Consider the following 57,380-nt stretch of genomic DNA (forward strand, 5'->3'; position numbering starts at 1 on the left):
CTTCTTGTCAAAAGATAGGTAGGTTGAAACTTACGTTGTCGTAGTTAGCTCTCAGTTCTTCCAGTTCGGCAGACAGAGATTGAACTTTGCGAGTAGCGATGGCGCATTGGTCCAGGGTGACAGCCAGTTGACGCTGAGTTTCATCGTAATGGTTTTGAAGTTCCTGGAGATGAGAAATGCGGTGATAGTTTTGTTTTATAAACGTATAATTATTTTGTGGTATGCTTTTCTGCAGTGATAGTTTTGTTTTAAATAGGTATATTAGTGGTATGTTTTTCTATAATTTTGGGATGTAGATTTCCTGTATACTTCAAGTAATGACGTAAAATTGGAAACAAAAATTACGTCATTGGCTCTTTCCCATAATTAGTACCTATCTACGTTCATTATTTAGCTATCTTATTTCAGAAATGACTAGGGTTCTTAAGGATTCCTAAGAACCCTAGTCATCTATAAAATAAGGTAAGGAATTATCTAATTTGGGTGTCTAATATGAATTTAATTATCTAGTGAATAATACTTGGTTCATCATTTCATCAGCAGCTTTTGTGTCCAAAATAGCATCAAACTTTCATAGTTTGTCTATTTTATAGTATTTATAGTGCCGGATGGTAACTTACAGTGAGTTGCAGGGATTGCTTCTTGATGGTCTTCTGCAGTTCAATGTTGGTCTTGTTGGCGACATCCAGAGACATTTCCTACAGGTACGAATTCGTACACGGCTATATGCACATTGGGGCATGTTGAATATTTTTTTCGACGTCTATATTTGACCTTTTGGCCTTGGACTCCCCGTCTATCCGTCCGTCCCCCAAGTTGGAAATTAAAAATGAAATATGAAGTGAGATGAGAAGCCAATAACCGTCGTGTCGCTTAGTGCCTTCTAACATCTTTCTAGAAGGGTGGTCCCGAAAAGACAGATTTGGGTGGTAGCTTTTAGATTGAAAGTGGAAAATCCAAAACCTGCTCTGTACAACACGAGCTGAAATCCTATAAATTTACTCTGAAATGATTATCAGTAGTATAGTATCTTATCTTACAAGTCCATAACCTATGATTAACATACCTAATCAGCATCCTTAGTAACTAATGTACCCTTTGTGGAAAATCCAAAACCTGCTCTGTACAAAATGGGCTGAAATCCTATAACTTTACTCTGAAATGATTATTATCAGTAGTATAGTATCTTATCTTACAAGTCCATAACCTATGATTAACATACCTAATCAGCATCCTTAGTAACTAATGTACCCTTATTATTTCAGGTTTCATCCAAATGCATGAGATTTATCTTGAGTTATCATCACAAGATTGATTTTTCAGTCCAAATCCGAATGTCTGCAGTCCAAACCTTTTAAAAGCTCTCACTCTGAAGTTGTTATACCCATGTGAAATGAGAAACCCATTGCTATACCTCAGTGAAATGAAACCCATTATAGCTCATGCCCATATTTCGTCAAGATGATCACTCAGAGGTTAACTATTCTCAGGTAGGAGTTATTATTTGGGAGTTCTAAAGTTCTCACTCTGAAGTTGTTATACCCATGTGAAATGAGAAACCCATTGCTATAAGTACCTCAGTGAAATGAAAACCCATTATAGCTCATGCCCATATTTCGTCAAGATGATCACTCAGAGGTTAACTATTCTCAGGTAGGAGTTATTATTTGGGAGTTCAATTTTGACAAGCATCATTTTCGATTGGCTCCGAATCAAAGACATTTTTGACGATCAGTAGCTGTTTGTGATTTATGCACCTGATGAAATTTATCAATGAAATGCCATTAGATATCTTTCATACAGGATCTAATAGGCACACTGGGCTTTTGATATCGGAAAGCTCTTTCCCAAAATCGAAGAGAAAAGGAAGACAGGCTAGGAGAAAGCCAGCCGTTTCGAGAACGAACATCATCCCTTCAGTATAAAATCCACCCCGAGCGGGAATCGAACCCGCGGCCTAGCGCTTACAAGGCGGACGCATTACCAACCAAGCAAACTAGGCTGGTCAGAAAACATTGTTGGTGGAGATGGAGAAAAACCCACAATATTAACCTAAGTTTTGTTGCACATTGCATACACACTTTAGTTTCCAGGCGTTCATACAAAACGCACATCAGACCAACTGACAATCCTAACTGGATTTTTCCTTACCTTTTCTTTGTTGGCATTTTCGAGTTGTGCCAGGAGGTCGTACACTTCCTGTTGGAATTTGGCCTTCTCTTTCTCAGTGTCCAGGCGTTCATAAAAACGCATATCAGACCAACTGACAATCCTAACGGGATTTTTCCTTACCTTTTCTTTGTTGGCATTTTCGAGTTGTGCCAGGAGGTCGTACACTTCCTGTTGGAATTTGGCCTTCTCTTTCTCAACTCTGAAAAATGGATAGGTAAAAATAATTAATACAATTTCTTCTCATTACTTACAGATCCCAGCCCCACTAGCTCACAGGTAGAAGAGATTTAGTGAAATCAAAGTTTTATTGTCCTTTCGAAACGGAACTGATTCCGATGGCGCGCCATTTTGGATTTTCTATGGTTTAGTATAGGCTGGTAGTGCATTACCGTTTTGCATTTTTCACATAACGAGGAAGTCCCCATTATCTGTTTTTCAAAGACATTACTTTTCATTTTTCAAAATATGTACAATAATCATTGAAATTCAGACCTCTGTCGATCTTGCTCTGATGATACCCAAGTTTCTTATTACAGACCCCAGCCCCACTAGCTTAGAGGTAGAAGAGATTTAGTGAAATCAAAGTTTTATAATCAAAATGGAACCGATTCCGATTTGGATTTTCTATGGTTTAGTATAGGCTGGTAGCTGGTAGTGCATTACCGTTTTGCATTTTTCACATAACGAGAAAGTGCCCATTATCTGATTTTCAAAGACATTACTTTTCATTTTTCAAAATATGTACAATAATCATTGAAATTCAGACCTCTGTCGATCTTGCTCTGATGATACCCTGAATGGTATCAAAAGTGAACCAATTAAATTTTTCTCTTTTACATATCTACTCGTACAGTTATTATTCAAAATAATCCACATTAATAATCTCAATAATCTCAAAGATAACGAGTACCTCTCAAAGAGTAATTTTCATCAGTCAAAGTAGGACATACTCATCATGTCAGAACAAAAACATGGAGGCCATAAAACATGTACAAATTGCACATAAAAATTATCTTTTTAATGGCCCGACAAGGCACATGTTAAGTACAATTGCAACAATGTTCATATGTTCATAGCGCATAGGCTTAGATGGAGATTAGAAGATGGAAAGATAGCATATATATATTTCTTATATATTTATTTACTTGCAAGATATTCACCGAAATGGCATCCACAGAAAGCAATAAATAAATGAGAGAAATATTTACATTTTCTCTTTTACATATCTACTCGTACAATTATTCAAAATAATCCCCATTAATAATCTCAAAGATAACGAGTACCTCTCAAAGAGTACTTTTCATCAGTCAAAGTAGGACATACTCATCATGTCAGAATAAAAACATGGAGGCCATAAAACATGTACAAATTGCACATAAAAATTATCTATTTAATGGACCGACAAGGCACATGTTAAGTACAATCGCAACAATGTTCATATGTTCATAGCGCATAGGCTTAGATGGAGATTAGAAGATGAAAAAGATAGCATAAATATATTTCTTATATATTTATTTACTTGCAAGATATTCACCGAAATGGCATCCACAGAAAGCAATAAATAAATGAGAGAAATATTTACTTTTGGTGGACGTCCCTGCTCTCTTGGTCTTTGGTCTGAATGTCAATGAGGTACACATTGGTCAAAACACTCCCTCAATTTCTCGTAAAATGTGATATATTCACCCACCTCCCCTGGAAGAGGAGAAAGTGTCACTTTTGGCAGATGAGTTTTGGAGCACCGTCATAAAAAAAATCCATTTCGTGAAATGCAATTTTTGGCATACTCCTCCGCAATGGAACGTAATGTAAACGAGGTCCACTTTGGCCAATTTTTCACACTCTGTGGCATGGAGTTGTGTAGGAACTTATATTTCAACGTAAAAGCACCATTAAGTCTAGGATTTTTGACTTCGGTGTAGTATATGGGTAGTATAGGTTATGGTTATGGGTACAAAGAAAAATGTTATACCAGCCGCTGCTGTTTCGAAATATTATAATCGCTGGAGAGGTTGTATATCAAACTGCTACCAGCATTTTGTATGATCCCCGTATACCATATCTGTATACCTATTGTCGGTCCCACATTAGAGTTTGCCTATATTTTAAAAGACAGAGCACTTCTCTTCATTAGCAGCAATTTTCTCGCTCATCTAAATCTGAAATCTAAAAATGTTGCTACGAAAAAAGAACGGTGGTGTCCACAAAAGAAAAATTGAAAAGATTCATCCACTTTTGCTGAAATCGACTCCAGCTGAAACTGTTGCTGAAATCGACGACGTTGTATGACTCCAGCTCTCGTCGTTTCGACCTGTTGTCATCGTGAGGGAAAGAATGCGCTCGTAGAACCAAAACTTTTACTTTGTTCAAAATTGGTCCAGTTTTGCTGAAATCAACTTTTGTTATCGCCATATGACTAATTTATTATCGTCGTGTCGTATATGACTCCAGCTATCGTGGTTTTGACCTCTTATCATCGTGAAGGAAAGAATGTACTCTTACACCCATATTTATGAACAAAATGCTGGCTCTTAAGTTCGTGCTAAGCATAGTCTCAAGGCATTTGATTGGTCAATTTTGACTTGAGACTGATCTAAGAACGATCATTCTTGTTCATAAATACGAGTGTCAGAAGCAAAACTTTAATCTTTTACTTTGTTTAGGATTGGTCCACTTTTGCTGAAATCGACTCCAGTTATCGTTGTTCAACTCCAGTTGTTGTTTCGACTTGTTGTCATTGGAGGGAAAGAATGCACTCGTAGAAACTGCGTCGATAGCTCGCCCACTTAATCACATTCCTGGCATAGTGACTCATCAAGGCAACAGCGAAGTCAAATGTCTCCGCCATCCAACACACATTCCCGAGTTGTGTTTTTCTTCGCGCGTCCAGTGGCGAAGGCTTCCGTGTTCCGGATTTCCCACATAGTGAGACAGTGTTTTTAGGGAATTTGTTGTTGTTGTAGTGGCTTTAGTTGTAGTTGAATGCTGATGGCAGGATAAAGAAAGAATATCGTTTTTCACCTTCCATACACCGGGGTGATGGTCTCTAGCCATGTTTAATTGGCTCGTCCTGAACCGCAGTCAACCATCGTGAGGACTTGTGCTTATTCTTCCTTGTAGAAATATTTTGCTACAATATCGAATGATTGCAAGAAATAGTGTTCTTGAGAGGGTTAACTTGAACTGTTTGGTCTAGTCTAAATGCTATACCTACCTATGCACGGGTATGTATCTTAGAAAATGGTATAACAATGTTGTTTACATAAATAAGAGCTAAATATTTTGTAAAACTTGCAATAAAATTGAAATTTACACGTTTTATGTTTTCTAAATGAGATATAAAGAAAAAGGTATGGAGTTAGGAGCGTACTATAGATACTTGAGAGAAAAAAGTAGAAACTAAAAATAGAAGAAAGGGAAGAGAAAGAAAGAGCAAGGATCAAGAAAAGAAGAACAGAAAGTAAATCAGAAAATTTATCAAGATAAAAAAGGAATGGAGTAGTAAATCAGATCCAAGAGAAGAGAATGGAATAGAATATCCTTTGTCTATCCCTGCTTTAAATTATTTTATTTTTATCAAAACTATGTCACTAGGCCCATATTGATATTATTATTTTTTATGGTTCAAAATCTTCGAATCATAATGGGAATAGACTACACAGAATTTTCAAAAAGAGTTTGAACAAATATGAATAAAAAGTAGATTGTAGAAATTAGTGAATGTTACATGTGGAACTACCATAATTATAAATCTTATAACTAAAGGAACTATAGTACCTTACAACATTAAAGAAATGCCAACTAAACTTGTGTTTTATGTTGCAGCTAACCCCCAAAAGACCTCCGAACAGCCACCCCAGCAGCAGTGCGAATACAAGTTGCTGAGGAGAGACTGATCTTAATCCTAACCTATGGATGAAGTTTTCTGGGACACGGATTAGTAAGTATTTTAGAGCTAAATTAATAATAGTGGATGTGTCAAATTTACCAGAATTTCTGTTAGTTTTAAAGGGAACCTAAGTAAAGGCAGTGTAACCGGAACTTTAAAGGGAACCAAAAAAAAAAAATTATTCCTAAACGAAAGTGGACATGGCCCACAAGGGATCAAGAAGAGACCGCCTTAACATAATAAAAAGAGAACCTAACTCCCCATTGATAATGTTTGCTACCGAAACATTCTCTTATCAAATCTGAAATATTTTTTAGGGTCGGAAGAAACAAATTCTTTGTTATACTTGTTATTAAAAATGGACCCCGGAAAAGGATTAATAAAATAACTACAAAGATCAATCAATATAAGTAATAACTCCTTTTAGAAAGGAGTGGAAAAAATTGCGTATTGATAAACAAAAGGTTTCCGACAATAAATCAAAAATGGTTATTTGTTGTGTAATGTGTCCACCATTGCGAATTCGTATTTTTGATGGTCATCATTCAGTCTGTTGAAGATTTTCAACGAATCATGTTTAATTTCTATCTGTTCTAGACTTGTTGCTCGCCATCTAGGAATTTAGGGACCTCAAAACATGTTTTGGCACTGAAAATTGGCCATCAAAAATTTTAGCCGATCAAAAATTTAGCCGATTACATTTCTTTTCCTTCTTTAGGGTAAGGAAAGTAAAAAGAACAAAAAAGATAAAAGAGCTTTTGAACGTTGAAAAGAAATGAATGTACATAGGTACTCTCTCGTATCTCTCCCATTCGCGATGGAAATCCTGCAGTAATGTATCGGTTCGATCTGTTTTATCAAAAGAAAATATCTACAAACATGCTTTTCCAATTTTCGATCAAAAGTAGGCTCAGAAGAATGCATAGTGTGTTTTCACATTTTTTTTCTTCTGATAATTGAACTGTGAAATGCTGAAAGATATTGGAAGAATGCCCGCAGCTGGCATCAGTGTGCTCTACAAAATTTCAAAAACTCTCAAATCTGAGTGGACGCGAGATGTAAAATCTGTACCTACATATGTGTCGAAACCAGTGGAGGAGAGTTCAACTATTTTTCAATCTTGTGGATATGGATATGATATTGAATGGATGAGACCTTGCGGAAATATCCAATGGGGTCGGTTTTTTCTTAATTAAGCTGCTAAAGTCCACTGGATGATACTGATTGGATATGAATGACTGATACCTTGAAGATATTGAATTATAGATGATGTTGAGTGCCCAATACCTTGCGAAAATCTTCCGATGGGGTGGTTTTTGCTTAAAATGAAGCTGCTAGCGTCTACTGGATGATGGTTTTTGGAAAGGGATGACCGATGTGCAATGTGCATATGGATGATATCGAGTGCCCTATCCTTTGTGAAAATCTTCCGATGGATCGGTTGTTGCTTAAAATCAGCGGCTACAGTCTATTCCAAGTGGAGCATATGTGGTGTCTGACTCATTTTTGTGAGTTCTTTAGTCCAGTCACCAGTTACTTAGAGGAAATGAATACGAGATTGTAATAGCTTGCTTCAAGCAAGATCTTCAAAATGGTCGATCGACATCGCTTGAGACACCATAAACTTTTGTTTCATTCCACCAAAATCCTTTGACCTTAGATGTAAAAGAAGAGTATAAGTTATTTCTTTTACATCTATTGTTATGGAACTTCACAAAGTTACTGAGTCTTCCATCATGATATCCTTTGACCTTTCCTATTTCATATGGATTTCAGATGTTCCAGTCGATGTCAATCGACTTTGGCGTATACGCACCTTTACTTTTCCGCCTTTACAAGAACAGCAACAACAACTTTCCCACTTCTCACGCTACGCCACCAGTTTAATATAAATATGAAGAAAAAAGTTAAAAATAAATCCCGTGTATCGTTCTTTCGTAGTATAGATATACATTTTTCTTATCGTCCACTTTTGCCTGATTCCATATCAATATTTTCTACCTAAGCCAAACTCCCTACGAGCACACCTATACGTGCAGTTTTCTTACATTGTGTAGAGTCTGAAGACGCGTTGGCCTGATTGTATGGAAGCAAATATTGAGCAGCGTTAGGGCTTCTGTTCATTTGATCTGCTTTTAAAGCTTAGCCGCGAATTACGGACGAGGAGTACATTTCTTGATCCTCGGCCCATGGGCATTTTCGTTCTACATCCAGGATTTCCTAGAACCAATCTCTCTGCAAAAGACTTGGCCCGAAGTATAAAGTCCTAAGAAACGTGAACTCCTTCTGTAACAGAGGGCAGATGGCACGGCAGTGAGCCAGCTCAAGTTCCAGTGTATCTTACCAAATCAAATTCTGACCCGCGAGAAATGCTTATTTGCTGAGAAAAAAATTACAGATAGGATGCCACAATTAGGTTGGGAGAACTCTATTATTGGGTTACTTCCCCTGATTTAGGTTGTTGGAATGCTATATTATAGGGTTGAGCTTCCCGATGAGTTCCGGAACCGAGTCACTCGGCATCCTATTTTTTTCTCAATGTACCTCTCTGGTATTCGCAGTAAATGGGGAGGGTGGTAGTGGTAAAATCAAAGCATAAACCACCCCGTAAACTGGACATAATGTCTTCCGACCGAGGCCATCCTGTATAAAACATGACATTTCACATGAACTGACAGAATAAATTTACTCACCAGATATTTTGGTCCTACTCAAACTTCAACTAACGAACATCTTTTCACCTTCTTAATTTTAATAATATTATTATTTTTGTTGGTATTATCTACCTACTTCTACCCTCTAATGTCAACAAAATATAAACTGGAGGTCTTTCATTTTCTCACATAGATATGTAGACCCTCCTCCAAATCGAATACATTTAGCATTCTAACGTAGACCGTCCGACAGACCGCGGTCTCACAGACCTGGGTCTCATCAGACAGTCGGAAGTGTGTGGCGGAAGAAGCTTGATACCTAGGCTGCCGTGCTAAGCGAAAACGCCGTATGTCAAAAAACCCTACTTTCGGGAAATCGAGCTTGAAAATTTCAATCTACATATACGGCGAACATATGTACGCTTTTGACATACGGCAACACGTTTTAGTGGTTTTTAAGGAGTTTAGGATAAAAAAAAAATAAAAAAAAACATAGGATCAAAATTTAGGATCATAGGAACCATTTGGCACCAAAAACCAAAAATCGATTTTTTTTTTTTTTTTTTTTTTTTTTTTTTTATATGAGGAGGAAAAATCTTCATGACTTCTCTAGCATGGTGTGGAGGGTATGCTGGAGTCACGGCTCAGGGTATGGTGTTTCGCCCTTCTGTGGCACCATTCCTGGCCGCTCAACCCGCTAAAAAACCTCCCCGCTCTTCTTTCTTGTTAGCACGGCAGTAGGTATCTCGAACAGTCTGACAGAACTAGGTCTCCAAATTTTTCCGCCTTTCAAGCTCAGACCGTCAGGCGGTTTGAGCGTGAAAGTAAACTCATTGTGTCCCATTGACCTTTTTTTCATACCATTGGGTTCCTTTAGACTTTAGACCATACGACTCATTAGGTCCCATTACCATTGACGTGATTGACTGGCCATACCCCATATGCCCACACCTACATCACATCCCTGGTGTTGCTACTCTGTTTCTCACTGTTCACGATGAGACTCTTATTTTGCTTTGTTATTTGAGACGTGTCACGAGGTTAAATCCGTCTTTTTTGAAAATTTTACAAACTCGGTCCTGTTGTGTTTCTGTGTAGGTGTGCTTTAATATCGTGTTCGTCGTGTGAAATTGAATGGATGGCCCCGAGCAACAGATTTATTGAGGATGCATTTTGAATGGGTTGACGCTCCTAAAAGCTATCTAGTATCTGGTCCGATGGGCGATAGACAAAAGTACTCGAACGGAAACATTTTAGCTGTGTTCATACATGGTCGACTGTTGTCCAGGTGAATCGATGTTGTCCAGGCAGTGTACGGTTTCGGTCGACATCGATCGACGGCGTCGACTGTGTGTGGACATAGCTTATAATAATAATAATAATAATAACAGTGCTTATTTATACTGCTCGCATAGGACTAAAAAGTCCCTTTACTCCAGCAGTAGGCTACTACTATTATTGTGGTCAAATTCTCAAATTATATTGAGGATAAAATTCCATACCTCGGCTGGGATTGAACCCACGCCCTCCTGTTTACCAGGCGAGCGCCTTGACCACTACACCACCGAGGTAGGTTAACTCTTTGTTTAATTATATTTTAAGCACTATTATATTATTATTAATTATGATTATTTGGGTTTCATCGTGGCTGCTTGTATTATACGGTCCCTATTGCCCAGAGGTCGGGTGCGTCCACTATAACCTCCCACTAAACCGGAGCTGGCCCTCACAGCGGGCGCAACCATAATTTATTTCTTCCTAGATTTCGAGTTAATTCTAGCGGCAGGGGAATGCGTCAAGATTCCAACTTCCAAGCGGTCTATATTTAGACGTGCGGCTTCGGATCACGGTTGTCTACTCTGTCTTCACCGCCTGTTTAGAAAATCATTTTCGAAAAAAACGCTGTCTTTAAAAAATTCTACTTCTTCTTTTCGAACTCACTTTCTGCTGGTTTTTCTCTCTCTAATTCCTTCTGTTCATCTCGAGAGACGATCACACGCTGTCATGTTGGCGGGGACATTGGACTCATTTACCTATGACTGTGTGTTTCATGGGATTATGAAATTTGGGACATCTATCTGTGTTGGCTTGGGAGTTCATAAAATGATGTTTGATCCACGCCACAGGTATTTTCGGGGAAAGTAGGAGAAAACTTTTTTCTCCTTGGTAAGGCCGAAAGGTTTTTGATTAAGATGGGGCTGTCCCAGATCACCGAAAATTTCTGGGAAAGTGTCTCATCATCCGGAATGATTAATATTAATGGTATGAACCTATATGTCGACATAATAATATAAGAAAATTAAATGTTCAGGAGTCCGTCCAAGTGTGTCCACACAAAGTCTACCAGCCCCTCGATCGACGGGCCGTCGACAATGTGTGGACACACCTTCATATATTATCATAACAGAATCTGCCAGCCTAATTAGGATACAAGGTAGCGCGCGTCTGGTGCATTGTAAGCCGGCTAGGTCACAGGTTCGATTCCCGCGCCGAGGCGAACTTATACACCGCATATTTTTTCTTACGATCGTCGTAATCGTAAGTGGTACAGAAAAAGATCGTCGTGCTTGTAACAGTTTGAGGAATTGTATGACCGCCCGGTATTAGGTTAAAGTATGCAATGTGCTTAGCGTTATTACCATTATGGCTGATTTGTGAATTCCGCCCTCCTCTTTCAGGGTTACAATCTGACATTTGTTGGTTCAATCAGCAAGTTGGTTCTACTTCTCCATTCAGCTCCATTCCTCTGTGCAACATGAGTTATTGGTAGTCCCGTTATACGGTTCTAGTTGTCAATGAATTCTTTAAAAACGAATAAATAGGTAAGTAAATCTATCAATCTACCAGCAAGCATATGATACATTATTTATACCTCTCTATAGTTCATATAATCGATGATAAATAGGTACCTACTTGGCTCGTACAAAAAATGAGTTTCAAAAAAGATCTTGCGTGAGGCACATTGAATAATAATTCTTGGAATTTACAGGCGTTCACAAAATTGAATTTCTTCATTGAACATATCAAATACTGGGCACATTGCATAGCTTAAATTATTGCTTGGCATTCTTATAGAAAAATCTTTTTTTTTTTTTTTTTTTGGACAAACAATCTAAGGAGAGAGCAACTCAGTAAACTGTAGCAGTAGCACTCACACCGCTTATTCGGAAAAGAGACAGTGTCGGGGGGGGGGGGGGGGCACCCAAAGAATAACCTAAAGTGTGCAAGTGTAGAGAAAAACTGCATGTGATAGGTACCTTACACAATCATTAGTCATGTCATTACTAATGATGGAATTCCGGATTTTCAGATTTTTCATCATCATTACTTGGAAATAATGACATTACTAATGATTGTGTAAGGTACCTATAAAGGATGTACCTATGTACGAAATACTCAAATACTATTGGTCCATTGAGCTACAGAACCCTACAAGCCCGCGACTTGAATTTATTAAACAAATATTCTATGTGTATTGAAAAATATTTTATTTATTATTATTTTTTTTTAAAGATGAGTGTTTCACCGCCGTTTTAATTTCGTAGCGATGAAACAACTGCTACATTAGACGCTTGTGGTCTGTGTCGTAGCATGCCCATCCCGTAGTATGCCTCTCATCAGATGAGCGAGAAGAGACACAATACTTCCCATTTAGGTGCTGGCTCAACACGAGAACACCAGAAAGTAACCCGTTGAAATATTTGCAATCGAAAAACGAGTACAAATTTTTGTCGATGGTGGAATTCGAACCCGGGACCTTCTGCATGGCAAGCAAGCTGAGTACAAATTTTTGTCGATGGTGGGATTTGAACCCGGGACCTTCTGCATGGCAAGCAAGCGCGTTACCACTGGACCAACCGTGTCCCCTAATTAAAAACTTAGAGCTTACTTCGTACGTTCAATTATCTCTTATTTTCCCACTCAGTCTATTTACAAACAGTTCAGCGTAAAGAAGATAAATCTAATGGGAAAAGATAAAGCAAAATGATACCGTGAGCAGACAGACAAAAAGACCACACTGCAATGTCTGAGAGAGAGAGAGAGAGAGAGAGAGAGAGAGAGAGAGAGAGAGAGAGAGAGCGAGGAGGGGCCGAAGTATAAAGTCCTAAGAAACGTGAACTCCTTCTGTAACAGAGGGTAGATGGCACGGCAGTGAGCCAGGTCAAGTTCCAGTGTATCTTACCAAATCAAATTCTGACCCGCGAGAAATGCTTATTCGCTGAGAAAAAAATTACTGATAGGATGCCACAATTAGGTTGGAAGAACTCTATTATTGGGTTACTTCCCCTGATTTAGGTTGTTGGAATGCTATATTATAGGGTTGAGCTTCCCGATGAGTTCCGGAACCGAGTCACTCGGCATCCTATTTTTTTCTCAATGTACCTCTCTGGTATTCGCAGTAAATGGGGAGGGTGGTAGTGGTAAAATCAAAGCATAAACCACCCCGTAAACTGGACATAATGTCTTCCGACCGAGGCCATCCTGTATAAAACATGACATTTCACATGAACTGACAGAATAAATTTACTCACCAGATATTTTGGTCCTACTCAAACTTCAACTAACGAACATCTTTTCACCTTCTTAATTTTGTTAATAATATTATTATTTTTGTTGGTATTATCTACCTACTTCTACCCTCTAATGTCAACAAAATATAAACTGGAGGTCTTTCATTTTTTCACATAGATATGTAGACCCTCCAAATCGAATACATTTAGCATTCTAACGTAGACAGACCGCGGTCTGACAGACCTGGGTCTATCAGACAGTCGGAAGTGTGTGGCGGAAAAAGACTGAGACCTAGGCTGCCATGCTAAGCGAAAACGCCGTATGTCAAAAAACCCTAGTTTCGGGAAATCGAGCTTAAAAATTTCAATAGGTATATACGGCAAACATACGTTTTTGACATACGGCAACACGTTTTAGTGGTTTTAAGGGGTTTAGGATAAAAAAAAAAAAAAAAAGGTCCTGAGTTCGACTCCTGAAGTCAGGGAAATTGTTCAGATTATTTTAAAGAGTAGATAAAAAAGAGACATTTCCCCCATTCTCGTCACAGTTTTAAGGTTGAAAATGGGTATATCTTTCAGTAATCATCGTTTGATAATTCACATATTACCTACCCCACAAGTAGGTAAATGGAATTTGTATGTTGATACTTCAAAGATTCTGCTGCTGTCGTATAAATAGGAGGTATTTACAAGGAAGTTTATTGACTGTAAAATCTGACGTAGGGTCACCATGTGTAGCCCACATTTCCCCCATTCTCGTCACAGTTTTAAGGTTGAAAATGGGTATATCTTTCAGTAATCATTGTTTGATAATTCACATATTACCACAAGTAATTGGAATTTGTATGTCAATACTTCAAAGATTCTGCTGCTGTCGTCTAAATAGGAGGTATTTACAAGGAAGTTTATTGACTGTAAAATCTGACGTAGGGTCACCATGTGTGGTATCCTTTATGACCCAAATGTATTTTTTGGGCGTGTGAGAAAAGATAGAAACTTTTGGTTCTTCAGGCCGGATATTTCAAATCTGGTCCTTTAGGCCGGATTAATGATAAACATTTCAAAAATTCCCTTCCTGAGGTTTTCTTTCCCTATCTTGAAAGAAAACCTCGCCAAACTTTTCATCCATCAGAGTGAAACAAAAGATGAGTGGCTAGATGGAAGAGCTCCTTTGAAATTGAATTGATTTATTTATTTGGTGCTTTTCAACACAAGGCTGTTAAGCACAAGTCAAGTACATATACAAACAAACATACATTAAAATACAAACAATATTAATAAAATAAAATAAGAAGAAAAAAGAAAAAAAAACCCTGCCACTGAGAACCCTGCCACTTAAAACAAGAAAAATAGACTATCAGAATTAAAATTTTCCCCATCCACCCCCTTACGCCGCGCCACTAAACCGTATGACCCTTAGGGGGAAAATAGCATCTCCACTTGTCCCCTTCACAACTCGTCAGTTTAACAAGTGCTTGGCTACCGTAGCATTTTTGATACCCTTTATGACCCAAATGTATTTTTTGGGCGTGTGAGAAAAGAGAGAAACTTTTGGTTCTTCAGGCCGGATATTTTAAATCTGGTCCTTTAGGCCGGATTAATGATAAACTTTTCAAAAATTCCCTTCCTGAGGTTTTCTTTCCCTATCTTGAAAGAAAACCTCGCCAAACTTTTCATCCATCAGAGTGAAACAAAAGATGAGTGGTTAGATGGAAGAGCTCCTTCAGGAAAACCCTGCCACTTAAAACAAGAAAAATAGACCATCAGAATTAAAATTTTCCCCATCCATCCCCTTACCCCGCGCCACTGAACCGTATGACCCTTAGGGGGAAAATAGCATCTCCACTTGTCCCCTTCACAACTCGTCAGTTTAACAAGTGCTTGGCTACCGTAGCATGTCCGTAGCCCATAGCATGCCGCGCCAGTGTGTTTCTTACAGTACCGCGAGAGTGTGTCCAAATTTATCATGTTTGTGGTGACCTTATTCGTGAAATTCGAAAAATAGTTTTTTAATTGTTTAAAAGTTAGTTTAATTACCTATTTGAAGTTAATTTTTACGCAATTGTGTATTTTTTACGCGGTTCAACAAAAGAAGATATTTTCATTATTGTTTACCTACCTTTTCGCTATGTAACTTTTCGTATCTGTTATTTGCACACTTTTTGGTATCTGTGAGGATAAACGTTCGTGTTTAAAACGTTCGTGTTTAAATTGTGTATGTTTTGTGTCAGCTATTATATACACACGTAATGGTACTTCATATTCGCATTATTTCTTGTAAATACCGACTTCTGTCTGTTCAGGTGTAACTGAACTATTTTGTGATACCTCTTTTTCCGTCCTAACTGAACATTCTGAAAAATAGTTTTTTAATTGTTTAAAAGTTAGTTTTTTTTTTAATTACCTACTTGAAGTTAATTTTTACGCAATTGTGCATTTTTTTACGCGGTTCAACAAAAGTAGATATTTTCATTATTGTTTACCTACCTTTTTGCTATAGGTGACTTTTCGTATCTGTTATTTGCACACTTTTTGTTATCTGTGAGGATAAACGTTCGTGTTTAAATTGTGTATGTTTTGTGTCAGCTATTATATACACACGTAATGGTACTTCATATTCGAATTATTTCTTGTAAATACCGACTTCTGTCTGTTCAGGTGTAACTGAACTATTTTGTGATACCTCTTTTTCCGTCCTAACTGAACATTCTGTCCTAACTTTTCGTAAAATATTACCCCTAGTTTTAACGAAAGTTCAGTGGAATGTTTTTAAATAGCCCTAAATCTCCAAATCAGCAATTCTTTGACGTTTATCATTGTGTTAAAATCATCCCCAGCTAGTCCGGGTATCAACGGGCGTTTCCTCAGTTCATGTTTCGTCAATCCAGCACAGCTACAAGGTGCCCCGAAACCGAATCAAGCTGGATGTTAGAGCAATGAAGAGATGTCGTCGTTTAGAAACAGCACTGCCAACTTTGTAAGTTTCTTTGCGCAGCCACCTGGGGGCTAGGAGCCATTCTTCATGAAAGGTCTGGTGTTGTTATAAACTTAACAGCTACAAACGGAGTAGCTGCATATGAGGAAAACTAGACTTGTGTAAGTGAGTGAATGAGTTATAAAAATCAATTGACTACTCAGGTACTCGGTCAATAAGTCAGATTCTAAAACATGTAAACTTACTTTTCAAATCCCTAAAATTATAGAGATTTGAGATCTGACTCATTGACTGAGTAGTTCACTGAAAAGAGTAGTTCTTTTTGCAACTCACTCATTCTTTACACATCTCTACTGCAACACCATGTCTTTCAAGAATTGGACATTTGCTCCTATCGTAGCAGGACGAACAAAGTATAAGCATTCTATTTCTATTCTATTCTATCCTACTCTTTTGCAAATTTTGAATTTGAAACCATAGGAAAGGAAGGGCAAGTAACGAAATGCACTAAAATGTTTGCAATTCCTGTATTCGAACAACAAGTATTATGTTGTGATGAAATCTATGTAAATCACTACACCACCGAGGCAGGTTAACTCTTTGTTAATTATATTTTAAGCACTATTATTATTATTATTATTATTATTTGGGTTTCATCGTGGCTGCTTGTATTATACGGTCCCTATTGCCCCAGAGGTCGGGTGCGTCACTATAACCTCCCACTAACCCGGAGCCTGGCCTCACAGCGGGGCGAACATAATTTATTTTTCCTAGATTTTCGAGTAATTCTAGCGGCAGGGGAATGCTGTCAAGAGTTCCAATTTCCAAGCGTCTATATTTAGACTTGTGGGCTTCGGATGACGTTGTCCTCTGGCCCCGCCTGTTAGAAAATGTTGTTAAAAAAAAACTTCTTTTAAAAAATTCGACTTATTTTTTTCTGCTGTTTTTCTCTCTCGATTCTTTTTTCATCTCGAGAGACGATCACACGCTGCCATGTTGCGGGGAAATTTGGGACATTTACCTACTTGTGTGTTTGTGGGGATTTGAAATTTGGGACATCTATCTGTGTTTCTTGGGTTCGATAAAATGATTTTTGATCCACCCACAGGTATTTTCGGAAAAGTAGAGAAAACTTTTTCTCCTTGTAAGGCCGAAAAGGTTTTTGATTAAGAATGGGGCTGTCCCAGATCACCGAAAATTTCTGGGAAAGTGTCTCATCATCCGAATGATTAATATTAATGGTATGAACTATATGTCGACATAATAATATAAGAAAATTAATGTTCAGAGTCGTCAAGGTGTGTCCACACAAAGTCTACCAGCCCTCGATCGACGGGCCGTCGACAATGTGTGGACACACCTTCATATATTATCATAACAGAATCTGCCAGCCTAATTAGATTACAAGGTAGCGCGGCTGCATTGTAAGCGCTAGGTCACAGGTTCGATTCCCGCCCGAGGCGAACTTTATACACGCTATTTTTCTTACGATCGGTCGTAATCGTAAGTGGTAAGAAAAAGATCGTCGTGCTTGTAACAGTTTGAGAATTGTATGACCGCCCGGTATTAGGTAAAGTATGCAATGTGCTTAGCGTTATTACCATTATGCTGATTTGTGAATTCCGCCCTCCTCTTTCAGGTTACAATCTGACATTTGTTGGTTTCAATCAGCAAGTTGGTTCTACTTCTCCATTCAGCTCCATTCCTGTGCAACATGAGTTATTGGTAGTCCCGTTATACCTTGTCCTCTTCTAGTTGTTCAATGAATTCTTTAAAACGAATAAATAGGTAAGTAAATCTATCAATCTACCCAAGCATATGATACATTATTATACCTCTATAGTTCAATAATCGATGATAAATAGGTACCTACTTGGGCTCGTACAAAAAATGAGTTTTCAAAAAGATCTTGCGGTGAGGCACATTGAATAATAATTCTTGGAATTTACAGGCGTTCACAAAATTGAATTTCTTCATTGAACATATCAAATACTGGGCACATTGCATAGCTTAAATATTGCTTGGCATTCATAAGAAAAATCTTTTTTTTTTTTTTTTTTGACAATCCTTTTTTATCAGGGTTAGATTAATTATCCGATCGGCAAATGTCAAGCAAGCTTTCCACTCCTTTCTGTATTCATGATGCAGTCAATGAAATCACTGACTCATCTCAATTTCCAATGTGTTCTCCTAAACGATCTAAAATCCAAGGCACCGCACGGTTGTTTGATGACTCTTGATGTATTTTGGATTGCACGCCGCAATTCACACTCAGAACATGTGTGTTGTATGATTTGTTGTTTTATTTGTAATTCAGGAATATACAAATACATTTTTGAATGAAAAAGAGGAAAGATGCGTGCCCCAATGCCCCAGTTTTATTTCTCAGCTCAAAATTCGACACGTTTGAGATGCGTCACATGCGTGTAATTCTGAAAATATGAATGTTTCCCTATTTCTGAAAATATAAATGTTTCCGTAATTCTGAAAATGTGAATATTTCCCTATTTTGAAAATTTTCAAGTTGCCTACCTAGATTTCCAAATGACAAGGAAAGATAGTTTAGACTATTTAGAGATTTTAGAGTATTTTAGAGTAACGTGACATCTGATCTCATTGCAGTGAGATAGGGAGGCAACAGGGAAGGACTGTCTGGCTAGGGGACGTTAAACAGAAGACTAGCGTCTGGCTGTGAGACTATAAACAGGGAGGAGAACAGCTAACCCTAACCAGCCTAGCAAGCTGGCAGTTCCTCAAAGGGTTCTCTCTGCTTTTAAAGACCAAGTACAAGTCCTCACGATGGTTGACTGCGGTTCAGGACGAGCCAATTTAACATGGCTAGAGCTAAAGAACAACAACAATATGGAAGGAAAGGACAAAACCACTGAATAAAGGAGTTGAAGAGTGACTTATGGACATGTTTTAGAATTCATTGACTGAAGTTGTATTTCCAAGTATCTAGTCAGTGGTCAGTTTCCCTTATGGACAATGTACCTTGAGTAGTCCCTTTAGGCTATTCACTCACACAGATTAAACTGCACGTATGTGGCAGAAAAAGTTTCCGGTTTATGTAATTTTTGCCACACGCTTTTCTCCAAGTGGCCAGCCTTACACATCTCTACTTTTTACTTTATTTGCTATACCAATTCTCTCATACGCACACTAAACATAGAGCTGAATCCTCCTCGTCTAAAACTTCAGCTGAATAGCTGAAGTTCGTGTCGACTGAGGACGAAACAGCTCAGGTTCATGGAATTTTCTTCTAAACGCGTAGTTGCACCAGTTATGTAACTATTTACAGTAGTCTAGTGTAAATCACATGTAAGTTGGCCTATCTCACTGCAGTGAGCTCAGATGTCACGTTAGACCAAACGTGCTGTTTCGGAACGGTAAATTTATCCAAATCCAATAATTAATACTTGTAAAATCAAAGTGAAGAATGCGGTTGTGTAAAAGAGCCAATTTTGAGAATCCTAAGATCATACACGCAATCACTAAATTATGTAAAATCAAAGGAAAAGTGATCATAGGGACATGTAAAATAACCAACAGATGTAAAATCAAGGAGGGGTAAATAGCATAAACTCAAAATGTGAAGATAATGGCATAATTAAATTAAAAATAATGAGACAAAGACCACTCTGTAATTAGCGTGATAAAATTATACAACCGCTGAAGTGCATCTTCTCGATGTACAAATTTTCATAGTATTTGTAGCACCGAGGGAGGTATGGTAGGTACCTACTCATCTATTTAGGTCTTCTTATAAATAGGTATGGTACTCATCTATGTACATTGTACATAGGTCTCCTTATAAAAATTGGAATCGGGTGCCCAAAATCCCAGATACCCCAGAATTTTTAAATTTTCCCCTACAATGTTGCCAGAATTTGAAGGCCATGTCCCACTCCCCCTCACAATTAATTTTCATTATTTTAATACACCGGAAAAATCTGCTCCCAGAATAGCTTCCATCTCGTAAATACCCACCATGTGAGTGACGGCAGAGTTTTCCATGTGTTGCTTAAAGTCTAGATTTTATTTTCCAATTCCAAAAGGAGGTCTGTATTTTATTGCACTTGTAGGCGGACATAACATTTTGATATAGGTACGTTTGCCAGGGGCCATAATTCTGATATCAGTCGTAATTCAAAGGATTAATGATGATGACTTTGTTGACAGTAGAACACAAATAGCTTTTACTCTTCACAGTTGGAAATGTTAAAAGCTATTTGTATTCTTCTTTTCAAGATGAATCTTCACAAAGTCACGTCAGAATCTATCAATTTGTTGACAGTGTTGACACCCTTTCGAGCAGGAGCCAGGGGCTTCCCTTGTGGGCCCAGGAGTTGAGTCCTAGATTTTTCAAGATGATTGTTTCTTGGCCAAGTCGTTTTCAATTCGCAGCAATGATTTTTTTAAGAGGTTTGACAGAGGGAACTGTAACTGCTATGGTCTTATCGTCCCGAAATCGAAGAGAGAAGGAAGACAGGATAGGGGGTTTTTTACTTTCTATTTTTTCTTTAGAATAAATGTGAAGTACTTAGGTACTTACTTTTATCAAAAATAAATAAATTACAATAAGTACTTACTTGGTCATAACTGTAGGTTTGCAGGAAAGAAAGCAATTAAGTAACTAAGCATGTTCTTCCAGTAAGACATTCTGTTGAAAGTTTACTGGAAGAACCAGTCCATCTCTGTTAGTGTCTGATCCAACACGCAACACTGCAAAGTTTTAGCCAATTTCTAAGTACATACTTAATTTGCTCTTTTTAGTTCCTGAAGCTTTAAGACTATAATTATTAGTCATCTCAGCTGCCATCATCCAGTAGGCGAGTGTTTCTCAAACTGTGCTCCGCGGGAGACTTCCAACTTCCAGTGCCCTATATCACCAAAGAATGAAAAAGTATCTTACAGGTATACAGGTGTAATAGCCAATGGAAAAATAGAATTTTGAATTTGGACGAATTTAATCAAAATATATGGAATTGCAAATACCTACCTACTTTTCCATACTTTGGCGATATGTATAGGGCACAGGTGATCCGCAAGAAAATTTCAGGCAAAATTATTTAATTCCCACTTGGTAAATTAAAAAAAGTGCTTTTTCAATGACAATAATCTGTACCTACGGACCGTACCCCTATGAACATTTCAGACTGATTGGGACTACGTACACTTCTTTATTTATGACTGTAGAATTGTACATATACACTGCACGCTCCCCCGAGTGCTCCATTAAATTTAAAGCTATCATTTGGTGCTACACAGCCGAGGCAGCAGCAGAAAAAAAAATTTGAGAACCGCTGCAGTTAGGATGTAAACAATAATAGAATAAATTGATATCAAACAACGTCGCTAATCTTAATGTAAACGCCGCAGATTCGCAATTGGCACAGGTTACGAATTTTCGCTAATGTCAAATGTGACGTAGAAGTCACGTGGTCCGTAAGAACGTGAGTAGACCAGGCCTGTGTGGATGCTGAGGTAGAATATACCCTGCCAGCATAGGACTGAAAAGTCCCTTTTCTCTCGCAGTATTAACGAAGACGCAGAGAACATAACTCTTAGAAAAGCAGACTTGGGAAGACACTGGACTGTAGAGATGTAGACAGCTTGTGGAGTGGACGTACATGAGTGTCGGATTTATCAATCGCCCGGACACCCCGAACTGAAGTTCTTGATTTCCTCTGAATCTAGAGGTGGGTACAGGGTAAATACTCTTATTTCTGATCCAAGATGAACTGTTTTGTACAGTTGCGCGTGGCTGAAGTAATCGTACTTAGAATGATTCTGAAGATACAGTGCTCAATATGTGATGCTCAACGGAGAAATAACATGATGTAAATGTAAAAAATAGATGCTTGCAATAGAACAATAAGACATTAGTGCTTTCAGTTGTCGTCTGCTGTGTAAAAAACAATAACCTGTCAATGTCGATAAACTTTGTACGCAATGAAGAAGACGACAAGAAAAGAGCAGACTTGGGAAGACACTGGACTGTAGAGATGTAGACTGCTTGTGGAGCGGACGTACATGAGTGTCGGATTTATCAATCGCCTGGACACCCCAAACTGAAGTTCTTGATTTCCTCTGAATCTAGAGGTGGGTACAGGGTAAATATTCTTATTTCTGATCCAAGATGAACTGTTTTTGTACAGTTGCGCGTGGCTGAAGTAATCGTACTTAGAATGATTCTGAAGATACAGTGCTCAACGAAGAAATAACATGATGTGAATGTAAAAAATAGATGCTTGCAACAGAACAATAAGACATTATTGCTTTCAGTTGTCGTCTGCTGTGTAAAAAACAATAACCTGTCAATGTCGATAAACTTTGTACGCAATGAAGAAGACGACAAGAAAAGAAAGAACAAAATCGAAATGAAAAGTGCCGTTAGTTGGCAGACTTTATCGGATATCTTGCCAAAAATATATATTTTTTATCTTATCACAGACGTTCGGTGGAAGATATCGTTTACTCTCATAATAATCTTACAGAATATTATCATAATAAACGAGCAAATCCGAAATGAAAAGTGCCGTTAGTTGGCAGACTTTATCGGATATCTTGCCAAAAATATATATTTTTTTATCTTATCACAGACGTTCGGTGGAAGATATCGTTTACTCTCATAATAATCTTACAGAATATTATCATAATAAACGAGCAAATTAGATGTATCCATTCGCACTAGGGTCGATGGACAAGATGACCTCGTTGGGAGAAAAGTTTGGCAATCGATAAACTTCGACCATTCATAGATTTCACTGTCGATTGAATGTAGATAGTAGATTTGTAGTATCTGTTTCAATATTGGATACCTAAGCGGATTGAAATAGATTACTCTTTCTCAGTTACCTGGTAGTGTCGTGCTCCAATTCATTCTAATCACTGAACTTAAACTCCAATTTGTTGGTAATCTTTTGGATATAAAATCTGAATCCTTGCACAGTTATCTTCACTTGCTCTGGAGAAGTGCCGCCAATGTGGTTTTTGAATTTGATGGAATTCTCAATACACAGGATATCAATAATGTCGTCTGAAATATAACTGTGAAACGTTTTCAGCTCAGCCAAACTTAAATCTTTAAAGGTTTTGTGTTTTTCGTTGCAATATTTGATGATACTGCCCACGATTTCGTGACTCGTTCGAAATGGCACGCCTTTCTTCACCAAATAATCAGCAACGTCTGTACTAATGCTGAAACCTTTGATAGCTGTTTCGTACATCTCTTGCTCATTGAAGGTAGCTTTCTCGATAAGCTTTCCAGAAGCTACCAAACACATGATGATATTGTCTACAGTATCAAACAATGGGAGCTTATCTTCTTGTAGATCCTTGTTGTAAGCTAGTGTCTGACATTTCATTGTGGTGAGAATATTGATCAGATTGGCGTAAATCCTTCCTGTTTTTCCTCGAATCAATTCCAACACGTCAGGATTCTTCTTCTGAGGCATAATGGAAGATCCAGTCAGGAATGATTCTGGCAATGTCAGGAAATTGAACTGAGGATTCATGAAGATGATGAACTCCTCACTAATCCTGGACAGATGCATAACGATGAGACAACATGTCGAGATGAATTCAATGACAAAATCCCGATCGGAAATAGAATCTAAAGAATTTTCCGAAGGTTTCTCGAAATCTAAAAGTTTGGCCGTCAAGTATCTGTTGATATGATGTGTGGTTCCAGCTAGTGCTGCACGTTGGCGTAAATCCTTCCTGTTTTTCCTCGAATCAATTCCAACACATCAGGATTCTTCTTCTGTGGCATGATGGAAGATCCAGTCAGGAATGATTCCGGCAATGTCAGGAAATTGAACTGGGGATTCATGAAAATGATGAACTCCTCACTAATTCTGGACAGATGCATAACGATGAGACAGCATGTCGAGATGAATTCAATGACAAAATCCCGATCGGAAATAGAATCCAAAGAATTTTCCGAAGGTTTCTCGAAATCTAAAAGTTTGGCCGTCAAGTATCTGTTGATATGATGTGTGGTTCCAGCTAGTGCTGCACTCCCCAAGGGACTAATGTTAACACGTTTCCTACAATCTATTAACCGGTTGATGTCACGTTGGAACATACTGGCATATGCCAGCAAGTAGTGGCCCAGAGAAATAGGTTGAGCAATCTGGAAGTGGGTAAAGCCAGGCATAATGGTCTTGGCATGTTTGTCACTCAAGTCAGTAAGATGTTTTATCATGGTGAGGAGAAGTTCAATAATGATATCAATGTGTTTTCTGGTGTACAGGCGAAGATCCGTCACAATCATATCATTTCTACTTCTGCCTGTGTGGAGCTTTCTGCCAGTGTCACCTGTGGACACATCAAAAAGGAAGCAACTTAATGTTGATGATCAATCCCTCTACTGGTTCAATTTTTGGTGAGATGTTTTATCATGGTGAGGAGAAGTTCAATAATGATATCAATGTGTTTTCTGGTGTACAGGCGAAGATCCGTTACAATCATATCATTTCTACTTCTGCCTGTGTGAAGCTTTCTGCCAGTGTCACCTGTGGACACATCAAAAAGGAAGCAACTTAATGTTGATGATCAATCCCTCTACTGGTTCAATTTTTGGTCGTCATTCGCACGAAAAAAAAACTCATTCGACCACTGATAGATTTATTTTCCGATAAATTGGCAAAACCGGGAGCATAAATTATTTTCTAAAACAAACTGCATGTCATGTTCCAAAATGCTAATATTTTGTTTGCTAAATTTTATTTCAAGACGATGAGTAATGTTGAACACGGTGAGGTGAGTCTTAATCAGACTCATTATTTTACACCTATGATTAAACACTTATACAACAATCTATTGAATCTATATTTTTATTCATTGTACATTTTCGTCTTTTCTTAGAGAGACATGATTTTTCAAAACTCATCATTCAGATGAGTCTGAGTAATTAGGTTTCGCTGTGGGACAATATGGGGCACAGATAAACCACTGCCAAAACATCAGAAATCGTGACGAGTTCGTCCCCATTTCTGAATTGTGTATCGAATAATGATAACTCTAAAGATAAAATGTGTCCGAAATGGGTACAAAATTTATCTAGTAGACTTTTGCCATGTAGAGTGTAAAGCTCTGACTTTAATTACCCCGATCAATCTGAAGAAAACATCTTTGGATTCTTTGGAAATGAAATTGGTTAAGGACTGAGTATGAATTAATTTGGCTGCATAAATATTGCATTAAGACCAAATTAGGAATGACTGGTAAGAGTAGCAAATGCATATTTATGCAAAGCAGACATGTTGGGATCTCAACCAAGTCTGAGATCATCAGATATTTTTCAGATTTTGTAAATAAATTTCTTATTGACAAAAATAAAATGAATTTTATCTAAGAAGGTAAAAGGTAATATTTATTTGATACATAAAAAAGTAAAAAGAAATCTTAAAAAGTAAATAAATAACAATAGGTAGGTACCTGTCCTGCAAATTATCATATTTGGAGCTTGGATCTTAACTTATATCACAGCATGTATTTAAAAGCATGACGGGAATGTGCCATGCGTAAGCTGACACTTCTTGAAGCTCACAATGCATGAAGGACCTAGAAAGTCCTTCAGTCCATTATAAGCACACGTTAGTCACATGTTTTTAACCACGTTATACTGTTTGGAGATGGACAAATGGACATATTTATAGCGGTAAAAATTGAGCTAGAAATTCGAATCTGCTGATCAAATTTGCCGCTCACTTCCATAGATAGAGGAAAAAAAAATCTGGTGTGAACATCACACGTAATTAATCATAAGTATTTTGTTTGATATCCTACGTACGTAGGTACTTAATCATGTACTGCACTGCACGCTTGGCAGATTAAGCACATGAAATATGTAGGTAGATGGAAATTCAAAATGGGCACGGGAAAAATCGTTCGCATTCTAATTTTCTCTTGTCAATCATTGTTATTTTCAGTATGGCGGAGACAATAAGTTCATCCCCACCAGAGCTTCAAGCAATACAAACTTCACATTGTCGCCCAAAGCCAAAGAGGAACCGCAACCCCCCACCAGGAAAACTTATGGCAGTGGTGTTGCTTCTATACGAGACAAATATTCAAGCGATACTGCTGAGTCCCGGGTGAAATCTCCAGAGCCTCCAGCAGACAAACCAAAAGTATCCCGTTTCCTTCAGAAATCTCAATTTGCCAATCCGAAGAGTGTCATTGAGAGAGTGACATTCGATCTGGCAAAGACAGAGAATAAATTTCCTGAGAAGAAAATCAAGATGGTGACGCGTGCAACATCTCCCTCGCCACCCTCTAACTCTGTGTTTCTAAGACAAAGACGTGCTGATCTAGAGAAAACTATTGAGACTGAAGTGACTAAAAGTAAAAAATATTGTAGTATGCGGAGTACAGAGATGCAGACAGATGAACATCCGCCTGCCCCTCCCCCTCCTCCTCCCACTACAGTGACATACAACACCGCAACTGTCCGCCACTGGACAAACTGGAAGAGTCCATCTCTTCGGACAAAGCGGATGATTCCAACTATAATAGTTTGAACTCGGGGGATGTGAGGTTTTGAAGAGTTAGAAGGGATGGAAGATCTTAAAGATGGGTGATTTTTGAGAGCTTAAAGATAGATGGTTTTGGAGCATTAAATAATAGATAATGTAGTTTCGAAGCTGGGAAGTGTTGAGCATAATAAAGATGTAAGATATCTTTGGACAAAACGGATGATTTCGGCTATAACAGTCTGAACTCAGGGGATGTGAGATTTAAAAGGAATTTTGAGTTACAAGAGATCGAAGATATAGTCACAAAAACATTAATAGATGGTGTGTTTTAAAGGCGAGAAGTATTACTAAAGGTGAGAAGTATTAAGCATAGAATTTTCAAAGTCTCAAAAAGCACAGACTACCAACTGGACCAAGTCAAAGGCGTTTGAAGAGTCAAAGATATGTATGATTTAAAAGTCCCAAAGATAAAAAAAATTCTTACCTTATGGATGTTGTTGTGATGAATAGTAGAAGTCTGTGGAGTACTATCGTGAATTTTCACATCGTCTAGGTTTACTTTGTTGCCCGCATAACAATCACCTTCTGCAAAAGACAGAATAGAATAGAATATATTTTGTTTATCTTGCTCAAATGAGACTGAAAAGTCCCTTTACCACAGCAGCCTAAACATAACATAGATATGATTTTCCAGTCTAGTTAGCTCGATTGGTAGCGCGTCTGCCTTGTAAGTGCTAGGCCGCGGGTTCGATTCCCGCCCGGGGAGGATTTTATCCTGATGGTATAATGTTCGTTCTCGGAACGGCTGACTTTCTCCTATCCTGTCTTCATTCTCTCTTCGATTTCGGGACGATAAGACCTTGGCAGTTACAGGTCCCTCTATCAAACCTTTTCAAAGAGGGAATCCTACCATCATCCGATGACTGTGGTGTAACAGGGGCAGCAGGAGGAGGCACCTCGTTGCCCAGCAACTCGTCAATATTCTTATGACGCCCGATGAAGTTGTACTGATCCCGGGACACTGGACTCTGAGTCCTGTAGGAAGCTAGCAGCTGATCTATGAGAGGTTCTTCCTCTTCCACTTCCTCAGTGGGGTCCTCGGGGGCGCTGGTTGTAATGGTGGGCGGCTGAGCTGAAACGAAAAACAGAAGACTCGTTGGGGGTAGAAAATTCGTTAATAACATAAAAAATATAAAAAAAAATCCACTGATCTTTTTTCGTAGCAATGAAACAACAGCTACATTAAAATCGTGTGGTCTGTTTCGTAGCATGCCATGCCCATCCCGTAGTATGCCGTCTCTTCAGATGGGCGAGAAGAGACACAATCCTTTCCATTTAGGTGCTGGGTCAACACGAGAACACCAGAATGTAACCAGTTGCACGTTGAAATCGAAAAACGAGTACAAATTTTTGTCAATGGTGGGGATCGAATTCACCATCATGGTAGTAGGAAAGGGTACGTAGGGGGGTTACTGAGAAGTTTGTACTCGTATTGTTGACCACTCACACTCCGACTACAGGTCTCTCAGGCGGTCTGAAGTCGGAAGCTTTTGCGCCACACACGTTCTGACCGTTTGGCGGACCTAGGTCTGTCAGAGAGTCTGAGCGCAAGTGGCCGAAACTCCAAATATTATCGACACATCACTGAGCGGGTTGTTTGCTGAATTCTTTGCCAAGGAATAATTAAATTGAGCATTTATCAGTTTATCGATTCTTTTATCAGCGCGGAACTCAGTAAATCACGTTCCAGGTTAAATGTAATCAATCAAGTACCACATAAAAGTTTTTGAAGAATATCAGTTCATTTGTCAGTTCAGTATTCAGTTCGGGAGATCTATATTTCGAAGGAAAAATGACAAAGCTTGTCCTTGCAGAAGTCTAAGAGCAAGAGTTCGATGGCCTCTGCTAAACAAAGTGATTCCTCTAGCTCAGAGAATGCTCGACAATATCTCAACATTCCGCAACGCGACATTCCAAAGCATTTCAACATCCGCAAGTTTGACTCGAGTGAGAATAATTCCTGGGCACAGAGAACTTCCCCTGAGGCGAAACGATGTCCTTCACCGCGCGCGATCAACTCTACAGACGTGTCCTGGGGCTCTTCATCTGAACAGGAGAAATCTCTTGAACAACCTCCAATACAACAAAACTACTCCATGTCCAGGATGGATTCCAATCAGAACATCTGGTGGTTTTCTTAGAGAGACATGATTTTTCAAAACTCATCTTTCAGATGAGTCTGAGTAATTAGGTTTCGCTGCGGGACAATATGGGGCACAGATAAACCACTGCCAAAACATCAGAAATCGTGACGAGTTCGTCCCCATTTTTGAATTGTGTATCGAATAAAGATAACTCTAAAGATAAAATGTGTCCGAAATGGGTACAAAATTTATCTAGTAGACAATTTGGAAATGCTTTTGCCATGTAGAGCGTAAAGCTCTGACTTTAATTGCCCCGATCAATCTGAAGAAAACATCTTTGGATTCTTTGGAAATGAAATCGGTTAAGGACTGAGTATGAATTAATTGGGCTGCATAAATATTGCATTAAGACCAAATTAGGAATGACTGGTAAGAGCAGCATATTTATGCAAAGCAGACATGTTGGGATCTCAACCAAGTCTGAGATCATCAGATATTTTTCAGATTTTGTAAACAAATTTCTTATTGACAAAAATAAAATGAATTTTATCTAAGTTAAGGTAAAAGGTAATATTTATTTGATATATAAAAAGTAAAAAGAAATCTTAAAAAGTAAATAATTAACAATAGGTAGGTACCTGTCCTGCAAATTATCATATTTGGAGCTTGGATCTTAACTTATATCACAGCATGCATTTAAAAGCATGACGGGAATGTGCCATGCGTAAGCTGACACTTCTTGAAGTTCACAATGCATGAAGGACTTCAGTCCATTATAAGCACACGTTAGTCACATGTTTTTAACCACGTTATACTGTTTGGAGATGGACAAATGGACATATTTATAGCGGCACATCTCCCTCGCCACCCTCTAACTCTGTGTTTCTAAGACAAAGACGTGCTGATCTAGAGAAAACTATTGAGACTGAGGTGACTAGAAGTAAAAAATATTGTAGTATGCGGAGTACAGAGATGCAGACAGATGAACATCCGCCTGCCCCTCCCCCTCCTCCTCCCACTACAGTGAGAACCTCCTCCTGGAATAACAGGTTCAGTACAAGCCCCGCCTCTACCTATTCTCCTAGCGCCTCCCCTGCTGGTTCTCGCTTCTCTAGTAACACACCTAGTAGACTGAGCAGTAGCTATAGTTATGCCAGACCCTCCGACCTTCCCATCCGTAGCTCCTCTATGAAACCTAGTGACTTCACCAAAGAATCCAGTCCTGCTCCGAGATCACCAAGACTTACTAGCTATAAATCCGACAGTCCCACGAGTCCAACCCCGTCCAAATTTAGTTATACGCGTAACGATAGCAGCCCTATTGATTCCAAACCGAGACTAGCATTTAGTTATACACCTCGTAGTGGAGACATTTCACCCAAGATACCGGAACCTCCCCCAGCACCTTTGAGAACTGTCAGCATTGGCGTGACGGCTGCCAAACCTCCACAGTCCCCTCGGTCTGCCACTTCTGGAGGAAACCCCAAACTAGTCAGCATTGATAGTCCTGAGTTTCGAGAAGCTCATATGTTGGAACTTAGCAATTCTATTAGTAAACGGCCAAACCTCCGCAGTCCCCTCGGTCTGCCACCTCTGGAGGAAACCCCAAACTAGTCAGCATTGATAGTCCTGAGTTTCGAGAAGCTCATATGTTGGAACTTAGCAATTCTATTAGTAAACTCAACCTAGATCAAAGCCAAAACATTGTGAAGACAGCCACCACAGAACCTAGCAGTAGCAGTGAGGAGGAAGAAGAGGATAGTAGTTATAGTACAGAGGAAGAAAACCAAGATGAAGAAGAACCAGAAGAAATGTTCAAAGCGCATGCGTATAGTCTCATACAGGAATTTGCAAAGTCGGTAGACAAACCACCGCTAGCCAATAGTAATTCAGATCCGCGTAGTGTTATCGTGCGTGCGTTGGCTCCCGTGGCTGGCGTGAAACTATCAGGAGAATCCAGTAAGTAACAATTTGGTAAAAATCGGGTAGTCACCCATCCAGATATTAACCAAAGTAATTGTTACTTAATCCTCATTTCGTGGAACTTCGTGGAAAAGTTTGTATACAAAATATCTCAAGAACGGTTTGTCGTAAAGCGATGAAATTTTGTATGATATACCGGTATGGTCCAAGGACGCGACTGTAACAATTTGGTAAAGATCGGGCAGTCACTCATCCAGATATTAACCAAAGTCAATGTTGCTTCGAACTTCGAAAAAAAAAATCCAAATTTTTTCATACTTTATAATTATGATTCCTTATTACACGGGGAGTATTTTGGAAAAATTTTCAAAAAAAGTTCAATTTTTCGACACTTGCGGTTCGGAACAAAAAGTTCATTATTATTATTATTTTCAAATACGTATTCTGCAAATGTAATAGAAAGTCGTGTGATGTTCACACCAGATTTTTTTTTCCTCTATCTATGGAAGTGAGCGGCAAATTTGATCAGCAGATTCGAATTTCTAGCTCAATTTTTACCGCTATAAATATGTCCATTTGTCCATCTCCAAACAGTATAACGTGGTTAAAAACATGTGACTAACGTGTGCTTATAATGGACTGAAGGACTTTCTAGGTCCTTCATGCATTGTGAGCTTCAAGAAGTGTCAGCTTACGCATGGCACATTCCCGTCATGCTTTTAAATACATGCTGTGATATAAGTTAAGATCCAAGCTCCAAATATGATAATTTGCAGGACAGGTACCTACCTATTGTTATTTATTTACTTTTTAAGATTTCTTTTTACTTTTTTATGTATCAAATAAATATTACCTTTTACCTTCTTAGATAAAATTCATTTTATTTTTGTCAATAAGAAATTTATTTACAAAATCTGAAAAATATCTGATGATCTCAGACTTGGTTGAGATCCCAACATGTCTGCTTTGCATAAATATGCATTTGCTACTCTTACCAGTCATTCCTAATTTGGTCTTAATGCAATATTTATGCAGCCAAATTAATTCATACTCAGTCCTTAACCAATTTCATTTCCAAAGAATCCAAAGATGTTTTCTTCAGATTGATCGGGGTAATTAAAGTCAGAGCTTTACACTCTACATGGCAAAAGTCTACTAGATAAATTTTGTACCCATTTCGGACACATTTTATCTTTAGAGTTATCATTATTCGATACACGTCGTCCCAAACCTGAAAGGGAAGTATGATTCAGGTTGCGGTTGCTTGGCAATCGTTTGATAACATCATGCCAAATCAGAAAATATGTAATGCTATTTCTTGAAGAAAATGCACGTGATCGTAAAGTTTGGATAAAAAATAAAAAAGTACATCAGACCAAAAAATAAAATATTACGAAATTTGGTATGGATAAATCCAAAGGCGTACGAAATAGGTAATTTTCAATAGGTACTCCAATACAAAAGTCTAGGGGCAACTGCCCGAAGAGATGGCTTAAGATTCTACTAATCTACGAACGTACTATTCCGTCACTTACCTGTAAGCCATCAGCAGAAACCTGACCATAGCTATCCCTCACATAAGGTTCCGGTTGTCCGGGAACTTTCTTTCTTTTCGTCCTCTTTGGTTTATCCTTGGCTTCCTCAGAGGTATCCGGCTGTTTGCCGTGACATATCCTGGACATGTCCACACATGAGGACATTGACAGTGATCCTCCGCAACGCGACATTCCAAAGCATTTCAACATCCGCAAGTTTGACTCGAGTGAGAATAATTCCTGGGCACAGAGAACTTCCCCTGAGGCGAAACGATGTCCTTCACCGCGCGCGATCAACTCTACAGACGTGTCCTGGGGCTCTTCATCTGAACAGGAGAAATCTCTTGAACAACCTCCAATACAACAAAACTACTCCATGTCCAGGATGGATTCCAATCAGAACATCTGGTGGAATGAGTTGAAAGATCTGCAGAATGACTCTAAGCAAGTGAACAATGAAGTGGCAGGATTTCGCATTCGAAAAATGGACTCTACGCATGAACCTTGGTGGAGTAATGACGAATCAACTCAACAACAACAGCAGCAGCAAGCTGATCAGGACATGAAACCCGCACCGTTCACCCTACGCAAGATGGATTCCAGTGATGTTCCATGGTGGGTAGAACAGAAACAACAGAGCCCGAATGAACTAAAACCACCAAAACGTCATTTTACGAGTATAACTGTTAAAGTTTCCAGCTTTTTAGAGACTTTTTTCTACCTTCTATTTGGCGACCAGCTACCCGCCTCCTCACATTAACCCAACCTGAGTGGAGCCGGGAAAAGACAGCATCAGGCGATTGTCCAGATAGTCATTAGATCAACTTTATTTTGTTGCATTTATTCCTGCAATTCGCAGAGCTCTACAGTGTAGGAGCAAAAGATACCTATCCTCGAATAAATAATAGACCGACTAACATAATTTTATTATACTCTACATATATGAGTACATATCATTATAACAGATCTCAATACCCATAACAGATCTGACACATTCTTGAAATCGTCAGGATCCAGTGGGAAGTATGAGACGATTTGGAACTCGAAATAGTTGACATACCAGACCCTAAACCCTAAACCCTAGGCACCCGGAGACCCTTGAGCCCTGGGACTTGAAATGTCCGATGCCTTCATTTGTCATGCATGTCATGTCATAAAAAACGAAAGAAAAAAAAAGTCCTCCAAAAAATTCCAGGATTTTTTTTCTTTCTTAAACAAGCTGACCTACTTCTGTTTGGAACCGGTATTAGATAGTACATATCTACCCTATTATTTTATCCGCACCTTGTCTAAATTTCAAATTCAATCTACTGATTTTTTAGTGCTATATGCCTAGTACCCTAGTGGTCCTTTACGCCTTGAAGGAAAGAGAATATTAGTGGATGTGACAAAATTACAAAAATTCGACGGACCATTATTTCCCCATGTAGCTACTGTACCCTTCCCGCTGCTTTTTTTACCACCACTTCTTCCACAGCAAAATGTTTTTCCGACTGCAATTTTCGTCATCAAACGACAAGGTATTTTTAGGTAGTCTAGGTAGGGAATACAAGGTATTTTTAGGTGTTTCAGACACCCAAGTAGCGTTTGGATGTTTTTGGACACCTGAGCAACGCTTTCATTCCCCCAATGTGCTCATCTCGCTGCTTTTTTTACATCTTCTACCACTGTTTCCACAGCAAAATGTTTTCCCGAGTGCAATTTTCGTCATCAAACGACAAGGTATTTTTAGGTAGTCTAGGTAGAGAAAATGAGGTATTTTTAGGTGTTTCAGACACCCAAGTAGCGTTTGGATGTTTTTGGACACCTGAGTCGCGGTTTTTAGTTGTTTTTAGACACTAAAATTGATCGCACCTCTACCCCTCGTCAGTTGCAGTGTTGGTTCTAATTCCACCACGCAGCGTCATTATCATTATGTATCATTATCATTAATATCATCATCATTATGCTGGGGGAATTCATTATGTGTGTCAACAACATCAGCATGAGTAATCCTCCCTCGTGATTAAGTCTTTTCAAAATAAAATTATCTTGTAGGTGGTTTCTCTTCTCTTGTCTTCCCTGGTGGCTCTCAAACTTTTCAGTCATGGGGAACAAATCACTGGGTGGTAAACATCTTGAATTTCAATGTAAACCCCAGATACAAGTACATGTACAAATTTTTTCCCGGAGAGGGAGGAAGGAGAAACGCAGTAAAATAAGAAGCAGAATAAGACTAAGGAGAACGTAACTAGACGAAGAAGCAGTTGTAACTGAGGAAGTTATTTTCCTACGAACTGTCATTGAACGCACATGAAGGGGTAAACGCTTCGATGTGCGAAACACTTCATCAAAAGGCATGATGATGTCCCTTATCTACCTGATGAGAAGGGGAAAAACAAGAAAGATGGTGTTTCCTCCGGCTTTTTTTAGCGAAGGCTGTACGCTATACAATTGGATTTTCCGCTTTTTGATCTCTCAAATGAGTTGTAAACAAGCTAATCTCGTTATTTCTGTAGGTATCTATGTCTAGGTTGGAATATCTCTATAGTAGGCCGTTTTCACGTATCTCGGCCCTTACTTTGGGAGCCGCTAATTTCTTTTTTCTGTTTCTTGGGAGGGCTCCAATTCGACTCGTGGACGCATCATCAGTTTGTTATTGAGAAATAATGCCCGAGAAATGTTTCGCTTTTTCGAAAACGCATTATGAGTGGATTTTTTCTGCCGGATAGCCGGTGTCTTGTCATACTTCGAGAAAGATTCTTCATATTGTGTTCTATTTACAAGATATTGCTTTGAGTTTATGTAAATAAATACATACTGTGTTTAGCCTAATGTATGTTTTCCGTAGTGGTCTGTCGGATGGCCAATGTTTCAGGGTAGATTTAACGGAAATCACAAAGGGTCCAGGGGCACTTGCAATATTTCGCCTCCAATCCCTCTGCTAGTCTTCTTCAACTAATAGGTACACCTTGTCCCAATTTATAAGGTGTGTCCACACATAGTCGACACCGTCGATCGACGAGGTGAATCTATCTTGTTAATCGAGGCAACATACGTCGACTATGTTGTGGGGACACAACTTTAGGGGTGGGCGTACCTTCTTTTATCCTACCCCTCACTACCCTCCTATCTAACGCCTCCTCCATTCCCCTCTTCTAGTAACGGCCCTTAGATCTCTTTGTCCGTCATGAATTTTCATGATCATCTTCAGGTCATGACATTTCCATTGTGTGGAGGCCGTGATAAAATGTCACAATGTCACATACTTACACCTACCAATTTACTGTGCGAGGGAAACTGTTTCAATGTAGGAAACACCTTCGTGGCGTTTCTGTTTTCAATTTCCGCGATGAATTTGGAGACACTTGCTTCTCAGGTCGGCCACTGACGCTTCAACTGTGTGACAGATCGAGGTTTATCCGGCGCGGTGGTCTGACAGACAGTCGGAGCGTGAGTGGCCGGCCTCAGATTGAAATTTTTGCATCTCACGTGACGTGATAGTAGTGTGTTTCTACCTTAACAAGTTCCCAGTTAGTTGCCAATAAATTGGCCATTTATGTTTAAGATTTAGTTTAGACTTTTTTGTATCAGATGTTAGTACATACGAGTGTTTGCAGCCCGAAATTAATGAAAATTTCGATCCCTAGAAATGGGTATTACCATCCATATCCCAAAGAAATTTGAGGTGTTGTTTCCGACTCACCCCGGTCAAAGGTTCGCGTGTTGCTTATAATCAAAATAAACAAATGAATCAGAGTTAAATATACCTGGATTAGCAGTTGTTGTCGACGTCGCTGCCATGTTATTCACTAGTCTGACACTTGAGACAGTCCGATTAACTAAAATTTACCACACATCGTTAAAAATATAACTGCATTCGAATCGTGACCAAAATAAATGTCTTGAAAATACACACACGGGAAAACTGTGGGTCCAAAAACTTGGGTCCAAAACTCCAAAAACAAGTTAAGGAAACAGTAAACAGCTCCCAAAAATTACACACACATTGGGTAAACTGTGCAAAACTTGGATCCAAAAGTAGATATAGTAAGAACCTAAAAATGGCTCCCAAAACTCACACACACATATTGGGAAAACTTTGGTTAAAATTCGGGTCAGATGAACTAGTAAAAGCAGCTCCCAAATCTAAACTGAAAGTGGAAGTTCGTTAGAAAACTGTGTCGCAAGTACATCCGTTGCCATGGTGACCGAATAACAAAGGTCGGCAACGTGGATGGCATATCAGGGAGTCAGGGAGCTTGAGGAGGTGGATAAACAAACTATACCTTTACAGGTACCTTGAGATATCATTATCGTGACATAGAATTTGCTTTATTGGTAACCCTGTGGCCAGGTTTGGCGGCGAAACTTAGTATGTAATCAAAGGTCTCAAATGCTGAATGATACTCGTAGAAGAATGGAATTAACGAAAGTAGACTAGAAATGTATTATTGTGCTAATACCTATCTATTATATCTAACTCTCTAATAGTGTAGTACTAGGTATGTTACCATTACCACTATCACCTACAACCACTTTGCTTTTGGTAGCAGGTAAACCGGTACCTGTAACCTATCTCGGTGGTGTAGTGGTCAAGGCGCTCGCCTGGTAAACAGGAGGGCGTGGGTTCAATCCCAGCCGAGGTATGGAATTTTAACTGGCTCTTTGCGTACCCAATCAGGCTGGGTGAGTTTGTGAGTAGGCGGGACACTTGTCACCTGATGGAGGAAAAAAACCCTGTTTCTAAAAACGTTCACATTTATACAGTGACGTAAAAATAAAATGTTTAGCCTGAGGTCTCTGTCTCTGGCTGGCTTTTTGCGTCCCCAATCAGGCTGGGTGAGTTTGTGAGTAGGCGGGACACTTGTCACCTAATGGAGGAAAAAAACCCTGTTTCTAAAAACGTTCACATTTATACAGTGACGTAAAAATAAAATGTTTAGCCTGAGGTCTCTGTCTCTGGAATATACTTATAAAGAGTTGGATTACAGACTTTTATAAACACCCTGTAGGTATAACTCTATATCATTCTGTTTACTGTTTACACAAGTCGTTTTCATTGTGTAGGTTTAACATGAAAAGGATTCCCGTATCCGTCTAGTATCCTTCTTGTATCCAGATTTCCATTACTATCAGATAACGGAGCTCTATAAAAATATGAAGGTGAAATAGTTTTGAAGGATCTATTTATTGCAGTGGCGAATGGTAAAAATTTCAAAGGTCTTTTTGGTCTTGGAACCCAAGTTGAATAATCACTTGGGAGGAAAACCCCTTAGAGAGGAAATAGGAAGGAAAAAGACACAATCTATTTCCATTTCGTGGGAATGTTCGCCTAATCGTCTCCCTGAAAAAGGATTGCATGATTCGTCTCATATGATTTTCCTTTAAAAAATAAAAAAATCCATCCCTTATTCGTCTCAGTTCTGAAAAAGTGTACTGCCCGATTCGTCTCATTTCACTATTCATCTCAGTCAGGTCCGTATCCAAGATTTTAGTGAGGTGGGTGGATGCTCCAAATTTCCAGAGTCTGGCCCACAGTAAAAGAACAAAACAGAGCCTGAGGCTCCCTAGGCCCCCCTAAAGCTTCATTTGAGGAAGCGCCACTGCTTTATTGTCCTTTGAGATGACGAATGACTGTGTTTGTATTGTGGAATCCAGAGGAGATTAATGGAGAATAGATTTGAGGATTACATGAGTGGTTTATGTGTTATGACTGTTCTGATTTATGATTCCCGTATCGGTCTAGTATCCTTCTTGTATCCAGATTCCCATTACTATCAAATAACGGAGCTCTATAAAAATATGAAGGTGAAATAGTTTTGAAGGATCTATTTATTGCAGTGGCGAATGGTAAAAATTTCAAAGGTCTTTTTGGTCTTTGAACCCAAGTTGAATAATCACTTGGGAGGAAAACCCCTTAGAGAGGAAATAGGAAGGAAAAAGACACGATCTATTTCCATTTCGGGGGAATGTTTGCCTAATCGTCTCCTTGAAAAAGGGTTGCATGATTCGTCTCATATGATTTTCCTTTAAAAAATAAAAAAATCCATCCCTTATTCGTCTCAGTTCTGAAAAAGTGTACTGCCCGAATCGTTTCATTTCACTATTCATCTCAGCCAGGTCCGTATCCAAGATTTTAGTGAGGTGGGTGGATGCTCCGAATTTTCAGAGTCTGGCCCACAGCAAAAGAACAAAAGAGAGCCTGAGGCTCCCTAGGCCCCCCTAAAGCTTCATTTGAGGACGCGCCACTGCTTTATTGTCCTTTGAGATGACGAATGACTGTGTTTGTATTGTGAAATCCAGAGGAGATTAATGGAGAATAGATTTGAGGATTACATGAGTGGTTTATGTGTTATGACTGTTCTGATTTATGAAATTTATGACGTCATTATACTGATGTGTCCTAGACTCTTATAATGCCTGTAATAAGGTTGTAAATAAAGGATTTTTTTTTCTGCTGGATTTAATAATAATAATAGTGCTTATTTATACTGCTCGCATAGGGCTGAAAAGTCCCTTTACTCCAGCAGTAGGCTACTACTATTATTGTGGTCAAATTCTCAAATTATATTGAGGATAAAATTTCATACCTCGGCTGGATTGAACCCACGCCCTCCTGTTTACCAGGCGAGCGCCTTGACCACTATACCACCGAGGCAGGTTTGGGTATGGTTTACCACGCCCTCCTGTTTACCAGGCGAGCGCCTTGACCACTACACCACCGAGGCAGGTATAGAAGTATAACTATAGGTACATAGACTATTATTGTGGTCAAATTCTCAATTTATATTGAGGATAAAATTCCATACCTCGGCTGGGATTGAACCCACGCCCTCATGTCCAAAACGTCATTTTACGAGTATAACTGTCAAAGTTTCCAGTTTTTTAGAGACTTTTTCTACCTTCTATTTGGCGACCAGCTACCCGCCTCCTTACATTAACCCAACCTGAGTGGAGCCGTGAAAAGACAGCATCAGGCGATTGTCCAGATAGTCATTAGATCAACTTTATTTTGTTGCATTTATTCCTGCAACTCGCAGAGCTCTACAGTGTAGGAGCAAAAGATACCTACCCTCGAATAAATAATAGACCGACTAACATAATTTCAATATACTCTACATATAAAAAAAAAAAAATAAATGTAAATGCAGTTTCTTTGTGTTATTATGTCACAACTTTGGTGCTCACTGCAGCATTGTAGGATTTTCCCAATATCTAATAATCCTAAAATCACATGTTTACCTACCATGCTGGCACCGGTCGCTATGCGCATTTATTTCTATGTCATAGCTACTCATTTTCCTCACGAGGCTGAGTCCCTACCATGCTGGCACTCGCTATGCGCATTTATATGTCATAGCTACTCATTTTCCTCACGAGGCTGAGTGGGCCCCGCAACAGCCAGTCACGGGATGTCACCAATTTTGTCTTGTGATGTCACCAATTTATCAACTTTTCTTTTGCCAGGTTAGAAAAAGTTATGAGGTCAATTTGCTAACAATGTCTCCTGATGTCACCAGTTTTGTCTTATGATGTCACCAATTTATCAACTTTTCTTTCAATTTTCGCCAAGTTAGGAAGCTCTTATCCGAGATGAATTTGTTGACAATGTCTCCTGATGTCACCAAAGTTGTCTTATGATGTCGCCAATTTATCAACTTTTCTTTCAATTTTCGCCAAGTTAGGAAGGTCTTATCCGAGATGAATTTGTTGACAATGTCTCCTGATGTCACCAAAGTTGTCTTATGATGTCACCAATTCAGTCAACTTTTCTTTCAATTTTCGCCAGGTTTCGCCAAAACTTGTATTCAGTTTTGGTTCGTAGCGAAGTCTTTGGTTTGTAGGTTTGTAAACCTACTTAGATTTGGCAAAGAGATTTGGTTTGTAAACCAAGCAAATATGGAGCTTCCCGGACTATTATTAAATCATGCTGTCGATCATTTTGGTTTGATACCATCAAAGTCGATCCATTATGACCTTTATCACCATTGTTTCAGAGAATCCATTGAAAACTTTCCCGTATATAAACCTGTCCGTTGAGAAGGATTGGTGTGACACTGAGACACATATTAACAGGATAACAGGTCAACCTGCTTAGTGACCCACCTACGGTTTCAATGAGAATAGAAACTATTTGACTCTTATTTTTCTATTGTGCTTCTAACCTCTAGGTTCCGGTCTATTGTGAGTCTGTGAAAGATCTCAGGATCTCAAACTCTCAAATCAACTTTTCTTTAAATTTTTGCCAGGTTAGGAAAAGCTATGAGGTCAATTTGCTAACAATGTCTCCTGATGTTATCAATTTTGTCTTATGATGTCACCAATTTTTCAACTTTTCTTTCAATTTTCGCCAGGTTAGGAAGCTCTTATCTGAGATGAATTTGTTGACAATGTCTCCTGATGTCACCAAAGTTGTCTTATGATGTCACCAAGTCAATCAACTTTTCTTTCAATTTTCGCCAGGTTAAGTAAAACTAACTTGTATTCAGTTTTGGTTTGTAGCGAAGTCTTTGGTTTGTAGGTTTGTAAACCTACTTAGATTTGGCAAAGAGATTTGGTTTGTGAACCAAGCAAATACGGAGCTCCCCGGACTATTATTAAATCATGCTGTCGATACCATCAAAGTCGACCCATTATGACCTTTATCACCATTGTTTCAGAGAATCCATTGAAAACTGTCCCGTATAGTAACCTGCCCGTTGAGAAGGATTGGTGTGACACTGAGACACATATTAACAGGTCAACCTGCTTAGTGACCCACCTACGGTTTCAATGAGAATAGAAACTATATTGACTCTTATTTTTCTATTGTGCTTCTAACCTCTAGGTTCCGGTCTATTGTGAGTCTGTGAAAGATCTCAGGATCTCAAACTCTCAAAGTTGAAGTGTTTTTTCCCCTTCGGAAACGAATTAAATCAACATTCTTCAGAGTTCTCAGTCATCTTGCATTGTCTAGGATCTCTAGAACTCTAGGATAGGACTGAAAGTGGTTAGAGTAATAGAGTTAGAGCTTAGAGCATAGAGTTAGAGCTTATGCAGCTCTTGAAACATGACCTTACCTCCAGGGTGGCCGCATATTGAAGTATTTTTCACAAGTGCCGTTGTCTACTTGTAGAATGGTTTTGGAGACCCCATTGATGAAATTGACTTTCGTAAGAGAACTAGTCTGGACATGGATGCTATTCAAATTTCAAATTACCATCAATCTATCACCTATCAGTAATATTTCATTTCGGTATTGTCCTTTCGTAAACTTTACCTTGAAAAACTAATGAGATCTGAACATTCTGAACAGAAAATTGCCCCGAAAAAATTCTCCAAAAGACCCAACTTAATAAATATTTTAATAATTATGGTTGGGTTTACATGTACCTGACTTTTCATTGGCAAATCTTTTTATCAAATGAAATTGATAAAATGTATCTTCTGAAGGCGGAAGCAGAAATTAATGTTTTCAATTCGTTTCATGGTCTGGAAACGAAGATCCGATCGAACTACTGATTCCACTGATAGAAGATCTCAAGGAAACAGGTAGTAATAAATTAGGAGATTCTCTTCGCATCCATTGTATTGGTATTTAATGGGACCCATTAGGCTTCCCTTTTTTGACGTGTTAACAAGAGAGGTTTTAATTTATTATTTATACGGGTAGTTGGATGCTTTTGACTGGTATTGTTGTACTCTTTCAATATCTAAAATGTTCTAAAGAGTATACTAAAGACCTGATAAAATCCCATCGAGTCATGTCTACCATACCTGCAGGAATTTTACGGATCAGACGTCATCGTCATTTTTTACATCGGGATTTTTGGGTTGTTTGCTGTTACAAATTTCGAGAAAAATAAATGGGAATATCACGTAGGAAAGTCGAGTAAACTTCTGTACTCTGTAGTAGAGATGGATACGAGTGAATACTTTACTCATTAAACTACGGATCGTCACAATATCCGTACGATCCGGATCGCAACAAGAAATACTACCTAATGTATGTTTTCCGTAGTGGTCTGTCGGATGGCCAATGTTTCAGGGTAGATTTAACGGAAATCACGAGGGGTCCAGGGGCACTTGCAGTCTTTCACCTCCAGTCCCTCTGCTAGTCTTCTTCAACTAATAGGTATACATTGTCCCAATTTATAAGGTGTGTCCACACATAGTCGACACCGTCGATCGACGAGGTGAATCTATCTTGTTAATCGAGGCAACATACGTCAACAATACTAATGGCTCATGTATACTAGTATACGTTGGCTAGGTAGCGTTTAGGAGTTTTCCTGGTGAGCGGAAGGTCATGGGTTCGAATCCCATCCGAGATATCCAGCAATACTCTGCAGTCTTGAGTTCTGTATACGAGTATTATGCCTAGTTCACTCGTTCAGTCGTTTTCCTGGAAGGCAGAAGGTCGCGGGTTCGAATCCCAACTGAGTCACGGAATTTTATACGTACTAGTACCTTTTTCAGTAAACTGTGAAACTTAACTCAGATTAGAGCCTCGATTGGACCAAGTACCTCTCTCTCCCAACTTGAAAATCATCTGGGATAGTTACTAAGAAGAAGTACAAGTAAATACCTAGGTGCATAAAATTAATCAAATTCAACTCATCCATGACTTAACATCATATTCTATGTACAATCCCTTGAAGGACAGAGCCCAAGGCTCTACAAGACCAGCTGGTTTTATCCGAGTGATTTCGGAAAGGAAATACCAGCACTCTCGGACCTCTCTCTGACTCTGAAGGCAATGCCTTAGCATCCTGCCTTAAAAGATCTTTATTTATAGGTCTGCGAAGATATGCAGAATTGCAGACATATTGCAGGACTCATCCTCTATAAAAGCAATGCTTAGCATCCTGCCTTAGAAGATCTTCACAGGTATGCGAAGATATGCAGACGTAACACAGGTATTTACTTATTGAGTCTATCTGATAATCTAGTTAGAACATTGAGGTTAGTCTTGTAGTTCCTTCTGATGTTTGGATCGTCTGAATGCATCTCCTCAGATAACACATTGGTGTTGCAATTTAATTGAATATAATATCCGGAATATGTATTGAATGAATCGCCTGGGAGATTTCCAGTTGTTTTGTTTGGATAGAACTAGTAACTAGTCCCAGAAGTGCAACTGCTAAAGAATTTATAACAGTAGAGACTGCAGTTCGAATCCCAGAAGCGACATAAAATTGATACAGAGGAAAGCCATATTTGTAAGACACCCTCCTATCTAACGCCTCCTCCATTCCCCCCTTCTAGTAACGGCCCTTACATCTCTTTGTCCGTCATGAATTTTCATGATCATCTTCAGGTCATGACATTTCCATTGTGTGGAGGCCACTAAGTGATAAAATGTCACAAAGTCACATACTTACACCTACTAATTTACTGTGTGAGGGAAACTGTTTCACTGTGGGAAACACCTTGTTCCCAGTTTGTTGCCAATAAATTGGATGAATGTGAGGGAAAGGCCATTTAGGTATAAGATTTAGTTCAGACTTTTTTGTAGCAGACATTAGTTTTTGCAGCTCAAAATTGTTGAAAATTTCGATCTCTAAAGAGTACTATACCATCCATTAACCTAGAGAAAAGCGGGGTGTTGTTTTTAATCCACCCAAAGTCAAAGTTTCGCGTGTTGATTATGAAAATAAATAAATGAATCAGAATTTAATTAATCTACCTGGATTAGCAGTTGTTGTCGACGTCGCTGCCATGTTATTCACCAGGCTGACACTTCCGATTAACTAAAATTTACCACACATCGTTAAAAATATAACATATAACTGCATTCGAATCGTGACCAAAATAAATGTCTTGAAAATACACACACGGGAAAACTGTGAGAAATTTGGGTCCAAAACTCCAAAAACAAGTTTAGTAAAAGTAAACAGTAAACAGCTCCCAAAAATTACACACACATTGGGTAAACTGTGCAAAACTTGGATCCAAAAGTACCTAGATATGGTAAAAACCTAAAAATGGCTCCCAAAACTCACATACACATATTGGGAAAACTTTGGTTAAAATTCGGGTCAGATGAACTAGTAAAAGCAGCTCCCAAATCTAAACTGAAAGTGGAAGTTCGTTAGAAAACTGTGTCGCAAGTACATCCGTTGCCATGGTGACCGAATAACAAAGGTCGGCAACGTGGATGGCATATCAGGGAGTCAGGGAGCTTGAGGAGGTGGATAAACAAACTATACCTTTACAGGTACCTTGAGATATCATTATCGTGACATGGAATTTGCTTTATTGTTAACCCTGTGGCCATGTGTCCTGTGTGTGTGCTTTTGTGTTGTGTTGGGATAGGTTCGAGGTAAGCTTTGGCGGCGAAACTTAGTATGTAATCAAAGGTCTCAAATGCTGAATGATACTCGTAGAAGAATGGAATTAACGAAAGTAGACTAGAAGAAAATTAGGTAAGCAATAGAAAGGAGAGCCCTTTCAGCTCTGAAATGAAATGATAATGAGGGCCCTTTTCATCAAATAATGTCGAATTGAGATATTGAAGAGTTAAGAAAATTGAATAAGAAAAGCACAGTAAATAAAGCACCAGTGGTTGGTTGGGCGGAAGAGATTCCGTTAATATTTTTAAACGTTCCCCCACAAGGTCATTTCTTCCCACTCTTCCGTTTTCCTTTTTCGAACCTTTTTTTTAAATGTTGAGAGAATTGACTATTTCTAAAACCTTTTCTTTATTCAATAGACGTCTTAGATGTCACAAATCGGTAACCTATTGCTTCACTAAGCATTAAGCTTTTGTTGCTCTGCATGTAGGCAAGCAATAGAAAGGAGAGCCCTTTCAGCTCTGAAATGAAATGATAATGAGGGCCCTTTTCATCAAATGTCGAATTGAGATATTGAAGAGTTAAGAAAATTGAATAAGAAAAGCACAGTAAATAAAGCACCAGTGGTTGGTTGGGCGGAAGAGCTTCTCCAGGAGAACCCTGCCACCTGAAAGAAAGCCGTAAAGAAAAGAATATGGATGAATAAGGCCCAGATCTACATCTTGCAATTCAAAGCAATCTGTAGGGATTCATCGTTTGTTTGTAGTAGATTATACATTGGACGTTAGTGGTCAGTGTACCTTGCATTGTGAACTCAGGTTTGATTAGTGGCGATGCGTTTTGGTTTGTTGGGTTGAAGTGTCCATATCTGCTGTTACAAATTTCGAGAAAAATAAATGGGAATATCACGTAGGAAAGTCGAGTAAACTTCTGTAGGTAAAGGTGTCTCTGGTACCTATTATAGTTTTGATTTTCGTATGTTCCAAGTCTTGAATTATAGTATTAGTATCTATCACTTCAAACACAGTGTAGGTAATACCTTACTTGGGGATCTATGAATAGGGTTGTTAAGCTGTCTACAACACTATGTATTATTAGGATTCATCGTGTTAAACCTTAGGCCATTTGAGAATGAATCTAGACACAACACGGGATTATTTGTTTACATTAAAACCGTATTGAATAATCCTCTAAGTTCACAATCTACTAGCACCAGGGGCGAAATTGGTTGGGAATCTTATGAAATCCAATGCTGATTCAAGATCTATCTGAGAAATTTAAAAGTCCGACCGGGTATTTTGGTTTCATCCATTTCAAATTCTGACGAAAGTTAGCTACTTTGCTGAAGCACGGAAATACTGTAATGACAAACGTACATAGAAAGCATAGCGGCTCATGCTCTCTAAATATTTGAAACTATTCGAGGAAAGAAATGTCTTCTCAATACTCAAAATCAAGTCGGCAGTAGAGTTACTTTTTTAGATTTTTAATTGCTTATTAAACAATTCATAACTTGATGAGGGACAGAGCACTTTTTAAAGCAGTGGACGCTTTGGAATTGGAATAACTGGACTCACAACAAATCAGCCCTGTCTGAAATGCTATAACTGAACTATCTCCTGAACTTGGGAGATGTGCATTGATATAATATTGGAGGTACTTGTGTTGTAACAGTACAAAGTACACAACAGTATCATGAGAGAGTCAGAGAAAAAAATAATAACACAATATAAAAGAAATAGTCAAATAGAAAAGAAATGGCAGACTTGAAACAAATATTCAAAATAAAATCAAAGATAAAGAAAAGATAAACAGACAACATGCAGCATACAAAAGAAGAGAAGAGAAAGGAAAAGAAGAACATTGGACGTAGGAAACGGACCGAGTGGATCGGTCAGAGAGGCCAAAGCAAAATCTTGTAGGGTAGGGTAGGGAGATGGAATCGACAAAAACTGGAGTCAGTCCAAAATTCCAGGTCAGTATCTGGAAAAGGTACTATGGAAATGCCCGCCCATTGAAAAACAATGCACACAATTAATGCTTCAAACTTGAACTCAAAATGACAGCAAATACAATTTTAACCTGGGTTTTTAGATCCCTCCTTAAACTGTAGTTTGGGCAGTAGAAATTTAGGGTAATTTCCCCACTGGGAATCGAACCCGGGTCTCCCGCGTGCAAGGCGAGCGCAGTGACCACTACGCCATGGGAGCTGACTATATAGTATATACTCTACATATACATATCATTATAACAGATCTCAATACCCATAACAGATCTGACACATTCTTGAAATCGTCAGGATCCAATGGGAAGTATGAGACGATTTGGAACTCGAAATAGTTGACATACCAGACCCTAAACCCTAGGCACCCGGAGACCCTTGAGCCCTGAGCCATGTCCGATGCCTTCGGGGCATGATAACGGCTCTCATATCATTTGTCATGCATGTCATGTCATAAAAAAACGAAAGAAAAAAAAGTCCTCCAAAAAATTCCAGGATTTTTTTCTTCCTCCAACAAGCTGACCTATGTACTTCTGTTTGGAACCGGTATATAGTACATACCCTATTATTTTATCCCAACCTTGTCCAAATATCAAATTCAATCTACTGATTTTTTAGTGCTATATGCTAGTAGTCCTTCACGCCTTGAAGGAAAGAGAATATTAGTGGATGTGACAAAATTACAAAAATTCGACGGACCATTATTTTCCTATGTAGGTACTGTACCCTTCCCGCTGCTTTTTTACCACCACTTTTTCCACAGCAAAATGTTTTCCCGAGTGCAATTTTCGTTATCAAACGACAAGGTATTTTTAGGTAGTCTAGGTAGGGAATACAAGGTGTTTCAGACACCCAAGTAGCGTTTGGACACCTGAGTCGCGGTTTTTAGTTGTTTTTAGACACTAAAACTGATCGCACCTCTACCCCTCGTCAGTTGCAGTGTTGGTTCTAATTCGACCACGCAGCGTCATTATCATTAATATCATCATCATTATGCTGGGGGAATTCATTATGTGTGTCAACAACATCAGCATGAGTAATCCTCCCTCGTGATTTGCAGCTCTTGAAACATGACCTTACCTCCAGGGTGGCCGCATATTGAAGTATTTTTCACAAGTGCCGTTGTCTATTTGTAGAATAGTTTTGGAGACCCCATTGATGAAATTGACTTTAGTAAGAGGACTAGTCTGGACATGGATGCTATTCAAATTTTAAATAACCATCTATCACCTATCAGTAATATTTCATTTTGGTATTGTCCTTTCGTAAACTTTACCTTGAAAAACTAATGAGATCTGAACATTCTGAACCGAAAATTGCCCCGAAAAATTTCTCCAAAAGACCCAACTTAATAAATATTTTAATAATTATGGTTGGGTTTACATGTACCTGACTTTTCATTGGCAAATCTTTTTATCAACGGGGAACATATTGTTTGGTGTAAAGTGTAAACTTGTGTTCAATTTGATCTCAAACACAAATTTTGGCAGTTCCGGGGGATAGTGGAGAGAAAATTTGAGAAAGAAATGAAGAAGTAGAAGAAGAAAAACATGGCCTTTCCTCCGGCTTTTTGTAGCGAAAAATAGCTGCTCCATATTTAGGTATTGGAATTGGAACTTTTCTACCGTCTGGACCAAAGTATACTGTCACTGATGTGCTTTTTAATCTCCCAAATGAGTATTAAATATGGCGTCTTCTTCATTCTTTATCTATAAGTACAATACAGCCCTCACAAGTGGATCCTGAAAAGATTCCAATATCTATACTGCTCCTCTCAATATAGGCCCTTACTTTGGGAGCCGCTAATTTCTTTTTCTTGGGAGGGCTCCAATTCGACTCGTGGACGCATCATCAGTTTGTTATTGAGAAATAATGCCCGAGAAATGTTTCGCTTTTTCGATGTGGACAATAGTTGAACTCATTGTACTATGTACTTTTGTACTTACACCATTTTTAGAAATTTTGGATTGGATGTTGAAAATGTTTGTCAAATGTAATCAAAAACGTGCTAACCGTTTGAGGTCGCATTGACAGATCGAACATGGCATGTCTTCGGTCAACTATAGGAATCATTTTAAGAAAATGAGATTTTAAGAAAGTATGTAGATTGACAATAAATTAGTTCCTCCTTACCTTCAGCTTAACTCCATACACAAAAAGCCTAATCTGAGGCTTAGGTGTAAGAGCTAGACAGCCCTAAAGGATGAGTTAAGCTTCTATGAAATGACATGTCAAACAGAGGTATTTGCTGAATTTAATCAAAATTGTGCGAACCGTTTAAGAATTTATGAGAGATAATGGAGTCAAAACATGGACTTCTCTTCGTTCGGTCAATTATTCTAAAGGGCATTCTAAGGGAATGAGATTAGGTATTATTAAGTATGTAGTATTATTGCTTTGATAAGGCTGAATTTCCTCCTCACCTTACACAAATGGCCGGCAGCAATGGCCACAAATTCTGCATCTTTAGATAGAATCCTATGAGTAATGTATTCGACTATTGAGTTGAGTACAAGAAGAGAAGAGAAAAGAAAGGTGTCTGTATCTACCTACGCGATGATATTATGATGAGTACGTAGTACGAGTAAAAAGTATTCGAATACTTTTGTACTCACTAAAGTAATCGGATAGACGCTCGATCCGTATCCGCGGATACGGATCGTGAATGTATTCAGTATTACCCATCTCTACTCTGTAGGTATCTCTGGTAGTTTTGATTTTCGTATGTTCCAAGTCTTGAATTATAGTATTAGTATCTCTATCACTTCAAACACAGTGTAGGTAATACCTTACTTGGGGATCTATGAATAGGGTTGTTAAGCTGTCTACAACACTATGTATTATTGTAAAATATATCTTCTAAAGGCGGAAGCAGAAATTAATGTTTTCAATTCGTTTCATGGTCTGGAAACGAAGATCCGATCGAATTACTGATTCCACTGATAGAAGATCTCAAGGAAGCAGGTAGTAATAAATTAGGAGATTCTCTTCGCATCCATTGTATTGGTATTTAATGGGACCCATTAGGCTTCCCTTTTTTGACGTGTTAACAAGAGAGGTTTTAATTTATTATTTATACGGGTAGTTGGATGCTTTTGACTGGTATTGTTGTACTCTTTCAATATCTAAAATGTTCTAAAGAGTATACTAAAGACCTGATAAAATCCCATCGAGTCATGTCTACCATACCTGCAGGAATTTTACGGATCAGACGTCATCGTCATTTTTTACATCGGGATTTTTGGGTTGTTTTGCTGTTACAAATTTCGAGAAAAATAAATGGGAATATCACGTAGGAAAGTCGAGTAAACTTCTGTACTCTGTAGTAGAGATGGATACGAGTGAATACTTTACTCATTAAACTACGGATCGTCACAATATCCGTACGATCCGGATCGCAACAAGAAATACTCGATTACTGAAAAAAAGTATCCGTGAGTAAAAAAGTAATCATGAGTAAATAGGTATCTTTAATCTTTAGATAGAATCCTATGAGTAATGTATTCGACTATTGAGTTGAGTACAAGAACAAGAAGAGAAGAGACATAGATGTCAGCATGTAGGGGAGATTATTATTATTATTATTATTATTATTATTATTATTATTATTATTATTATTATTATTATTATTATTCCTGGTTTCAACCCTTTTATAATGACAACTGTCAGAATATTATGCTCCCTACTTTAGAAGTGCAGAGTTCAAATAGTAATAGCAGAAGTCTAGTAGTGATGTCTGGAGTAGTCTTCAGATTATGAGTCATCAAGAGCAAGTATCCCTTCTTTATAGTGAGGGTGTTTGTGCCGCAGGAACTATTGTTTTATTATCTTACGATCATTGATTCAGTGGTGGAGTGGTTGCAATGTGGTTTTTTAGTTCAATAACGAGTTTGTTATAGCTACCGCCCGCATATTATCGATAGTTTTGTCAATATATATTATGTTGCCAATACGAGTATATTGACTAAATGCATTAAATTTACTATGAAAAAGTATGTCATTAGACTCATTAGTAATCTATCAATATTTTTATTGACAAGAAGATTGACAAAAGTATTGATAATGTGCTGGCGGTACTAGGTATGAGCATAGGTGGTACTTGTCACTGTGCTGAAGGTTGCAAAAGATCAAATTACTAGAGACATTTAATTTCCTGTTTCCCCTAAATTACGTTTGATTTATTTCGTATCCAGTCACTTCGGTGTCTACGTTATCTCCTTTGAAGTCCATCAGAAATGTCAGAAGTAAGAGAGTCTCCAATAGTTTTGGGTTTTGGTCTTTGTGTTCCTTATCATTTCGGTTTGTTTGAATTTCTTATCGGTTACCTCTTTGCCAAATGTTTGCAGGCACCAGGAGTGTCGTCAGAATATTTGCTGAAGCAACTATCAGGGTACCTCTTTGTTTGTAGTAGATTATACATTGGACGTTAGTGGTCAGTGTACCTTGCATTGTGAACTCAGGTTTGATTAGTGGCGATGCGTTTTGGTTTGTTGGGTTGAAGTGTCCATATCCATAGCTAGAGTTTCCGTTAATATTTTTAAACGTTCCCCCACAAGGTCATTTCTTGCCACTCTTCCGTTTTCCTTTTTTGAACCTTTTCTTAAAAATGTTGAGAGAATTGACTATTTCTACAACCTTTTCTTTATTCAATAGACGTCTTAGATGTCACAAATCGGTAACCTATTGCTTCACTAAGCATTAAGCTTTTGTTGCTCTGCATTTTCCTCAACTTTTAGATTAAGTTTAATGAAGAGGTTCACAACTTTCCTCTTGCATTCAATTTAGAAAACCTAAACCTGCTATTCCTGTACTAATTAAAATTTTCGATACCAAAGACCCTTTTTGTTTTACGACACTGTTTCCCCAGTAACATTTTGACTTTAATCTCCAAGTCCAACAACTAGTTACAATAGTATTATTTCTTAGATGTTTAGTTGTTCTTTGTTTACATCTCAAATGAACTGATTTGATTCGGGAAAAAAATGAAGGGGACTTTAGGGACCTGTTCCATGAATATGCCCGGATTGCCAGACTGTAGATGTCCTATTTTAAAGTATAAGTGCTGACGATTCTTCTAACAACCACAACCACAGATGTACCTTTTGGCACTGGTAGGTAATATTGCAGGTATTTTGGTAATACTTTTACTTTTGCTCGAGTCATCAGTATTTGGTAGTTTGGCGATATACGGACTCACTCCCTGAAAATATGTATGTACTTTTGCCCCTGTTCCTGAGGGAGTGTGTTTCGTTTCATTCCGAAACGTTGGACTTTAGCACCGTCAAACATTATTTCAATGCATCTTACTGCAAGGACTGGAGATCTTAATACCCCTCTAGATGCTCCCTTGTTTGACCCTTTTTTTCGAGTCCCAAACTTCATGAACTATGCCCCAATCATTGTTTTCTTGATGAGCAGTTGCATCTGGATCTTTAGAAGTCTCTACTAAATAGTTAACATTAACATTGGCTTTGGGTACATGGGTTGCATCGAGTTCCTACCTCTCTAGTTTCAGTATCACCAGTGCTATTGCTATCAGTGGATTCGTTGTGTGTTTCTGAGTTGTGTTTTGTTTAGTGTTAGTTTGTCTTTTGTTGTGGCATAGCTAAGGCGCGAGTATGTGTTGCTCTGCGGAGTTTTTTGATCGAATTATTCTAATTTTTTTACGAAGTTTTTTTCTCTGATTTTTTCGAATTTCCTTTGTAATTTTCACGTAAATATTTTCATTTTACCTCTTGAAATTTTTCTTGAATTCTTTTGAAATATTGCTTAAATTGCCTCTCGTTCTTCTAAGTCTATTTTAAAAATAAATATTGGAAATACTTATATTATTTTACCTCGATCGTCACCGGTGCAATAAGTGAGTCATAAGTGTTTTTGTATCTTTGTCTAATGGAGTGAATATTTTTGTTACAATGTGAAATCCTATTTCCGTGAATCAAAGTGGTTTCATGGCTGTTTTTTGAGATATCAGGATTTGGCCCTAATAGTTTTCGACCGTTGTGAGTCCCGGACATAGTGTGGACTGTGGTCCTTCGTCCAAAATGTTGGACACGGAGGATCTGCTCAGTTTTCGCGTCCAATATGTGCACGATTGTGACCCGTTCTCTGTCTACCAGTCGCCGGAACCCACGGTGCCTTTGGTTTACAAGTTCAGTTCGTCAATTCCTCTGGTGCACCAGATTTCGGCGCTGCACCGCTACCTGAGGGCTCCGCACAAGGTAAGCAAACATCGTGGCCAGAACCCAGAACTATTTGATAAAAGGTTTCTCACTTTTTCTCCGGTTTGGGTAATTTTTTAAACATGTGATGAAGGATTTATCTTTTTTCTTCTCATATTTGGATAATCCCATGTCAGTTTGTCAATTATCAGAAAATTGCTTTATCAGAAAACGAGTTGCACGTTCACACTGGTTGTTCACGAAAGGTAAGAAATGACAGATGTAGATGGAGCGTAAATCAAAGTCTATCCATTGACTGACTGGGGATTGACAGACTGGTTATGTGTACTTTGTATTCTTGTGGACGGCTGGGAGTCCTAGGTAACTGAACTTATCAAGATGACTTGCACGGAGGACCCAACTTTTGACTTGGAAACACGTAACGGGAAACTAACGGGAGATTCTCATTTCAACTGCTTCTTAGCCTCCGTGTCTCAACCTTTGCTCTTGTGACTGAGATTGCTCCCAATATCTCATGTTGTCGCCAATTGCTCTTGTCTGAGATAAATTTGCTAACAATGTCTCCTGATGTCACCAGTTTTGTCTTGTGATGTCACCAATTTATCAACTTTTCTTTAAATTTTTGCCAGGTTAGGAAAAGTTATGAGGTGAATTTGCTAACAATGTCTCCTGATTTTATCAATTTTGTCTTATGATGTCACCAATTTTTCAACTTTTCTTTAAATTTTTGCCAGGTTAGGAAAAGTTATGAGGTGAATTTGCTAACAATGTCTCCTGATGTTATCAATTTTGTCTTATGATGTCACCAATTTTTCAACTTTTCTTTAAATTTTTGCCAGGTTAGGAAAAGTTATGAGGTGAATTTGCTAACAATGTCTCCTGATTTTATCAATTTTGTCTTATGATGTCACCAATTTTTCAACTTTTCTTTAAATTTTTGCCAGGTTAGGAAAAGTTATGAGGTGAATTTGCTAACAATGTCTCCTGATTTTATCAATTTTGTCTTATGATGTCACCAATTTTTCAACTTTTCTTTAAATTTTTGCCAGGTTAGGAAAAGTTATGAGGTGAATTTGCTAACAATGTCTCCTGATTTTATCAATTTTGTCTTATGATGTCACCAATTTTTCAACTTTTCTTTAAATTTTTGCCAGGTTAGGAAAAGTTATGAGGTGAATTTGCTAACAATGTCTCCTGATTTTATCAATTTTGTCTTATGATGTCACCAATTTTTCAACTTTTCTTTAAATTTTTGCCAGGTTAGGAAAAGTTATGAGGTGAATTTGCTAACAATGTCTCCTGATTTTATCAATTTTGTCTTATGATGTCACCAATTTTTCAACTTTTCTTTAAATTTTTGCCAGGTTAGGAAAAGTTATGAGGTGAATTTGCTAACAATGTCTCCTGATTTTATCAATTTTGTCTTATGATGTCACCAATTTTTCAACTTTTCTTTAAATTTTTGCCAGGTTAGGAAAAGTTATGAGGTGAATTTGCTAACAATGTCTCCTGATTTTATCAATTTTGTCTTATGATGTCACCAATTTTTCAACTTTTCTTTAAATTTTTGCCAGGTTAGGAAAAGTTATGAGGTGAATTTGCTAACAATGTCTCCTGATTTTATCAATTTTGTCTTATGATGTCACCAATTTTTCAACTTTTCTTTAAATTTTTGCCAGGTTAGGAAAAGTTATGAGGTGAATTTGCTAACAATGTCTCCTGATTTTATCAATTTTGTCTTATGATGTCACCAATTTTTCAACTTTTCTTTAAATTTTTGCCAGGTTAGGAAAAGTTATGAGGTGAATTTGCTAACAATGTCTCCTGATTTTATCAATTTTGTCTTATGATGTCACCAATTTTTCAACTTTTCTTTAAATTTTTGCCAGGTTAGGAAAAGTTATGAGGTGAATTTGCTAACAATGTCTCCTGATTTTATCAATTTTGTCTTATGATGTCACCAATTTTTCAACTTTTCTTTAAATTTTTGCCAGGTTAGGAAAAGTTATGAGGTGAATTTGCTAACAATGTCTCCTGATTTTATCAATTTTGTCTTATGATGTCACCAATTTTTCAACTTTTCTTTAAATTTTTGCCAGGTTAGGAAAAAGCATACAAAAGAAAAGAAGAGAAAGGAAAAGAAGAACATTGGACGTAGGAAACGGACCGAGTGGATCGGTCAAAGAGGCCAAAGCAAAATCTTGTAGGGTAGGGAGATGAAATCGACAAAAACTGGACTCAGTCCAAAATTCCAGGTCAGTACCTGGAAAAGGTACTATGGAAATGCCCGCCCATTGAAAAACAATGCACACAATTAATGCTTCAAACTTGAACTCAGAATGACAGCAAATACAATTTTAACCTGGGTTTTTAGATCCCTCCTTAAACTGTAGTTTGGGCAGTAGAAATTTAGGGTAATTTCCCCATAAAGAATTTATGGTCAGACAGATATGCCATGTCAGTTTGTCAATTATCAGAAAATTGCTTTATCAGAAAGCGAGTTGCACGTTCATACTGGTTGTTCACGAAAGGTAAGAAATGACAGATGTAGATGGAGCGTAAATCAAAGTCTATCCATTGACTGACTGGGGATTGACAGACTGGTTATGTGTACTTTGTATTCTTGTGGACGGCTGGGAGTCCTAGGTAACTGAACTTATCAAGATGTGTTACCATTACCACTATCACCTACAACCACTTTGCTTTTGGTAGCAGGTAAACCGGTTCCTGGTTTCAACCCTTTTATAATGGCAACTGTCATAATATTATGCTCCCTACTTTAGAAGTCAAATAGTAATAGCAGAAGTCTAGTAGTGATGTCTGGAGTAGTCTTCAGATGAGTCATCAAGAGCAAGTATCCCTTCTTGATAGTGAGGGTGTTTGTGCCGCAGGAACTAGGGTAGAGGGTAGACAGGGATGTTTATTGTTTTATAATCTTACGATCATTGATTCAGTGGTGGAGTGGTTGCAATGTGGTTTTGTAGTTCATTAACGAGTTTGTTATACCTACCACCCGCATATTATCGATAGTTTTGTCAATACATATGTTGCCAATACGAGTAATACGAGTATATTGACTAAATGCATTTACTATGAAAAAGTGTTGTCATTAGACTCATTGCTTCATTAGTAATCTATATCTATCAATATTTTTACAGTATTGACAAGAAGATTGACAAAAGTATCGATAATGTGCTGGCGGTACTAGGTATGAGCATAGGTGGTACTTGTCACTGCGCTGAAGGTTTGCAAAAGATCAAATTACTAGAGACATTTAATTTCCTGTTTCCCCTAAATTACGTTGGATTTATTTCGTATCCAGTCACTTCGGTGTCTACCTTATCTCCTTTGAAGTCCATCAGAAATATCAGAATTAATAGTGTCTCCAATAGTTTTGGGTTTTGGTCTTTGTGTTCCTTATCATTTCGGTTTGTTTGAATTTCTTATCGGTTACCTCTTTGCCAAATGTTTGCAGGCACCAGGAGTGTCGTCAGAATATTTGCTGAAGCAACTATCAGGGTACCTCTTTGTTTGTAGTAGATTATACATTGAACGTTAGTGGTCAGTGTACCTTGCATTGTGAACTCAGGTTTGATTAGTGGCGATGCGTTTTGGTTTGTTGGGTTGAAGTGTCCATATCGCAATTTGATGCCTTTTGTTTGACGGGCGGAACTCTTCAGCCGTACCTGTCAAGTCTACCTGATGGTGAGAGACTGGCCTTATTATTATTATTCCTTTTTTAAACTGGCCTTATATGGAAAAAGTGAGGTCTTTCAGGGACAAAGGCCTGCACCTTTGCGTCTCTTTTGTCTACAGTTTGTCTAGCTAGTGCATCAATTGCAGCCTGGTTATTGGCTAATCGCTGATTTCATATTCCAATCTCATCACAATCTCGATCTAGAATGTGCATCACACGTAACCTCCCCAGCATCCTCCTAATCTGAACTAATTAATATGTAATCAGTCTGAATGTAAGAATAAAATTAAGGAGGCATATCTTTACTATCTTTAGCTGTGTTAAATGCATTATTACCAACATTGCCAACTTTCCATTATGTAGTGACGGAGCGTACACTTGTGAAAGATGAAATCTGCATTATACAATGAATGAGTGGAATTCTTGTCTGTGGGGCTTGATGTGGAAAGAAGAAAATATCAATACATATTTATGTTTGGATCATCTTCTCCGCGAAGAATGTGAGGATTATGTTTGGAATAAAATCATAGAAAATAAGCAAATTGGATTGGAAAATAAAATCGATTGGAATTCATTGATCTTGTTATCTCATGGGACAGATATTGCTGTCATAGTGTTTGTATGAAAGAATTTCAGAATCTATGAAACAGTGATATGAAACACAAATTTTTGATTTTAAGGAGGCTTTTGGAACAATCTTTACAAAAATCACATGAGAATGTTCAGGGAATAACAAGTACAAGTCATCACGGCGATTAAAAAGCAATAGGAAAGGCCATTTAATGCAAGTCAAAATTTACGAAACATTCCTTACCCTACAAAACGACCAAATCAAAAACTCTTTGGAAACCATCGAAGGCCTTTGGCCTTTCTAGTCCTAGTTATCCAACGACCCCTCGTTCTACGCCACTCGACACATCTAGGTCTCTGGTACATGGTACATGCCAGACATCCAACATCCTCTCATCTGATTCGTCCTGAGTTCGTGCGTG

At 38.3% G+C, this 57,380-nt stretch overlaps 3 protein-coding genes and 2 long non-coding RNA genes across 5 annotated transcripts; 2 read left to right on the plus strand and 3 right to left on the minus strand.

The window, feature by feature from the left end:
- Positions 1–34: 34 nt before the first annotated feature.
- On the minus strand, positions 35–709 carry LOC103517606 (paramyosin, short form-like; the record flags this gene model as incomplete). Its single annotated transcript, XM_008482650.2, has 2 exons — positions 621–709; positions 35–163 (listed from the first exon to the last, which is right to left on the minus strand). Coding segments are annotated over exons 1-2 (204 nt in total), but the record flags the coding sequence as incomplete, so codon positions are not given.
- Positions 710–15,063: 14,354 nt separating this feature from the next.
- LOC113470889 lies at positions 15,064–16,567 on the plus strand. Its single transcript, XR_003393785.1, has 2 exons — positions 15,064–15,253; positions 15,615–16,567. It is a non-coding gene; the product is annotated as an uncharacterized LOC113470889 (long non-coding RNA).
- A 6,126-nt stretch (positions 16,568–22,693) lies between these two features.
- On the minus strand, positions 22,694–24,517 carry LOC103517607 (argininosuccinate lyase-like; the record flags this gene model as incomplete). The annotated part of the gene is made up of 2 exons (XM_026829641.1): positions 22,694–23,845; positions 24,163–24,517. Coding segments are annotated over 2 exons (1,152 nt in total), but the record flags the coding sequence as incomplete, so codon positions are not given.
- A 2,679-nt stretch (positions 24,518–27,196) lies between these two features.
- Positions 27,197–27,774, minus strand: LOC113470890. The gene is made up of 2 exons (XR_003393787.1): positions 27,559–27,774; positions 27,197–27,233 (listed from the first exon to the last, which is right to left on the minus strand). It is a non-coding gene; the product is annotated as an uncharacterized LOC113470890 (long non-coding RNA).
- Positions 27,775–28,512: 738 nt separating this feature from the next.
- LOC113470891 lies at positions 28,513–33,010 on the plus strand. The gene is made up of 2 exons (XM_026829642.1): positions 28,513–28,618; positions 32,441–33,010. Exons 1-2 carry the CDS (start codon positions 28,544–28,546, stop codon positions 33,008–33,010), a joined length of 645 nt encoding a protein of 214 aa, XP_026685443.1. The 5' UTR covers positions 28,513–28,543.
- Positions 33,011–57,380: the final 24,370 nt, after the last annotated feature.

This window comes from Diaphorina citri, unplaced genomic scaffold (genome assembly GCF_000475195.1).
Source record: "Diaphorina citri unplaced genomic scaffold, Diaci psyllid genome assembly version 1.1 scaffold1907, whole genome shotgun sequence".
NCBI lineage: Eukaryota > Metazoa > Arthropoda > Insecta > Hemiptera > Psyllidae > Diaphorina > Diaphorina citri.

What these genes read in the sequence shown, in the direction of transcription:
- LOC113470891 (XM_026829642.1), top strand. Translation starts at nt 28,544, where the DNA reads ATGGCCTCTGCTAAACAAAGTGATTCCTCTAGCTCAGAGAATGCTCGA. An exon ending in TCAACATTCCGCAACGCGAC is followed by an intron (nt 28,619 to 32,440) that starts ATTCCAAAGCAT and finishes CCGCAACGCGAC; the next exon opens with ATTCCAAAGCATTTCAACAT.